The sequence below is a fragment of the Thunnus maccoyii genome, chromosome 4, assembly GCF_910596095.1.
Source record: "Thunnus maccoyii chromosome 4, fThuMac1.1, whole genome shotgun sequence".
In the NCBI taxonomy this organism is placed as follows: Eukaryota; Metazoa; Chordata; class Actinopteri; order Scombriformes; family Scombridae; genus Thunnus; species Thunnus maccoyii.
This window is the reverse complement of record NC_056536.1, coordinates 29,620,147-29,691,750: the sequence shown is the minus strand read 5'-3', so window position 1 is coordinate 29,691,750 and position 71,604 is coordinate 29,620,147. Positions and strand designations below refer to the sequence as shown.

General features: G+C 37.5%; 4 protein-coding genes across 8 annotated transcripts in view; 1 reads left to right on the top strand and 3 right to left on the bottom strand.

Annotated features, from left to right (window-relative positions):
• Positions 1-9,598, top strand: part of cables2b (Cdk5 and Abl enzyme substrate 2b) — a 35,328-nt gene extending 25,730 nt beyond the window's left edge. Inside the window, exons 4-10 of the mRNA XM_042408157.1 lie at positions 4-112; positions 228-396; positions 1,857-1,954; positions 4,112-4,218; positions 4,326-4,445; positions 5,417-5,501; positions 6,749-9,598. Coding sequence (XP_042264091.1) covers positions 4-112; positions 228-396; positions 1,857-1,954; positions 4,112-4,218; positions 4,326-4,445; positions 5,417-5,501; positions 6,749-6,895 — 835 coding nt within the window. The 3' untranslated portion in view covers positions 6,896-9,598. The remainder of the gene's footprint in view (positions 1-3; positions 113-227; positions 397-1,856; positions 1,955-4,111; positions 4,219-4,325; positions 4,446-5,416; positions 5,502-6,748) is intronic.
• A 3,590-nt stretch (positions 9,599-13,188) lies between these two features.
• On the bottom strand, positions 13,189-58,518 carry LOC121895205. The gene is made up of 9 exons (XM_042408162.1): positions 58,349-58,518; positions 37,821-38,072; positions 35,817-36,152; positions 33,688-33,846; positions 32,700-32,798; positions 31,495-31,523; positions 31,229-31,393; positions 28,695-28,937; positions 13,189-14,052 (listed from the first exon to the last, which is right to left on the bottom strand). The coding sequence occupies exons 2-8, from the start codon at positions 37,858-37,860 to the stop codon at positions 28,740-28,742; spliced, it is 1,026 nt and encodes a 341-aa protein (XP_042264096.1). The 5' UTR covers positions 37,861-38,072; positions 58,349-58,518; the 3' UTR covers positions 13,189-14,052; positions 28,695-28,739.
• Positions 14,045-27,715, bottom strand: LOC121895204. Of its 3 annotated transcripts, XM_042408159.1 has the most exons (8): positions 27,257-27,715; positions 22,989-23,266; positions 20,996-21,331; positions 18,885-19,034; positions 17,903-18,001; positions 16,668-16,705; positions 16,396-16,560; positions 14,045-14,283 (listed from the first exon to the last, which is right to left on the bottom strand). In XM_042408159.1, the coding sequence occupies exons 2-8, from the start codon at positions 23,026-23,028 to the stop codon at positions 14,086-14,088; spliced, it is 1,026 nt and encodes a 341-aa protein (XP_042264093.1). In that variant the 5' UTR covers positions 23,029-23,266; positions 27,257-27,715; the 3' UTR covers positions 14,045-14,085. The 3 variants fall into 3 exon arrangements, with proteins under 3 accessions (XP_042264093.1, XP_042264094.1, XP_042264095.1); XM_042408160.1 differs by lacking the exon at positions 27,257-27,715 and having other exon boundaries at positions 22,989-23,325; XM_042408161.1 differs by lacking the exons at positions 20,996-21,331; positions 22,989-23,266; positions 27,257-27,715 and adding an exon at positions 19,683-19,995.
• Positions 44,177-70,581, bottom strand: LOC121895206. 3 transcript variants are annotated; one of them, XM_042408165.1, is made up of 7 exons: positions 70,438-70,581; positions 65,985-66,320; positions 65,502-65,678; positions 63,774-63,833; positions 63,197-63,234; positions 62,931-63,095; positions 44,177-45,233 (listed from the first exon to the last, which is right to left on the bottom strand). In XM_042408165.1, the coding sequence occupies exons 1-7, from the start codon at positions 70,475-70,477 to the stop codon at positions 45,153-45,155; spliced, it is 897 nt and encodes a 298-aa protein (XP_042264099.1). In that variant the 5' UTR covers positions 70,478-70,581; the 3' UTR covers positions 44,177-45,152. The 3 variants fall into 3 exon arrangements, with proteins under 3 accessions (XP_042264099.1, XP_042264098.1, XP_042264097.1); XM_042408164.1 differs by lacking the exons at positions 62,931-63,095; positions 63,197-63,234; positions 63,774-63,833; positions 65,502-65,678; positions 65,985-66,320 and adding exons at positions 46,499-46,663; positions 46,754-46,791; positions 47,959-48,045; positions 48,743-48,904; positions 49,207-49,542; XM_042408163.1 differs by lacking the exons at positions 62,931-63,095; positions 63,197-63,234; positions 63,774-63,833; ... (1 more) ...; positions 65,985-66,320; positions 70,438-70,581 and adding exons at positions 46,499-46,663; positions 46,754-46,791; positions 47,959-48,045; ... (1 more) ...; positions 49,207-49,542; positions 51,699-51,755.
• Between the last annotated feature and the right edge of the window lie 1,023 nt (positions 70,582-71,604).

The window sequence follows — 71,604 nt, the reverse complement described above, 5'->3', positions numbered from 1 at the left end:
TAGTGACCCAACATTAAACCACCCCAGGAGGAGACACTCGTCCGGGAACATCTCCACCACCCTGGAGATGCTACCGGGGCTGGAGGGCTTCCAACTGGACACCTACGGCAGGGTAGATAAACTCACACGAGGGTAGATGTTGTTATGATCGCCAAGCGTTTCATGTGTTCAGATCCTCCTCATTCCCTCTCTTTCTCTCTCTCTCTCTCTCTCTCTTCCTGTCTCAGTCGGTGTCGTACGCTCAGTTCCTGTACCCCACTAACGCTCTGGTGAGACAGAAGCCGTCGTCCACCAGCGACCTGACGCTGCAGATTCCCGTCTCCAGGAGCACACACAGCATGCCGGGCAGGAGCTTCCCTCCCAGTCGACTGAACAGCACTGTGGGACTGGACCTGGGTAATACCTACACACACACTCACACACACACACACACACACACACATACACACACATAGGATGGTGAGGGAAGCAGGCTGCTTGTTTTCGCACCTCAGGGTGTCTGTGATGTCACCTTTATGAAAGTAAACTTTAAAGATGACATCTGGAGCCTGATCAATACTGGATTTGTGTCACTGAATTTTGAATAAATGATCCAGCAAGTAAAGTAACGACTGCAGGGAGACGAAGAACGAAAATGCAAAAGAGGAAGAAGAAGAAGGAAGAGGGAGGAAGAGAAAACAAACGCAGGATGGAGGGATGGAGAGATGAAACGTGTTGTTGCAGCTGTGCGGGGGTGTTGTCCTCTTTATATGTTAAACACATATGTACACACTGTGTCACATGTCACATGCTCTACACACACACACACACACACACACACACCCCTGTATTAGCCTCTAAACCTCTATCTCTAATTCAGAACCGCTCATTAACACAACAGAGCTGTGTATGTGTGTGTGTGTGTGTGTGTGTGTGTGTGTGTGTATGTGTGTGTGTGTGTGTGTGTGTGTGTGTGTGTGTGTTCACTGATTGCAGATTTATATTTTTAGTCTTCTTGTGACGCATATCTTCAGTCTCTCAATCATCAATCATGTTTACACTTCACGTCGTTAACTAGTCACTAAAACGTCCAACAATCATTAAGTTTCGTTTAGAGGTCGGAAACCGTGACGCGGTCGGCTTCACCCGCGTCACCGCTCCCAGCTGTTTGTCAGTAAACAGCTGCGGTGTGTAAGCTAGCCACCGCTAAATAACAATGACTAAAACATCATGGAGGCAACTTTGGTATCTGTCGTCTTATGTTGCTTTCAGGAGAGAAAGCGAACAAGGATAAGGCTTATCGATTAATCAACTAGTCGTTTGGTTTATAAAATGTCAGAAAAAGGTGAAAAATGTTTCCTGAAGCCCAAGATGCAACCAAGAATGTTTTGTTTTGTCCCGATCAACAGTCCACAATCCAAAGATATTCAGTTTACTGTTATAGAGAACTAAAGAAACCAGAAATATTCATATTTAAGTATCTGTAACTAGAGAATGTTACAGAAAAATGACTCACAATGATTATTTGATAATCAAATAGTTGGCGATTAATATTCTTTTGATTGACTAATCAACTTAATGTTCTTCTACTCATCATTAGAGGACAGGTCTGCTACTTGTGTCCATCAGGTTCAGGCAGCGTTACAATCTGGGTTTTTAAATAAAAGCAAACTTTATGGCGATATAAATGAGAAAGAAAAGATGAGAAAGAAAAAACGATATACTAGTCAATACATCATATATCCAACTTATATAAACAAACTCGCACACAAACAAACACAACATACAGTCCACTTCTTCACGTCAGGTTTTACTCTTTTACAAAACAGAATGATTTCTGATTTCATTTCTTAAACTTGTGTGTGTTTGTTGTCCAGGTGTAGAAGATGTGACGGACTACGACCCTAACCTCCTCAGTGACCCCCAGTGGCCTTGTGGGAAACACAAGCGAGTGCTGATCTTTGCCTCCTACATGGTAAAACCCTTTTTTTTTTTTTTTTTTTACTACTAACGTAAATGAGAAATCAAAGCTGGAAGAGATTATTTGGGAATGTTATGGTTTCCCAGTGAGTTATAGGATGCTGTTATGTCTCTCTGGAAACAGGAACAACAACCCGCTATGACAGCATGACCTAAATTCATCTATTATAGGGCGTCTGCTCCGCTATAATATTCCTTTGTGCGTCCGTCTGAGTCAGTCTGTTGTAATTAACCTCTAAACAAACATACAGTCACTCTCGCCGCCGATCGATAGACCTCTGACGCATCACAGAGCTTTGTTTTGTGTAAACCTTTTTCCGACTGAGTGTGACGGTATGCAGAACTGTTACACTCTACTGCTATCGCTAGTTAGCCCGATGTAATATTATCCTCTGCCACACAAGTTTCTAAGAAACGAGAGTGAACGAGCGGAGAGAAAAGCTGAAGGAGAGGCAGGCAGAGAGCAAATAAAGAAGAGATGACACAGAAGCACAGAGGAAGAAGGATCGAGGATTATAAAACTCTGAGAACTGGGAATAATCGCTGCACACACACACACACACACACACACACGGCTCTTTTACATCAACATAATTATCCTATAGGCATCAGCTTCGTTTTATCCCTCCGCTGAGATGAATTAAAAACGATGAACACACACACTCTTATCATAACTGTTTAATCCATCAGAGAGGATTATTACTGAGGTGGGCTGCTTTGTCACTGATCCTCTGTGTGTGTGTGTGTGTGTGTGTGTGTGTGTGTGCGTGTGTGTGTGTGTGTGTGTGTTAGCCTTACACAGTGTCATCTCACCACCCACCGAGTGTCAACTCTCTGACCTAAGCTAGAAACACACTCTAATAAAAGAATAAAAACACACACACTGCCTCACTGTACGCTTTAACTATGACCCAACACTCACACACCCTGTAAACACACATACTGACATGAAGTGATACTTACCATGAAGTAGAAATATAAACTTCACATTTACCATGTGTGCAAACATACTGAGGCCTTAGAAGCTCATGTACTGTCACAGAATATCATGGATTATACTAAACTGACTTCAATTTAAGCCAGAATCAGATTACAGTACAAAACATCAGGAAATCTGCTTGTATCATTCACATAAATAGAAAATAAAGATTTTATTCTCTCCATTTTAAACAGCAGTTTATTGTCTCTTTATGGTTGTTAAAGAATAAAACTGGTGATTTTCTATATTTTTCTTCCAGCCAAACTAACAATGAACTCATCCTACTCACAAGTATTGTGTTTGTATTTAAAACCTGATATATCTCTATATTCCACTACGCTGTAGAACTCTGTTGTTTACCAAAAACTATTAAAAACATGTCAGTGAGCCACACTGTTGCACTGCGTGACATTTTCCTTCATTACAAAGATCGGATTGATTGTAGATACACACACAATACTTGTAAGTAGATCAGGTTATTGTCAGTTTGGTTTTTAATTAATTGGATTATACAAAAACAGACATCCCCATCTGGTTATTTTAACACGTCACATTTTGACACTTTTTCAGTAGATTTTACAAAAACTACTATATCACAATATATATTATCACTGTTCTTATTTTCACCTCTTCTGATGGCAGGATGAATCTGGGTTAATTTCGCCCAAAATTTCTGTACCCCTCCTACATTTAATGTGTAATAATTTCAGTTTTTACATCTTTTAAGAAGTTGAAAACAAAGAGTTTTTTCCTTTTTTTCAGACATGTTATCAGTTATTTTCTTATTCTCAATGTGGCCAATTGTGTGTGTGTTTTTTTTTATTGCCAGCATAAGAATAAATAATTACCACTTCAAATTAGGAGAGCATCTCTGCAAATTAGCTCAGCACCCCTTTTCTCCCCCCAAATTTCTAAATAATACTGTACATGCTCTCCCACCGTTCTCCACACTCTCAATGTCAAGCAATGTCTTGAATACTTTCAATAGTAATTAATTCACATCTGTGACGCAGGCTTCATCCAGCGCATACACAGCTATTAAAGTGTTAATCAATGTCAGATATGTAATAAAATACAAATAAAGGCGCATAGATACAAGGACCTGACTGTACTGTTGCCAGTGTGCTCAGAGTGAAGCAGCAGATGACTGAACTTTCCTCTTTTATCCTCCAGACAACAGTCATAGAATACGTCAAACCGTCCGACCTGAAGAAAGACATGAACGAGACGTTTAAGGAGAAATATCCTCACATTAAACTCACCCTCAGCAAGATCCGCAGGTAACGTCTTCGCACAGAAATACCTTTTAAAGGACTCACAGTAACACACACTTTATCATCTACAAAGCTTTGTATCATATTATAAACTGTTTGACTTTGTGTCTCAGTCTGAAGAGAGAGATGAAAGTATTCGGGGAAGACTGCGGCCTGCAGCCCGTCACCATAGCGATGGCGTTCGTCTACTTTGAGAAGTTGGTGCTGCAGGGTCGACTCAACAAACAGAACAGGTACGTAAACACCTGATCCTCGTTTAACACAACGGCTGTGTTTAGTCTCTGTAATGCTATTTGATACCACAGAAGGCACGGAACTTGACATCGTTGCCCGGTTACGCTGAACAGGGACGTCATTTGGCAGGTTATATAAAAACTCTTCCCACATTTAGTCACAAGGGCGATATCAGATTGGTCCAATACTCTGAAGTCTCTGAGTATTTACCAGTACTCATACTCAGCGGTGCTGATTGGTTGATTTATCTGCAGTAACTCCGTTATTGAAGGGAACCACATGAACATCTGTTCAGATTAAATCTTGTTTGTTTTTTTATGCAGATTTTCTATGATTGAACTGTCCAAAAAAAAACCAACAAAAATGAGCACAATGTCCAACAAAAACAAAACAACATGTTGTCCTGTGAGGTTTGACAAAAATCCGTCTGTTGAGAAATGAACATCAACAATGTGGATTTCCCAGCATGCTGCTGTGTGGAGCCCACAGTGCAGGATGTAGGTGTGGCTCCCTCTTGTGTTTGTTTTTAGTAATTGTGATAACGGCAGCAAAAAAACCCATTCAAACTGTCCTAATACTGTTTATATGATCTATCAATCATTGTTCCGTCTCTGTTTGTAACTCACTGGAGGACACAGACTAGTGAAAACTCTTCAGTGCAACATAAACCACATAAAGCAACATCAGTCTCATGTCCATCCACTACTGTTTATCTTGTCTCTTCAAGATAAACAGTTGATGGTGTTTATTCTCCAGTCTGGTGCCATTGAAGCATTATAGCATAAGAAGGCAAACTTCAAACAATGGAAAACTGTTTTGTGGAGATTTGGGGATACACTTTAGATTTTACTTGTTAATTATTTGACACGTTGTGGTTTTATGAGTCCGACCTGTTCCTGGTCCGTCAGTAATTCTCACTGCAGCAGGACGTGCTGCCAGTTTAAACTGTTGTTGTTGTTGTTTGTTACAGGAAGTTGGTGTCAGCTGCCTGCCTCCTACTGGCTGCTAAGATCAGCAGTGACCTCAAGAAACAAGAGGTCAAACACCTCATCGATGTAAGACACACACACACACACACACACACACACACACACACACACACACACTCACACTCAGATCACAGCGGTGACCTCTGCCTGTCATTCATATCATGTTGCTCTCACTCAGGTGTTTGTGAAGCTGATCTACCTGAGCAGGTGGAAAACAACCTGCAGGGTCTCTGTGCTGCATTCATGACTCCCCTCTCACACACACACACACACACACACACACACACACACACACACACACGCAGAGAGAGAGAGAGTGAAAATCAAACCTCAGCAGTGTTGTTGTCACGGATACATCAGCACAATCAATGGTATCAGGCCAGTTTTAGCTTATCACAGTCATATCTGTATCAGCGTACATGTCAGTAAATATCAAAGATATGTTTGAAGTAGTTTAGAAACTGGTTCTCTATTACATAGTTTGTCCACCAGAGAGCACTGACAAGTCACATATCTTTGTTAAGTTTCCTTAATAACAACATTTAAAGGATCCTTATCAAAAAAAGATGAGTTGATTAGTCAGGAAGTTAATCTCCAACATGTTTGATAATCAGTTCAAAGCCAAATATCAAACATATGTTGATTCCAGCTTCTCCATTGTGAAGATTTGCATCTTTCCTCTGTTTCATATCATTATAAACTGAATATTTTGTAGTTTTAGACTGTTGCTCAGACAAAACAAGTTATCTGAAGATGTCACGTTAAACTCATAACAAAAAAAATGCATCTCTCACTATTTTCTGACATTTTACAGACTAAACAGTGAATCAATCTGATAAATAATTGACCGATTATTCTATAATGTAAATAATCATTCGTTGCATCCTGGAATTGATCAATCGTTTACTGTAAAATATAAAAATCACAGACAATTCCCATCTCAGATTACCAGATTTGAGACGAGTGTCTTCAAACAACTTATTTTGAAACAAAAAATGAGGTTTAATTTGAAATAAAATGCAAGCAAATCTGCACATTTGACTCAAACGTTCATAACAAATAACTTAAACCTCATGACTCAATACTTTTGAGTCAGTCGGCTCAGTATTTTGTTGATTTTAGCAAAACTTCACAAGCGATGAAATCTGACAAAACACAGAAATCAAATAAACATTTCACAAAACCACCACATTTTAACATCAAACGTACAAAATCCTGATTTTTATCAGCCAATAAGAAAGAAAAGATGAAATAAAAATAGAAAACACATAAAAGATTTAACGTGTGTGTGTCTGTCGCTCTGTGTCCTGTAGAAGCTGGAGGAGCGCTTCAGGATCAGCAGGAGGGAGCTGATTTCATTTGAGTTCACCATCCTGGTCGCCCTGGAGATGGCGCTCTACCTCCCCGAGAGTAAAGTCATGCCTCATTACAGACGGTTAGTGCAGCAGCAGCAGTTATAGCAGCACATCGATCCCTTCCCTCCAGGGACTATCAGCACCTTCCAGCTCCACACTATGACGGACGGATCCTCATCACGCGCCGAGGAATCATCCTCCTCTCCGCTTACGACGCGGACACCAAAGTTCAGCCGCACCGTGACGAGACGGCAGACCCGACAGAGAGCGTCATCACCTTCTTCTCTCCTCCACCGAAACACCAAAGTGACGACACACTGTGATCGACGGCTCATCTCAAACCCTCAAAATCACGTCTCTCTTAAAAGGAATATTTAATTTTTTTCACTTCCTGTGAAAAATAATCATATCTTTGTCCGTCATTCCTGTAAAAAAAAAACAATCTATTTACTCACCGGCTCCTTGGCAGAGACTTTACTTTCTAGGGAATATTTTTTTTAAACTTGCATGGCAGGTTTAATTTTGGTTAAATTTAAGGTTTTGAAGGAAAAAGTCCTCTTTTGTAAAATCTCTGCAGTGGAGCAGGTGAGTAACAAGTTGGCCAAAACTTTGTAAAGAACAACCAGACATTCACAAACCAGCCTCACCTCAAGGTTTCATTTAACTTTTAAGTGAACAAGAACAAGAAATCCTGTCATGCAACGCTCAGAAAATATTTGATCATGTGATATGATGGAAGGCTCCAAAACTAAACGACTAAATAGACCTTGAGGTGAGGCCGGTTTGTCGCCTTTTGTTTCCAACTGTGAAGCTGAAGCCTGTTTTCTGTCAGGTTTTTCCATTGCACCTGTATCCTGTTCACACAGCTCTGGATCTGACATGACTCTTTGGTTTTCCACTGGAATCATTAACATTCATACAGTATGTGTCACTGCTACCTGAATGTACCAGCTCTGCTCTGCTGTCTCAACCTTTTGAAAAACAAATCCACCCTCACATGCTGGATTTGACAAAACGTGAGAGCTCGTATAAGACAAAATACTGCTGCAATGGAAAAACCTTTTAACTGACGGGTAAAACGTCTAACAGTGATTCCTGTCAGGCTACAAACAAAGTGAAATCTGGTGTGTTCACTCGCAAAGTGGTCAGCTTGTCACAGAAATCTAGAAATTTAAGGGTGAAGTTGGGTTTCTAAAGAGGAGAAAGAGTCCAGAAACATTACAAGCTCACAGCTGTAATTAAACAGCTGTCTTTAATGCTTCCCAATTTTTTTTTTTGGTGAGTTTACTGTACTGTAGGACAAAACGTACTTAAAGTCGTTGCTCTAAAACAGTTTGGAGATTGTTGCCTTTGTAGCACACTGGTCTCCAAGAGCTAAAATGCTAAGAAATATTGAAGATGGTTTCTAAGATGACACTTTGGTTATTTTTGCTTTAAAGCTGTTGACAGTCACTAACCGTAATCATGGGTCTTGTGCATCCGACAATCATTTTACTGCACTTCAGTTTTAACTGAAGCAGTCATTGTTGAATTATGTCTTCCTTTTAACAGGTTTTTAAGCCATAAGAGAAATTATGTCAGTACCGTGGTAGCATTAGTTCCCTTATCAAACGGAGAAATTTGTTTCTCTGATGTCATACCTTCCGTTCATTTTTTATGAAGTGTGGTTTCATCGTAGTGTCACATTGTTCCGACTCTAATGTCAGCACTTTTCTTTCTTCTTTTTTTTGAAGATATTTACACTCACTAGCTTCGCTGCTCCTTCTGCATTCTTTCATTTATTGAACGAATCAGCGGGTCTCTTACATTTCTAAGCATCAGCAAGCTTTACAATCACTCTCACTGAGCTGCTGTCAGAAGCTCCGCTGCAGGAGTTTAAGGGTTTAAGTGCCTTGCCTAAGGGCACCTGAAGTGTCGTTCAAGAAGAGGAAAGTTGTTTCAAAATTCTCCCCTTGGAACCCAGGGATTCAAGCCGGCAACTTTTTAGTCACAGGCCTCCTGGTTTCTCTCGATGTATTATTATCTGTATTGTGGTCTCTGTCCTGTTCTCGTGTTGTCACCCTTCCTCTTTTCTGACAGCTTGTTGTCACCGTCAAAAGGTCTTCAAGGGGAAATAACACAGTGACTTCCTGGAAGATAAGTATACTTCCCCATCTCGTGTGCTTCTTTGAGGTCACACTGAAATACGTGATAACGGGTCACAACAAGGCCTGTCTCGTTCCAAATGCTTCTTTTAGACGCAACTTCTCCAAATTCGGGGGACACAAACGCACTTTCCTTTTGGCGTCTTTAATGCTCCCGAGAGGTGGAAAACAGAAGTCACATCACAGCCGAGGCAGGCTGATTTGGTTGATATATGGGATTAGTCGTTTTCATTTGACGTTTTGTGCAGCAGAGCTGACTAGTGTTAGTGCTCGAGGTGAAGAGACGCAAAACACGGCGGCTTTAAAACCCCTGAAACCGACACATCAGCACACTTTCGGTACAATAATCCTGTAAAGACACTGAAACACAAAGTGACAGCCTTTTAAAGGTTGGACTGTAAAGACTCGTGTTAAGTGGAACTCACTGTGGTCGCAGACGGCCTCGTACTTTCTGCACTGTAACAGGAACAGATTACAACACATGTTGTAACAGGAAGATCACAACTACCAAAAAGACCTTTCTGTTCATGAACTACCTTAGAAAAACATTTCATTTCATGTGTCAAAAGTCAGTCGATGTTATTTATTCAGTTCTCACTGTATCATAAAAAGGGACAAACATTTAACCAAGCAGAGGCCTCTAACAGGATGTTTAAGCAGTAAACTGGTGTCAGGACTTAATGGAACATTTTACTTGAGCATTTAAAATGTTGTTTTGTGTTTTTTTTAGTGGTTACTAGCAGCCATGTTGGAAAACGACTGCACAAACACTCCCTATAAGGCCTCTGTTGTTTTTGCACTTTGCCTTTTTGCTTCACAATCCTGATTTTTTTTTTTAAATCACTAAGTAACAAGTGTAATAATATTTTTCTACATGTGAAGTATCTTATTGTATTGTTGTATATTGAAAACTGACCGAGTCACTGAACTTTATTTATTGCTAATAATACTCCAGATGAAGAATCGTGTTTTAAACTATCAAAGAGATGATGCAAAGTATCGTCACACCCGTTCATTTTAATTTCAACTTTTGGATTTAAAACACTTTTCTTCATCTCGAGGTTTCACGTCAATGTTCTTCCACTGGTGTTATTTCTCTAGTGTGTTAAAAAGGGAACTTTGTATTTCGGAGTCTGGGTTCATCTCCACGTAAATGTTGGAGCAGGAGATCTGATCATGTTCGCTCTAGATTTAAAAAGCTCCGTTACACGATCGAAACAACGCAACAGGTCACGACTAAGCATCTGTTTTTTTTGGTCAGATGTGTAAAGCTTCTGGTTTGAGTTTGGTTAATATCAAATCTACTTGATGTTTATTATGTAGGTCGTAGTGGGTGGCGGTGGTGGTGTACTGGAGTACATTATATTGAAAGTGTTCCTAATATTTTGCCCCCTTCATGATGGAGTGGACAAAATATTAGGAACACTTTTCAATATAATGCACTCCACTACACCATCACCACCCACTATGACCTCAATAATAAACATAAAGTAAAATTTCTGACAATGTCAAGAAAAACTGAAAACGTATAAGCTTCGTAAAAAAAGTAGAATTTATGGCAGAGCTGTTGTATTGGATTGTGCTCGGTGAGTGTGTATCAGGCTTTGGATACACACACACACACAGTACTTGTAATTAGGATCACTTCTTTGCTGGTTTTGATTTTCTTCGGGAATTTCCTGATGATAAGAAAACTTTTCCTTTAAAAGGGCCGTACCAGTTACTTGTCATGTTTCGCCTTCCATACGAATGTTTTCCATTTGAAAATCTCATAGTAGACTCTTTAAGTTGTATGAAGCATCACAGTGCACGTCAAGTCTACGTATTTTCTTTATGTTATGTAATTGTTGTGACGTAACACACTGCAGACTTTTCATATCAATCTGGAGTTAAAGCGCACTGACACGTAACTGAAAAAGACACTGTAGACTTGATGTTCACTGTGACAAATTACACACACGTGTTTCAAGACAAGGCTAGTTGATTTTGCAGAAGTGAAAGCAGTGGCTGCCTGAAAGTTGAGAAATCATGTTTGAAAATATGAAATTTAGAAAATGGAAGCTAAAGCTAAGTCTGGAAGCTAAGGCTTGTTAAAACACTGGTGTGGTCCTTTAAAGGCAGGAGGCCAGTTTTTTTTTTTTTAATGTTCTCTCCTGTTCTGACAAAGGTGGTGAAGAATCCTCACGCCACGGTTTGCACTGAGACACTTCAGAGCAGAGTCGTATATTTAAACTGTTGTCATAGTTAAAAAAAAAAAACAATGAAAGAGGGGAAAAAGTAATTTTGGCAATAAATACAAAAGATGCTAAAATCAGCATTTCAATAGACAACTTGTTAACTACAGGACTCTGCTTGAGAGTAGAAACGGCACACGGTCTTCCAAAGTCGTCTTCTCTACATTAGAGATTCGTGATATTGATTCTATGCAGCTTTTATTCTCTCAGTTGACCTTCATCCTCCTCCTCCTCCTCCTCCTCCTCCTCCTCAGTGTGTTTACCTGTAATGTGCCACAGCGTTTTCACCTAATACTCCTTTATTTAAACCTCACACCCACATGTTGTATTTAGTTTGTTTCTTTTGTGTCAAATAGATATTTTATTCTTCTTTGAGCACTGTAAGGCTGAAAAGGGAAATATTTACCAAGTGTTTGTCTTCCATTTATAATTTGATTTTACATTTTAAGTTAATTCTAAGTTAAATTTATTTGACTTTTGCATTATGTTTTGGGTTTTTTTGACTATACGGACGAGCCATTCAGCAGTTTGGCGAAATTTCAGTTAAGGCATTACAATCCGTGTTAATATTATTTATGTTAGTTTGGGTTCAGCTGTTGTTGCCTCTTTTCTACACAACACATGTAGTGAGCCGGATGGAAACAGATTAAGGACACCACAAATTAAGATTTAACAAGAGTAGTTTGTATTTTTATGTAATGTGAGATTAACCTTCAACAATATCAACCTGCTTTCAGTGTCTTGTACTAACTACACTGTTAACAGCAGCTGTTTACTGTGTAGTTACATTACAGGACAGTTAGTCTTGAATGCAAAATTGGAGATTAATAGATGACGATATTTATAAAAAAAAAAAATATTTTGTAAAAGATAAAGACCATATGCTGTTACAACTGCCAATGTACAATACATGTTAAGTTTATTTTCATTAAAAATATGTGATTTAAAGCTTTTCTTCGAGTGATTCTTTTACTAAATTCATTTTCTTTCACTTCAATTAGATGCTGTTTGTGTCCTAACGAGGTTGGAGAGTAAAGGGGAGGAAGCTGTGATAATAATAATATTTTTGTACGGAGGCCAGGAGGGGCCAAGGAAGAAAAAAAAAAAACAAATGTGTGCCCTCGATTTAATAATTGATATGCATGGAGTATCTAATTAGTGCTGTTGATTTATCTGTTTTGCCTGATCCCCAGAGGACACCAAATGCATTCAGTCAGCCGGAGGTTTGAAGGAAGACGATTGGTTGATTGATTTACTTCAGGTACGTTTAAGGGGACTTAACACAGTGTTGTAAGTATACATGGGCACCTGAGCAATGGAGCAAGTGGAGCATCCTCATTGTTCAATTAGGGGGAGCAAAGTTATGGTTTTGCTACCCCACTTTTTGTCTTTTTAAAATAAACTTATCATCATACAGTCCTCGCAATCAGGTGATTCTATTTAAGCAGCCTATATCAATGATCATTTTTCTATTTTCAGCAACTGACAAAAACAAGTAGTGAAAAAATCTGACGTTTTCAGATCACCATTTGAGTTCAGTCCAACCCGTTGTGAGAGTGAGACAGACAGCGGAGCTTTTCCTCACAGCGACAAAGTGTCTGAATTAGTAACTTGTTTAGACTTCTGCAAAATACTCTACTTTAGTTTCAGTTTTAGTCAGAGTTTGGACAGAATTATTTTTAAATATGATGACGCATCACTCCGTCTTCTGCGCTGTGCTTTCATTATCATGATCATTCTCTCGTTTTCTCATACAAGTTTAAGGAGAAGTAAGGTCTCGTCTTCAACTAAAATGGCCCTTTTAAGTCTTGAGGAGCAAAAAATCACCTGCTGAGTTGTGCATTAAAATAGTCCTTTATTTGAGATAACGTAGGTTAAAATAATCTTCTTTTGAAGTTAGGATTATTCATTCCTGTATAACATTACAACTGCATCAGCTAGTGGTGCTAATAGCTACCACTAGAACCTGTTTGTGGGATTGGAAAGGATCAGGAACTGAAGTTTTATCCTCATGGTGCATCAATTATTGATATTTATTTCACAATATTCTTCCATCATCTACAAATGAAGCTTGTTTCGCACAGCAGTGAAGCATCCATACATACACATCAAACTGCAATAACAAAAAATATATCACATATATATTTGTACAGTTACATGACAGAAGAGCTTATAGAAATAACTGTTCTTACTGTTAATATATTTTTACTTATTTGCCAGCAGTGACCAAAATAATTTCAGTTCACCTAAACGACTAAAGCAGCATCTATCCCTCCTGGAATCTCAGGAGAAAAGATCAGTTTTCAATCTAAACTTTTTTTAATAACCAAAGTATAACTGCTAGCTGATTTAAGGTGCAGAAGGAGGTGAATAAGAGGAATTACAGTGAACTGGAAGCGAACAAATTGCACAACATCACCGCGAGCTTGCATCATTAGCAAACATTATGTAAGCAAGTAAGCGACCTACGACGACGTTCTGCCAAGCAAAACTCTTTCAGTTTGGATCTGTAATTCTGGAGGCATGAAACATAGAAAAGAGAGATCCCAGGAGCTAAAGTAATGATCTTCTCCTTCACAGAGACATGTATCCACATCTAAAGGCTGAACTTCCTGTTCCACCACAACTTTACTTTTTCCTTGTCTCTTTTCAATATACCTTACAATAACTGACAAAAATAACTTATCTTGAAGAAAATAACTTACTTTAATAATACTTTAAAAACTTAAAATGATTTAAGATAGGCTTAGCTAAAAACAGAAGTAGCAAAAGTGACTCTTAACCTGAAGCAAACTGTTATTATGAATGACTTCTTATAAGATGTCACTGAGAGAAAAAACTTTTTCTGTGTGAGTGATACTCATCCAAACCACCGTCTGTTCACCTGTTGGTCACTGAGGGAGTAAACAGGGTGTCACTACTGCTGAGAGAAATTAACATTGGAGTACAAAGACTCTGAAACATCTTTGGCATCAGTTTGTGCTTCAGTGTGTATGCGAGGTGCAGAGTAGATAACATTATCAGCATGATCACGGGGGGCGCTTCTGTGTGAGGAGGCAGCACCGCTGGAAAGATCTACCTGAGTGTAGACGAGTTCACTCGAGTTGTCTTCAGTCTGGAAGAAAACAAAGAGCTCAAGGTTTATAACTTATTGACTGTTTTAGTCTTAATAGCAACTTAAGCTTTTATTTTAGTTTGTAACTGAATGACATTTTCTTTTCTTTAAATATACATAACCAACAGAACTCTAAAGTTCCAAAAGATTACTTTTGAAATTTTTTTTTATCTTGAGTGCGCAAATTACTATCTTGTGCTAATGTCACTTAAGTCAGTTATTTAGAACAAGAAAATCAAAATTTTTGGGACTGAAGGTGATGCAGCTGAGGTGGGACGAGCAGAGCAACCACCAAAGGCAGTTATTGGCTGAGATACCTGTCAATCATTCAAACATGGCCCAAAACAGGCTCCTCTTTATCTTAAAAGTGAGAAGCTGCTGCCTACAGTATATGTTTTCTATTGGACTTTGCTAATTAAAAGAGAGAGAGAAAAGATAAAAGGTTTGATAAGAGATTTGTTCTGGTTCGATCGATCTGTTATTTTTGCCGAACATGAACAGGATCCAAAATGGAATCAGCTATCAGAACCCATCTCTAAGTACGAAGTAGGAAGCCATCCCTGGCACAGGAGTAGGGTGTAGTTATCGGATTGGCTGCTAGGTACTGTATGCCTTCAGTTTGGTAAAACTGAAACTGGGGCTGAAAGGGAGAAGATTCACTTTAGAGTTTCTTCTCGTTCCTACAGTTGGATGTTTGAGCTTCACTGTGCAGAATGATTTATGTTTAGAGTTTGACACTAGAGGGATGTTTCGACATTCATCTGCTGAAAGTGGAAAGTTTCTCTGTGCTCATTGAAAATCTGATTTTAAGGGGCGGGCCTGATTTGTGACATTACAACTAGTTTGGATGCCATTTTAGGATTTTAACATGGCAATCGTAAGACTCACTTTTATTCTCCGGCTTTTAATTGTGTTTAATCTGATTTTATTTCTATCTGATTTATTTGGGTTTAAATTTGCATTTAAACTTGTTTCTATTTTAACCTCGCTCTATTTTTCACAATCATCTGTTATGCACATATATGTCCTTATATTTGTATGTGTAGATATTTGTCTTTGTGAAGCACTTTGGTGCAAAACCTGTTTGCTTTTTAAAGTGCTATAAACTTGAAACTTTACTTGATTAAAAGTACCACAATATAAAAATACTCCATTACAAGTAAAGGTCCTGCATGAAAAATCCTACTTCAGTAAAAGTTCAAAAGAAGTTAAAGTATTGCAGTAAAAGTAGTGGTTTGGTCCCTCTGACTGATATATTATTATATATGACATCATTAGATTATTAATAGTGAAGCATCAGTGTTAAAGCAGCATGTTACTGTTGTAGCTGCTGGAGGTGGAGCTAGTTTCAACTACCTTATATACAGTTAGCTAGTTCAGTCCAGTGGTTCCCAACCTAGGGGTTGTGCCCTCCAAAGGGTCACCAGATAAATCTGAGGGGTCGTGAGATGATTAATGGGAGAGGAAAGAAGAAAAAACAAAGTTCTGATACACAAATCTGTTTGGACTTTTTCTCTAATCTTTGATTTTTGCTGAAATATTGGATCATTTGAACATTTATGTAAATGAAAGCATGTGAGAAGTTTAGAGGGAAAAATCACTATTTGGTGGAGCTGTTAACAACTCATAGACATGTGAAATGTGACCCCGACTACACACTGCTTTTTGTAAGACGTCAGAAATTAAAAAGGTTGGAAACCACTGGTTTCATCTTTAACAATGTGTTGTATTTTAAAAGCTTGTTATATTATCCATTGTGTCAAATCTTCATCTGAAAAGTAACTAAAGCTGTCAAATAAATGTAGTGGAGTAGCCGCTGACTGAAGCAGAGCAGAGTTAGCAGGTAGTGAATGTACTCTTAAAGCTACAGCTTGTCAGTAAAAAAATGCTACAGCATCTCAAAACCCAAGCCAAGTCCCTGTGTCTTGCTTGTCAACTGCTGAGTAAAGTGAAGATTAACATTGATGTTACTGTGGCTACAACTTCGACCCTGAAGAAGAAAACAAAGTCTCCCCTGTGCTTCCCGACCATGATGTGGATGCTGATGCAGGAATGGTTAACGCTACTGTTTTCTAACCACAAAGCTAAAATGCTGTGATAGTTTTTTCTTACTTTGTTCAGAGGACGGGATGCTGTGGCAGTGACAAAGCTGTAGTCATCTGAAGTTTGGACTCCATTTGGTTTGGTGAATTTGGCAGAGTAAGTTGAAGAGATTTCCACAGGAGGAGATCTGCTCTGTCTGCCCTCCTCTCTGGTCTCCTCGTACACTCGGTTGGCCTGCAGCAGCAGAAGAAGAAGAAGAGGAGGGGTTTGGTTTGTATTAATATCAGCTGGTTTCACAAATACTAACAATGCTCAGATATCACAAATTCACTCAAACTCACCCGTGTGACATCAGCATATTCTGTTTCCACAGGATGTTCTGAAAAACAAGATTAAGATTCAAGATTAAGTAAACTGTTAAAACATCTGTCAAAGAGACACTTTAGTCCTTTCTGACCAAAATGTTCCAGGAACTACTGTTGCCCATTCCTGTTTGAGCATCTGAAGAACTCTGATGACAAGTTTAAAAACAACAGTAGTAATATTCACACATAAAGACACAGTCATCGCTTTGTTCTGTGTCTTTCCTGTTGTATGATTCTGATGTTTGAGTTGAATGTCATGAATGTATGAAAAGGAGATTGAAAACTGAAAACTGTATATTGTTTTTCAGTTATTTGCTCCTTTTAGCCACTAGTCCATAACCAACAGTAGCTAGAAAGATAGCTTTTATAGTTAGCTAAAGCTTGCTAACCCAAACTTTAAAGATGTGTTTTAGCACAAATGTGAAGCAAATTTAGTCCTGACTTTATTTATGTGAATTTGGCAGTTGGACAGTTTGTGGTAAATGAACACACAAACTGTCCAACTTAGACAATAACCAACATGGACTGCTCCAAACTTACCAGGAACTCAAAATCTATTTTCCTTTTGTCTCTGTTCACTCACAAAGTCCAACAGTTTCAGGAAATGTGAATCTTCACTCAAAGTTTTTACTCAAGTTGAAAAAAATGTAAGTCCAACAGATTTGTCTGTTTACCTGCATCTTATAAACTTAGTATTTAACTTTGTGATTAATCTGTGTGATAGTTTTAAACACTTGAACTGTGACAATATTTAATGTAAAATGAAACCAGCAGTGATGACATGTAATATAACTTTCCCCTGTAGATTAATTTCATGTTGTCATATCTCTGTGTCATCACAGAAGTCTGGAGAATATCTTGGTGAAAACAGACAAAACAAGATTCAGAAATGTTGAAGCTGCCATAAGATTAAATGTTTTTTAACACCTTCTGACAGAAGAGGTACAAGGGTTGGTTTATGGTGTCGTTAAAGTCCACCTGAGTATAATTTGGTCAGTTTTAAACTCTTGTGAAGGCACACTGTGTTTCTGCCTGGATCATTATGCATTCATTTACCTAGTTGTTACCTAGTAAATAAACTGTACCTTTGAAAAGTTTGTCTTGAAACAATACACTAAGCTGACCAGCTGAGTACAAATTGCACATAGTTTATGAGAATATTTGTTTCACATGTGAAAGCTTGTTTGTTAGAAATAGTTTCAGATGTTCACCTTTGGGTTTAGAGGCTCTTTTCTTGCAGTACATCAGCACAGCCACGGAGAACAGGAGCAGCATGACGACCAGAGTCAGACCCACGTACAGCAGCACATCTGTTGTGGTTTGAACAGTAGAACAGGTTTATGGTCTACACTGACACTTGTTCAGTTTTACATTGTATATGCAGTAACAGTAAAAAGTTTAGACATGCCTCCTCATTCAAGGGTTTTTATTTATTTCTATTATTTTCTACATTGTAGAACAATACTGGAACCATCAAAACTATGAAATAACACATATGGAATTATGTAGTAAACAAAGAAAGTGTAAAAAAGTTTAGATTCCTCAAAAAAAGCCACCTTTTTTGTTTACTACATAATTCAATATGTGTTATTTCATAGTTATTTCATAGATTATTTCAGTATTCTACAATGTAGAAAATAGTAAAAAAAAACAAAAAAAAAACAAGAAAAAAACCTTGAATGAGTAGGTACTTTTGACTTGTACTGTTGTATCTGGCAACATGCATAAATGGACTCTGAACTAATAGCAACACCTGCAGTATTACCAACTGAGCTTTACTACTGACATTATAACAACACTGAAATAAAAAAAAAAGAAACATGCAAATAAACAAATTCATGTACTTGCACATGTAACATTAAACTTAGTCACAGAAAATCTTTCTGATTGTCTGGCAGGTGTTGGTTAAAGAGTATGTACACCCTCAACTTCTGTCTGGCTGCTTCAAGACAGAATTAAAAATGTGATGTAGAGAGTGAAGTGGAGGCTTGGCAATGTGGTACGTGCAGGGGGACAAGAGACAGATTTACACACTGACCATCACACTGGCCTAGACATGCTAGGCTGGTTTAGCAGCTTTGGAGGGTTTTGTTTTTGCACACAGTGTGTACTGCTGGAAAAAATCATCTGTAACTCATCTAGGAGAGTCTTCTGTCTCTGTGAGTAAAAGTAAAGTTCCAAAGGTAAATGTACCTGAACGTCCAGCTGGTGTCTCAGTTTGCTCCTCTTCGGTGGTTTCAGTGGAGCTCCTTCTGAAACTCTGTGTTGTTGTTGGTGTGGAGGCTGATTGAATTGATGTTAAAGAAGGTCTGAGAGTTAAGTTTGGTTTTGAAGTGGATGGTGCTGTGAACAACAAAAAAGAAACAAGAACACTGATACAAAAGAAATCCTGATGAGAGAAATAAAATGCTCCTTTAGCTGATCAGCTGCTTAAAAACTGATGGTGACATTTAAATGAAATAGTCAGTTTATTATTTTTATTCCTGAAAACAATGATGCAGTAAATGGACACTTACTGTATCAATCATCCCATTGATTTGCTAGACCAAATATCAGGTTATTAAATATCAGCTGCAGTCAGAAAAATGTGAAAACTTTCCTCTGACCAAAGCCCGGATTATGCTGGGGGCCTCCAACCTCTAAAACCCACCCTCCAAACCCCCACCAACTGTGGCCTCTTCCTGGCTTTCCTTTTTCTTTTTTTGAAAATCAAATAAATTAGTGTGTGTGTGCTGAAATACAAATCATTCAATCAATGCAGTTACTTTATTTGCAAATAAGAAAAAAATATGATTGGTTTGCTGGCTGTGTCTGTATCATGATGATGACGATGAGTCAGGTCAGGTTAGATGGTGACTGTGGGAATTGAGCTGACAGCGTGTGAAACATCTTCAAATACTTCAAACATCATGGACAACAAACGTTGGAGCAGCAACGAGAAGGACAAAAAAGAAAAGGATATCAAAGACATTGAACTTTAGAAAAACATACCATCCATCTCCACTGTTTTCAAAAGTCGGCTTGCTAGAAAAGAGCCTGGAGAGGACAATGCTAACAGTGAAGAGGAGGAGCAGCAGCTAGTTCAGCTGAGCATAAGCATGAAATTGAGACAGAAGGCAGAGAACCACAGCCCTGCGATAGCAGGGCCACCTGTCCAACTGCTCCACCCTCATCTCCACCTGAGCCCGACACTGATGCGGATGGCAGAGACCTGGTGGCGGGTAGGTTACCAATTTAGAAGCCCCACAATTTATCTTTTACTTTTTACCTATTTCAACCATACTTTTAGCTAACTATGTCAACCATTCAGGTGCCATAATGAAGTGAGGGGACTGTTAAAAATTGTGCTGGGGTATTTTTTCATAAGATAAAATTCATTGATTTAACCACATGGCTAAATGACAACAACACAGGGGCATGTGACATATAGTGTCTTGCTTTGTCAGAACAGTGATAGCAGGGTGCTGGGGAGCGTGGTGAGAGAAAAACCTCTCGCCTCTCACCGCACACGCACGTCAAGTTCATCCCAGCGCCCAGCGTTCATCCCTAAGGCTACTGTTTCAAAATCAAAGAATACATTTATTATTCTGACAACTCACAAAATAAGGTCTGTCTGTCTGTTTATATCCTGTTTAAGCCTTAAAAACTGAGAAAATCCGTAGACATAGGTTGGCCATTTTATGGTATAGTATTTTATTTACTTGATATGTTTTTCTATATTCGTGTCCTTAAATCTGTGTTGCATGGCTTGTGTGTTAAGTGTAAATTACCATTTTACTAACCCATACTTGCATCTTTAACATTTTTATCAAGATCAACATAATGATTATTGTATTTGACCTATATGTACTGTTTATTGCTGCTCCACATGTCTGCATGTATCAAAAGATGGTTGTGGTCAGTATTGCTGGCTGTGTTTTGTTGCTTCATGTTGCTTGTGTATGCCATTGAGCTACACACCGTATGCTAACGTGTTGATATTGTTGCTGTTGGCCCGGGAACGTATTGCTGCAGTCATGTGTTGTAAATCCTGTATGATAGAAGATATCTACAGGTGTTCATAGGCTGTGATCATAGGCTGTAGCCTGTTAGTGTAAATCCTGTATAAGATACAGGTGTTTCCAACAGATAGTAGCCTACGCTGAAAACCTATAATTCAAAACCTGGATTGCACATGTGTGGAGCTGTGGGGGGGGGGGGCCTCCAGGATTTTGTGCCCAGGGGCCTCTGCATTCTTAATCTGTGCCTGCTCTGACCTCCAGAAACATGAAGAAACATTTTCATGACTTTCAGTAGAAACTCACCATCTTTGACGTTGATCTTAAACTCCCTGTATTGATCAGGCCAGAGACGTATGTCCAAACCACACCCGTAACGTCCAGAGTCAGATTTGGTCAGCTGTGTGATGGTCACATCCAGACGACTTCCCCCAGGTGTTTTTTTATATTTCATGCTGTATCTATCTCTTTGAGCGCTGACACCATTCATGTCAAGAATGTGTTCTTCACATTCGTCCTTACAGAAGTACTTCCTTTCTCCAGTCCTGGTAAAGGGACATTGAAATGTGATACTTTGTCCTTCAGTTCTTGTTAAAATGGGGATTTTTGCATTGATGAGACCAATGTTTCCATCCTGCAGTGCTGTTTAAAAAAAAATCAATAGTCAATAATTCACATTTACACTGATCCACAGAGTCATACTGGGAGCTGCCCAGTTCAACCAGTCTGTGATTTGACTTGATTTAGTCTGTCAGGAAGGACTCGATGGATGCAGTATAAATTGTCACATATTTCCAATGACTTGATTTGATTTGATTCCATTTGAATGTTTTAAATTACATCTTTGTCCTCATTAATTTGTTTTCTTTTAGCTACTGTCTTTTATTACTCCGGTTTCTTTTTATGAAGTTTTGTGTTTCTTTTACATTTTGTCTTGATGCTCTTTTTGTTTTATGTGAAACACTTTGAATTGTCTTGTTGTTGAAATGTACTATACAAATAAACTTGCCTTGCCTGTATAATCACTTTCCTTCTATTTCAGTAAAAAATGACTGATCTACATAAGAACATAATAAGTTTCACCTACAGAACAGAGACAAAGTAAACAAACTGCTGTAGCTACAAGTCATGGACAGACAGTGTGTCGCTAACAAGGATTTTGAAGAACAATAATGAAACCAGCATCTAACAGTCTGAAGTGATATTTTCAGCTGTGTTAACATGTTGTTTAATGTGCCGCAGCTAATTACCTATCTATCCTGCTAACTCACTTTTCTCCAGTGAATGTTTGTTTGGTGGCTCGTTCAACAAGCTAAGGTGCAAAACAAGACGTGTCTTCATGCTTGTAAGTTAGATAAGAAGGAGACTTTATGTGGGTTGTTGCTTGAGTCTGTGGCTCAGCAGTTGACTGCTGTTAATTGCATGTCAAATGTTCACGTTAATGGAAACTTTAAAGAATCACAAACTATCATATGATGTCAAAATTAAAGAAGTACAAAGAACCACATAGAATATAAATTGGTAAATTATTTTTTGTATAACAACCAGGGTTTTTCCACATGACAAAACAGTTGTATTCACACACTGTGTTATTGAAATGACATCGATTTACTTCGGCTGCTACTCATATGTTTCTCTGGTTCTGTAAGAAGTAATATTTTTTTGCAGAATGTAACAGGAAGGTAGTTTGTAATGCAGTTAAGCTAAAACAGTCAGGCTGAAGCAACAGAACACACATTTTATTATGAGTATGTTAAAAAAATACAACAAAAAGAAACTGAATTTTGTTTTGTATAAAACACAGTTAGAACAAAAGTTGATTTTAGATAAATGTGAATATTTTTTAAAAAGGATGATTTCTGGGTGTGTCCTGGTAGCTCACTGACCAAGACACATGCTACATAACCACAACGTCCACGGTTTGATTCTGGCGGCGCCTTGTCACCTCCTAGTCTCTCTCTCTCCCCCTTGTTTCCTGTCTACTCTCTACTGTTGCTGTAATAAACTCTTACAATGACAGACTGTCAACTGAACTGAACAAAACTCATTTGCATGCAAAAATAGAAAAAAGTCAGTTACTGAAAATTCTCAGTGAGTAAACCCTTCAATGTTACTGATTAAAAGGATAATTTTGAGGAAGTAACAAATACTGGTAACGACTTACATTTTAAAGTGACTCTTATCACCATGTTTAACCACAGAAACATGAGAAACTGCTAATTCATCACTCACCAACTCTAAATAATTAAAGAATACAACGTAATAAAGAGAAACAGAAATAGAAAGTGAATGTACTCACTGAGGAAGAAGAAGCAGATCAAAGTGTGACGAACTTTCATGTTGAGGCTCTGATGGTTTAATTCAGCCTCTCTTCCTTCTTCACTGGCAAACCAGGAACTTCTCACTTCTTTACATGATGGAGTCCCTCCCCCAAACACACACACACACACACACACACACACACACACACACACACACACACACACACACACACACACACACACACACACACACACACACACACAGCTCTGCTCTCCTCACCATCAGTTTCTCTTTCTACTGCAGGTCTGAGTTGACCTGCAAATACATGCAAGATTTTAGAGCTGCAATGATTAGTGCAACTATTTTCATCATAAAATAATCATTTTAGTCATTTTGTTCAGCAGAAATGACAAATGTGCTGGTTGCAGCTTCTCAAATGTGAGGATTTGATCCTTTTCTGTGTCATATGTCATGTGGATTTTGGACAGTTGATCGGACAAAACATGACATTTTAATATATCACCATGGGATATTTTCTGACATTTTATAGACGAAATGAGAGAATAATCAGCGGATTAACTGTTAATGAAATTAATCTTTAGTTGCAGCCCTACAAGGTATAATATTTCAAAAACAGGAAAACAGCACACTCATAACTCTGATGCAGTTTGCAGAAACATTGATCCTTCATTTGTTATGACTGTGCTGCTTTCTCATATCTTTTTATGTCTACATGTGAGTCAACACCTCACAAGAATAAGTTCACAGGAGTTGTTCAATTTCATATAAAGTCATTTGGCTTCCAGAGATTCAAACACTTCTCTACTGAAGAAGAGTGTTTGGAGCTTATTAACATAACAATCATCATTATTGATGATCAACTACACTGATTTGTGTCATTATGTTAGAAGTTTGGTGAAGCAAGTCAAATCAAATTTATTTACAGAGAACATTCAAAAATGTTGATGACCAAAGTGCTTTACAGAGAAATTTAAGATACAGTTAATTAAATGCAAAATAAATAGATAAATAACTAACGGACCAAATTAAAACATTTTTATCACTATATTAAAAATGAAGGGGAAACAAAGGCGTTTGTATAAAGGTGGGTCTTTAGCAAGGATTTAAAAGTGGTGATTGTTGGGGGAAGATCTGACAGTGAAGATCAAACTATTCAGGGAAAAAGCTGCATCACCTTTGGATCTTGACTGAGAACGTGGAGTAACTGATCAGAGGGTCTGAGGGCTCTATCAGAAATGTAGGCTGGTGCCAAACCATTCATAGCTTTAAAGGGGACATATTATGCACATTTCCAGGTCTATATTTATATTCTGGCTCAACTGTAATATCTTTGCATGATTTACAATTCAAGAAACTCCTTATTTATCTTATACCGGCTCTTTATGCAGCCTCTCAGTTCAACCTCTGTCTGAAACAGGCCATTTTAGCTCCTGTCTCTTTAAGATCCCCTTCCTGATGAGCCCAGTAGAAAATGTTGCAAACAAAAAGTTCAGCGCAGGTTGTAGCATTTCTACATACATTAACTTCAAGTTTTGAAACATTAACCATATTTAAGACAGATATCCGACATCATAACAGTATATAAATAACAGAAAACCACAAAAAGCACAATATGTTCCCTTTAAAAATAAATAAAGAATCTTAAAATCTATTCTATATTTCACTGGTAACCAGTGGAGGGAGGCCAGTATCAGGGAGATGTGGTCTCTTTCGGTACCAGTGAGGAGTCTCACTGCTGCATTTTGAACCAACTGCAGGCGAGACTGAGAAGACTGACCGACTTCCACATAACAGGAGTTGCATAAGTTGAGACCCGAGATAAACAAAGCATGTAAAACGTTCTCCAGATGTCCAAGAGAAAGAAAATGTTTGAGGAGCATTTAAATAACATCTCTAACTGCAGAATACACCCCAAGACTGTTTCCAGTAACATCTTAAAACAATGTTACTCTAAAGCTGAATTGGTAGAGTGGGTTGTCCACTAATCAGAAGATTGGTGGTTCGATTCCCGGCTCCTCCAGTCCGCATATCGATGTGTCCTTGGGCGAGATACTTAACCCTAAATTGCCCCTGATAGCTGTGCCATCAGTGTGTGAATGGATAGACTTCCTCCGATGGTCAGGTTGGGACCTTGCATGGTAGCACCTGTACCTATCCAGTGTATGAATGTGTGTGAATGAGTGAATGTGATTCGTAGTGTAAAAGCGCTTTGAGTGATCAGAAGGCTAGAAAGGTGCTATAAAGGTACAGTCCATTTACCATTTAAAGGTTCTATATGTAAGAGTTATTAGGCAAATTACATTTTACTAATCATGCCAATGAGTGAACATGTTGTAACTGAACTTAACTTCCCTGACTTTGGTATATCAGCCTGTGGATTTTTGCCATTTTTTATTCAAAAATTACTGAACCGATTATTTGACTACTACTATTTTATATTCTTATACCTAAATGAATAAATAGGTCATTTTTCTTGTCCTCCACAAGACTCATGAGTGTCTTCTGATTTGCCACCTCTTTAATTAAATGTCTGATTAAGTTTAGGAAATGAAAACAACTATTTTCATGTTAGAAAGAGATAAAAGAAAATAATTCTGAATAAAATGTGTCGGAGCGATGAATATACAAAAATAGTAACTTTTGCTTTTACTTCTGAACATGAACTTACAATGAAAAAACAATGCTGCTGCTGTTTCTCTGCGGACTTTGCACCTTAGTGTGAAGTGTTCACATTACTGGACAGTTGAGTCACAAACTGACTGATAAAACAGGAAAGGTTCATGTGAGGGAGGTGACTGAGATGGGTGGAAAACTAAAACCAAAATCACCTTTTCTTTTAGTGACAGCAACTAATTTGACAATCAATTAGTTTAAGTAATTTTTTCAACCAAAAATGCAGAACATTCATCATTTCCAGCTTCTTAATTATGAATATTTGCTGCTTTTCTTTGTCGTATGTGACAGTAAACTGAATATTTTGGGGTTTTGAACTGACAAAATGAGACATTTGAGTCTTACGTCATAACATAAAGAGTATGTAGAGTATGTAAAGTATATCATACCAAAAGTATATTGAGCATATAATAAATGGTGACATTCTCATACAAGTGACATGATCACACAAAAATTACAATATTTACATCACATTACAATAATTTAGTGTTTATTGTGTGCACATTTGTATGTTCTCTAATCCATGGCAATACATGTATATGTGCATAATGTTTATAGGTGTGTGTGTCTGTGTGCATGCATGCATGTAGTCTTTGAGTATGTACGGTGTATATGTTTGTCTATGTGTGTCTGTTGCTCTATCTGTGTGCACAAGTGCATGATCAGTGAGCAATGATCACAGGTTTGGTTTAGATTCAGCAAGTGTTTCAGACATCGCCCTCATGTGGCCAAATTAGATCATTACATCATGAAAACCAAACAAAACCTTTACTTTTATGAAATTTAAAGAAACAAAACTGCAATCATGTAAAACTGATAAAAGTTTAGCTCTTGTGTTATGTAGCAGGATGCTATCAGGCTCAGTGTGACTGTCAGCTCTGCCTATGATAGAACACCATATTATTGCTTAATTCAAGATTTGATTTGCTTCATCAAAATAAAGACTCCAGCAATGCACAATCAGTTTCACCAAACACATCCTGTTTCAACACACAAAGGAATAATCCCTAGTCTTCACTAATCTCAATTTTTATTCTATGATTGTATTTTGTTTCTTATAAAACAAACACAGTAGAACAAGAGTTGATTGTAGATACATTTGAATTTTTTTCACATTTCCAAATATAAAAAACCAAACAGAAACAAACTGGATGGAACAAAACATACTTGCTGCTAATGCCGTACTCCACTATCTCCACGCGCACGTACACGCACGCACATGCACACACCTCCACAACATCTAACTACAACAAGGATCACAATGGAAACAAGTCCTGTGACTTTTTTGTGTTATCCTTGATGCTCTTTTATTTGTTCATGTACATGGTGTTGCAACCATGTAATCTGTCCTTTAAAGTGAATTGTCAAATAAATAAACTAAACTAAAAACTGCATGAAAATATGAAATTTTGTTGGTTGCACCTCAGTTTTATCTAAGTCAGCTGAAAGAAATGGTGAGTAAACCCTTAAATGCTGATTAAGAGGTTATATTGAGGGAGTAACAAATACTGGTAATGACCTACTCTGATAATCGTATTTAACCACAGAAACTTTTGGAAAAACTCACCAACTCTAAATAAATAAAGAGAAATAGGCAGTGAACATACTCACTGAGGAAGAAGAAGCAGATCAAAGCGTGGCAGACTTTCATGTTGAGGCTCCGATGGTTTAATTCGGCCTCTCTTCTTCACTGGCAAACCAGAAACTTCTCAGTCCTGTAAATGATGGACTCCCTCCTCCAAACAAACAAACACACAGCTCTGCTCTCCTTCCTTCACCATCAGTCTCTCTTTCCACTGCATGGTCCGAGTCCATCTGCCATGCAAGGTTTTAGAGCTGCAATGATTCAAACTACAATAAAGTTGTAGTAGAGAAGGGGGACTGCACTAGAAGCTTTAAAAACAAATAATTTTAAAATCTATTTATGTTTCACTTGTCACCAGTAGAGGGAGGCCAGTATCAGGGAGATGCTGTCTCTCTTCTTGGTAGTCAGTGAGGAGTCTCACTGCTGCATTTTGAACCAGCTGCAGGTGAGACCAAGAAGACTTACTGACTCCTACATAACGGGAGTTGCAGTCTGACCAGCACTTAAATAGCATCTCTAATTGCAGAATATATCCCAAGACTGTTTTTAAAAAAAAAAATATTGTTACACATTGGGAGTTAAACCTTACAAACACTGTGTTCACGTTACTTGCTTTGCACCCCCAGTACTAATGTAGCCTAACTAGATGCAATAAACAGAAGAGCTTATAGAAACATCTGTTCTTACAGTTAGCATTGTTAAACCATGTTAATATATTTTTACTTATTTACCAGCAGTTTCTGCTGTTTGGTGTTGCCTTACAACATTTGAAAACATTTTAAAACTGTTTTAACTGAAATATCTTGCTGTTCATTTAACCAAAATAATTTCAGTTCACCCAAACAAATAAAACACCACCTTTGACTCCTGGAATCTACTCATGCAGACAGTTTTATTATTATTTATTGGACAAAGTCTTCAGACCTGACATATCAGTTTTCTTTCTTAACTTTATTAATAACCAAGTATAACTGCTTGCTGATTATAGGTGCAGAAGGGGGTCAATGAGAAGAATTACGATGATGAGCAAAGAAATCACACAAAATCACTGCAAACTTGCATTGTTAGCAAACATTATGGAAGTAAGCAATCTACAACATTTTTTTTTTGTTTGTATCTGTTTTTCAATACATACAAAAGAGGGATCCCAGGAGCTACAGTAATGATCTTCTTCATAGACGTGTATCCACATCTAAAGACTGAACTTCCTGTTTCACCACATTGACAAAAATAATTTATCTTAAAACAAATAACTTACTTCAATATAATTTAATAATAGTATTTTATAATACTTTAATACTTAAACAAAATGATTTAAGATAGGCTTAGCTAAAAACAGAAGTAGCAAAAGTAACTCTCAACCTGAAGCAAACTGTCTTGTATGAATGACTTCTTATAAGATGTCACTGAGAGAAAAAACTTTTTCTGTGTGAGTGATACTCATCCAAACCACCGTCTGTTCACCTGTTGGCCACTGAGGGAGTAAACAGGGTGTCAGCAGCATTGATGCTACTGCTGAGAGAAATTAACAGCTGAGTACAAAGGCTGTGAAACATCTTTGGCATCAGTTTGTGCTTCAGTGCGTTTCAAAGGCACAGAGTAGATAACATTATCAGTATGACCACGGGGGGCGCTGATGTGTGAGGAGGCAGCACTGCTGGAAAGATCTACCTGAGTGTAGACCAGTTCACTTGAGTCGTCTTCAGTCTGGAAGAAAACAAACAGCTCAAGGTTTATAACTTACTGACTGTTTTAGTCTTAAGAGCAACTTAAGCTTTTATTTAGTTTGTAATCGAATGACATTTTCTTTTCTTTAAATATACATAACCAACAGTGCTCCAAAGTTCCGAAAGATTACTTTTGAAAAAACTTTTTATCTTGAGTGCGCAAATTACTATCTTGTGCTAATCCCACTTTTGTCAGTTGTTTAGAACAAGAAAATCAAATTTTTGGGACTGAAGGTGATGCAGCTGAGGTGGGACGAGCAGAGAGCAACCACCAAAGACAGTTATTGGCTGAGATACCTGTCAATCATTCAAACATGGCCCAACACAGGCTCCTCTTTATCTTAAAAGTGAGAAGCTGCTGCCTACAGTATATGCTTTCTATTGGACTTTGATAATAAAAAGAGAGAGAGAAAAGATAAAAGGTTTGATAAGAGATTTGTTCTGGTTCGATCGATCTGGTTATTTTTGCCGAACATGAACAGGATCCAAAATGGAATCTGGATGGAATCTATCAGAACCCATCTCTAAGTACATCCCTGGCACAGGAGTAGGGTGTAGTTATCGGATTTGCTGCTAGGTACTGTATGCCTTCAGTTTGGTAAAACTGAAACTGGGGCTGAAAGGGAGAAGATTCACTTTAGAGTTTCTTCTCGTTCCTACAGTTTGATGTTTGAGCTTCACTGTGCAGAATCATGTATATGCAGAGTTTGACACTAGAGGGATGTTTCGACATTCATCTGCTGAACGTGGAAAGTTTCTCTGTGCTCATTGAAAATCTGATTTTAAGGGGCGGGCCTACAAGCAGGATTTGTGACATCACAACTAGTTTGGATGCCATTTTAAGGATTTTAACATGGTAATTACACTTTTTTGTGGAAAGTCCATATCGGACACAATACTCTGCTCTGTTCCAAGCAGAGTATTTTTTTATGTCTTAATACCTGTCTGGAGAGGATCTTTAAGGAATATCTCAGTGTGTAGCAGTGATAGAAGAATTATTCAGATCCTTTATAAAATCTATAAATCTCTCCATGGTCTCGCTCCTACATATACCTCAGAACTTGTCAGCCCTTACAGCACCACTAGACCCCTTAGATCCTCCCATCGTATCTTGGCTGTGACGTGTTCATGGGAAGAAAAGGCTGGGAACAGGTCTTTTTCTGTAGCGGCTCCTCAGCTCTGGAAAAGCCTGCCGGAGGACGTTAGACAGGCTGAGTCTGTTGATGCTTTTAAAATGAACCTTAAGACTCACTTTTATTCTCCGGCTTTTAATTGTGTTTAATCTTATTTTATTTCTATCTGATTTATTTGGGTTTAAATGTGTTTAAACTTATTATTTTAACTTAAACTTTGACTTATTTTGACTACTTTACTTTCATTTTAATCTGGCTCTATTTTTCACAATCATCTGTTATGCACATATATGTCCTCATGCTTGTATGTGTACACATTTGTCTTTGTGAAGCACTTTGGTGTAAAACCTGTTTGCTTTTTAAAGTGCTATAAACTTGAAACTTTACTTGAGTAAAAGTACCACAATATAAAAATACTCCATTACAAGTAAAGGTCCTGCATGAAAAATCCTACTTTAGTAAAAGTACATAAGAAGTTAAAGTACTGCAGTAAAGGTAGTGGTTTGGTCCCTCTGACTGATATATTATTATATATGACATCATTAGATTATTAATAGTGAAGCATCAGTGTTAGAGCAGCATGTTACTGTTGTAGCTGCTGGAGGTGGAGCTAGTTTCAACTACTTTATATACAGTTAGCTAGTTCGGTCCAGTGGTTCCCAACCTAGGGGTCGGGCCCTCCAAAGGGTCACCAGATAAATCTGAGGGGTCGTGAGATGATTAATGGGAGAGGAAAGATGAAAAAACAAAGTTCTGATACACAAATCTGTTTGGAATTTTTTTGTTATCTTTGATTTTTGGTGAAATATTAAAGCTGTCAAATAAATGTAGTGGAGTAGCCGCCGACTGAAGCAGAGCAGAGTTAGCAGGTTGTGAATGTACTCTTAAAGCTACAGTTTGTCAGTAAAAAAATGCTACAGCATCTCAAGACCCAAGCCAAGTCCCTGTGTCTTGCTTGTCAACTGCTGAGTAAAGTGAGGATTAGCACTGATGTTACTGTAGCTACAACTTCGACCCTGAAGAAGAAAACAAAGTCTCCCCTGTGCTTCCCGACCATGATGTGGATGCTGATGCAGGAATGGTTAACACTACTGTTTTCTAACCACAAAGCTAAAATGCTGTCATAGTTTTTTCTTACTTTGTTCAGAGGACGGGATGCTGTGGCAGTGATGAAGCTGTAGTCATCTGAGGTTTGGACTCCATTTGGTTTGGTGAATTTGGCAGAGTAAGTTGAAGAGATTTCCACAGGAGGAGATCTGATCTGTCTGCCGTCCTCTCTGATCTCCTCGTACACTCGGTTGGCCTGCAGCAGAAGAAGAAGAGGAGGGGTTTGGTTTGTATTAATATCAGCTGGTTTCATAAACACTAACAATGGTCAGATGTCACAAATTCACTCAAACTCACATCAACATGTTCTGTTTCCACAGGAGGTTCTGAAAAACAAGATTAAGATTCAAGATTAAGTAAATTGTTAAAACATCTGTCAAAGAGAAACTTTAGTCCTTCATTTCTGTTTGAGCATCTGAAGAACTCTGATGACAGGTTTAAAAACAGTAGTAGTTTTCAGTAGTAATATTCACACATAAAGACACAGTCATCACTTTGTTCTGTGTCTTTCCTGTTGTATGATTCTGATGTTTGAGTTGAATGTAATGAATGTATGAAAAGGAGATTGAAAACTGAAAACTGTATATTGTTTTTCAGTTATTTGCTCATTTTAGCCACTAGTCCATAACCAACAGTAGCTAGAAAGATAGCTTTTATAGTTAGCTAAAGCTTGCTAACCCAAACTTTAAAGATGTGTTTTAGCAGAAATGTGAAGCAAATTTAGTCCTGACTTTATTTATGTGAATTTGGCAGTTGGACAGTTTGTGGTAAATGAACACACAAACTGTCCAACTGAGACAATAACCAACATGGACTGCTCCAAACTTACCAGGAACTCAAAATCTATTTTCCTTTTGTCTCTGTTCACTCACAAAGTCCAACAGTTTCAGGAAATGTGCATTTTCACTCAAAGTTTTTACTCAAGTTTAAAAATGTAATTCCCACAGATTTGTCTGTTTACATCCACCTGCATCTTATAAAGTTAGTATTTAACTTTGTGATTAATCTGTGTGATAGTTTTAAACACTTGAATTGTGACAACATTTAATCTAAAATGAAACCAGCAGTGATGACATGTAATATAACTTTCTCCTTGTAGATTAATATCATGTTGTCATATCTCTGTGTCATCACAGAAGTCTGGAGAATATCTTGGTGAAAACAGACAAAACAAGATTCAGAAATGTTGAAGCTGCCATAAGATTAAATGTTTTTTAACACCTTCTGACAGAAGAGGTACAAGAGTTGGTTTATGGTGTTGTTAAAGTCCACCTGAGCATAATTTGGTCAGTTTTAAACTATTGTGAAGGCACACTGTGTTTCTGCCTGGATCATTATACATTCACTTACCTAGTTGTTACCTAGTAAATAAACTGTACCTTTGAAAAGTTTGTCTTGAAACAATACACTGAAAATGGACCAGTACAAACTGCACATAGTTTATGAGAATATTTGTTTCACATGTGAAAGCTTGTTTGTTAGAAATAGTTTCAGATGTTCACCTTTGGGTTTAGAGGCTCTTTTCTTGCAGTACATCAGCACAGCCACGGAGAACAAGAGCAGCATGACGACCAGAGTCAGACCCACGTACGGCAGCACACCTGTTGTAGTTTGAACAGTAGAACAGGTTTATGGTCTACACCGATGCTTGTTGTTCAGTTTTACATTGCATATAAAATACCAGTCAAAAGTTTGGGCACGCCTTCTCATTCAAGAGTTTTTATTTATTTCTATTATTTTCTACATTGTAGAACAATACTGGAAACATCAAAACTATGAAATAACACATATGGAATTATGTAGTAAACAAAGAAAGTGTAATCAAAGAAAATTAAATTTTAAAGTTTAGATTCCTCAAAAAAGCCACCTTTTTGTTTGCTACATAATTCAGTGTGTGTTATTTCATAGTTATTTCAGTATTGTACAATGTAGAAAATAGTAACAAAAAAAAAAACAACAAAAAAAAAAACCTTGAATGAGTAGATACTTTTGACTTGTACTGTTGTATCTGGCAACATGCATAAATGGACTCTGAACTAATAGCAACACCTGCAGTATTACCAACTGAGCTTTACTACTGACATTATAACAACACTGAAATAAAAAAAGTAACATGCAAATAAACAAATTCATGTACTTGCACATGTAACATTAAACTTAGTAACAGAAATCTTTCTGATTGGTTGGCAGGTGTTGGTTAAAGAGTATGTACACCCTCAACTTCTGCCTGGCTGCTTCATGCCAGAATATTTAAAAATGTGATGTAGAGAGTGAAGTGGAGGCTTGGCAATGTGGTACGTGCAGGGAGACAAGAGACTGATTTACACACTGACCATCACACTGGCCTAGACATACTAGGCTGGTTTAGCAGCTTTGGAGGGTTTTATTTTTGCCAACAACATGTGTACTGATGGAAAAAATCATCTGTAACTTATCTAGGAGAGTCTTCTGTCTCTGTGAGTAAAAGTAAAGTTCCAAAGGTAAATGTACCTGAACCTCCAGCTGGTGTCTCAGTTTGCTGCCCTTCAGACTGGTTGGTGGTTTCCGTGGAGCTCCTTCTGAAACTCTGTGTTGTTGCTGGTGTGGAGGCTGATTGGACTGATGTTAAAGAAGGTCTGAGAGTTGAGTTTGGTTTTGAAGTGGATGGTGCTGTGAACAACAAAAAAGAAACAAGAACACTGATACAAAAGAAATCCTGATGAGAGAAATAAAATGCTCCTTTAGCTGATCAGCTGCTTAAAAACTGATGGTGACATTTAAATGAAATAGTCAGTTTATTATTTTTATTCCTGAAAACAATGATGCAGTAAATGGACACTTACTGTATCAATCTTCCCAGTGATTTGCTAGACCAAATAGCAGGTTATTAAAATATCAGCTACATTCAGAAAAATGTGAAAACTTTCCTCTGACCAAAGCCCGGATTATGCTGGGGGCCTCCAACCTCTAAAACCCACCCTCCAAACCCCCACCAACTGTGGCCTCTTCCTGGCTTTCCTTTTTCTTTTTTTGAAAATCAAATAAATTAGTGTGTGTGTGCGGAAATACAAATCAATCAATGCAGGTACTTTATTTGCAAATAAGAAAAAAATATGAATGGTTTGCTGGCTGTGTCTGTATCATGATGATGATGATGTCAGGTCAGGTTAGATGGTGACTGTGGGAATTGAGCTGACAGCGTGTGAAACATCTTCAAATACTTCAAACATCATGGACAACAAACGTTGGAGCAGCAACGAGAAGGACAAAAAAGAAAAGGATATCAAAGACATTGAACTTTGGAAAAACATACCATCCATCTCCACTGTTTTCAAAAGTCGGCTTGCTAGAAAAGAGCCTGGAGAGGACAATGCTAACAGCGAAGAGGATGAGGACAGCAATGCGGCAGCAGCAGCTAGTTCAGCTGAGCATAAGCATGAAATTGAGACAGAAGGCAGAGAACCACAGCCCTGCGATAGCAGGACCACCTGTCCAACTGCTCCACCCTCATCTCCACCTGAGCCCGACACTGATGCGGATGGCAGAGACCTGGTGGCGGGTAGGTTACCAATTTAGAAGCCCCACAATTTATCTTTTACTTTTTACCTATTTCAACCATACTTTTAGCTAACTATGTCAACCATTCAGGTGCCTTAATGAAGTGACTGAGGGGACTGTTAAAAATTGTGCGGGGGTATTTTTTCATAAGATAAAATCAATTGATTTAACCACATGGCTAAATGACAACAACACAGGGGCATGTGACATATAGCGTCTTGCTCTGTCAGAACAGTGATAGCAGGGTGCTGGGGAGCGTGGTGAGAGAAAAACCTCTCGCCTCTCACCACACACGCATGTCAAGTTCAGCGCCCAGCGTTCATCCCTAAGGCTACTGTTTCAAAATCAAAGAATACATTTATTAATCTGACAACTCACAAAATAAGGTCTGTCTGTCTGTTTATATCCTGTTTAAGCCTTAAAAACTGAGAAAATCCATAGACATAGGTCGGCCATTTTATGGTATAGTATTTTATTTACTTGATATGTTTTTCTATATTCGTGTCCTTAAATCTGTGTTGCATGACTTGTGTGTTAAGTGTAAATTACCATTTTACTAACCCATAACTGCATCTTTAACATTTTTATCAAGATCAACATAATGATTATTGTGTTTGACCTATATGTACTGTTTATTGCTGCTCCACATATCTGCATGTATCAAAAGATGGTTGTGGTCAGTATTGCTGGCTGTGTTTTGTTGCTTCATGTTGCTTGTGTATGCCATTGAGCTACACACCGTATGCTAACGTGTTGATATTGTTGCTGTTGGCCCGGGAACGTATTGCTGCAGTCATGTGTTGTAAATCCTGTATGATAGAAGATATCTACAGGTGTTCATAGGCTGTGATCATAGGCTGTAGCCTGTTAGTGTAAATCCTGTATAAGATACAGGTGTTTCCAACAGATAGTAGCCTACGCTGAAAACCTATAATTCAAAACCTGGATTGCACATGTGTGGAGCTGTGGGGGGGGGGGCCTCCAGGATTTTGTGCCCAGGGGCCTCTGCATTCTTAATCTGTGCCTGCTCTGACCTCCAGAAACATGAAGAAACATTTTCATGACTTTCAGTAGAAACTCACCATCTTTGACGTTGATCTTAAACTCCCTGTATTGATCAGGCCAGAGACGTATGTCCAAACCACACCCGTAACGTCCAGAGTCAGATTTGGTCAGCTGTGTGATGGTCACATCCAGACGACTTCCCCCAGGTGTTTTTTTATATTTCATGCTGTATCTATCTCTTTGAGCGCTGACACCATTCATGTCAAGAATGTATTCTTCACATTCGTCCTTACAGAAGTACTTCCTTTCTCCAGTCCTGGTAAAGGGACATTGAAATGTGATACTTTGTCCTTCAGTTCTTGTTAAAATGGGGATTTTTGCATTGATGAGACCAATGTTTCCATCCTGCAGTGCTGTTGAAAAAAAAAATCAATAGTCAATAATTCACATTTACACTGATCCACAGAGTCACACTGGGAGCTGCCCAGTTCAACCAGTCTGTAATTTAACTTGATTTAGTCTCTGTCAGGAAGGACTTGATGGATGCAGCATAAATTCTCACATTTTTCCAATGATTTGATTTGATTTGATTCCATTTGAATGTTTTAAATTACATCTTTGTCCTCATTAATTTGTTTTCTTTTAGTTACTGTCTTTTATTACTCCGGTTTCTTTTTATGAAGTTTTGTGTTTCTTTTACATTTTGTCTTGATGCTCTTTTTGTTTTATGTGAAACACTTTGAATTGTCTTGTTGTTGAAATGTACTATACAAATAAATTTGCCTTGCCTGTATAATCACTTTCCTTCTATTTCAGTAAAAAAGGACTGATCTACATAAGAACATAATAAGTTTCACCTACAGAAGAGAGACAAAGTAAACAAACTGCTGTAGCTACAAGTCATAAACAGACAGTGTGTCGCTAACATGGATTTTGAAGAACAATAATGAAACCAGCATCTAACAGTCTGAAGTGATATTTTCAGCTGTGTTAACATGTTGTTTAATGTGCTGTAGTTGAGCAGCTAATTACCTATCTATCCTGCTAACTCACTTTTCTCCAGTGAATGTTTGTTTGGTGACTCGTTCAACAAGCTAAGGTGCAAAACAAGACGTGTCTTCATGCTTGTAAATTAGATAAGAAGGAGACTTTATGTGGGTTGTTGCTTGAGTCTGTGGCTCAGCAGTTGACTGCTGTTAATTGCATGTCAAATGTTCACGTTAATGGAAACTTTAAAGAATCACAAACTATCATATGATGTCAAAATTAAAGAAGTACAAAGAACCACATAGAATATAAATTGGTAAATTATTTTTTGTATAACAACCAGGGTTTTTCCACATGACAAAACAGTTGTATTCACACACTGTGTTATTGAAATGAAATCGATTTACTTCGGCTGCTACTCATATGTTTCTCTGGTTCTGTAAGAAGTAATATTTTTTTCCAAAATGTACCAGGAAGGTAGTTTGTAATGCAGTTAAGCTAAAACAGTCAGGCTGAAGCAACAGAGCACACATTTTATTATGAGTATGTTAAAAAAAATACAACAAAAAGAAACTGAATTGTGTTTTGTATAAAACACAGTTAGAACAAAAGTTGATTTTAGATAAATGTGAATATTTTTTAAAAAGGATGATTTCTGGGTGTGTCCTGGTAGCTCACTGACCAAGAGACATGCTACATAACCACAGCGTCCGCGGTTTGATTCTGGCAGCACTTTGTCACCTCCTAGTCTCTCTCTCTCCCCCTTGTTTCCTGTCTACTCTCTACTGTTGCTGTAATAAACTCTTACAATGACAGACTGTCAACTGAACTGAACAAAACTCATTTGCATGCAAAAATAAAAAAAAGTCAGTTACTGAAAATTCTCAGTGAGTAAACCCTTCAATGTTACTGATTAAAGGATAATTTTGAGGAAGTAACAAGTACTGTTAACGACTTACATTTTAAAGTGACTCTGATCATCATGTTTAATCACAGAAACATGAGAAACTGCTAATTTATCACTCACCAACTCTAAATAAATAAAGAATACAACGTAATAAAGAGAAACAGAAATAGTAAGTGAATGTACTCACTGAGGAAGAAGAAGCAGATCAAAGTGTGATGAACTTTCATGTTGAGGCTCTGATGGTTTAATTCGGCCTCTCTTCCTTCTTCACTGGCCAACCAGGAACTTCTCACTTCTTTAAATGATGGAGTCCCTCCCCCAAACACACACACACACACACACACACACACACACACACACACACACACACACACACACACACACACAGCTCTGCTCTCCTCACCATCAGTTTCTCTTTCTACTGCAGGTCTGAGTTAATCTGCAAATACATGCAAGGTTTTAGAGCTGCAACGATTAGTGCAACTATTTTCATCATAAAATAATCATTTTAGTCATTTTGTTCAGCAGAAATGACAAGTGTGCTGGTTGCAGCTTCTCAAATGTGAGAATTTGATGCTTTTCTGTGTCATACATGATGTTAAATTTTTAAGTTTCTTTGGATTTTGGACTGTTGATCGGACAAAACAAGACATTTTAATATATCACCATGGGATATTTTCTGACATTTTATAGACGAAATGAGAGAATAATCAGCGGATTAACTGTTAATGAAATTAATCTTTAGTTGCAGCCCTACAAGGTTTAATATTTCAAAAATAGGAAAACAGCACACTCATAACTCTGATGCACTTTGCAGAAACATTGATCCTTCATTTGTTATGACTGTGCTGCTTTCTCATATCTTTTTATGTCTACATGTGAGTCAACACCTCACAAGAACAAGTACACAGGAGTTGTTCAATTTCACATAAAGTCATTTGGCTTCCAGAGATTCAAACACTTCTCTACTGAAGAAGAGTGTTTGGAGCTTATTAACATAACAATCATCATCACTGATGATCCACCGCACTGATTTGTGTCATTATGTTAGAAGTTTGGTGAAGCAAGTCAAATCAAATTTATTTACAGAGAACATTCAAAAATGTTGATGACCAAAGTGCTTTACAGAGAAATTTAAGATACAGTTAATCAAAAGCAAAATAAATAGATAAATAACTAACAGACCAAATTAAAACAATTTTATCACTATATTAAAGATGAAGGGGGAACAAAGGTGTTTGTATAAAGGTGGGTCTTTAGCAAGGATTTAAAAGTGGTGATTGTTGGGGGAAGATCTGACAGTGAAGATCAAACTGTTCAGGGAAAAAGCTGCGTCAACTTCGGATTTTGACTGAGAACATGGAGTAACTGATCAGAGGGTCTGAGGGCTCTATCAGAAATGTAGGCTGGTGCCAAACCATTCATAGCTTTAAAGGGGACATATTATGCACATTTCCAGGTCTATATTATATCCTGGCTCAACTGTAATATCTTTGCATGATTTACAATTCAAGAAACTCCTTATTTATCTTATGCTGGCTCTTTATGCAGCCTCTCAGTTCAGCCTCTGTCTGAAACAGGCCATTTTGTCTCCTGTCTCTTTAAGATCCCCCTCCTGATGAGCCCAGTAGAAAATGTCGCAAACAAAGAGTTCAGAGCAGGTTGGAGCATTTCTACATATATTAACTTCAAGTTTTGAAACTTTAACCATGTTTAAGATAGATATCCAACATCATAACAGTATATAAACAACAGAAAACCACAAAAAGCATAATATGTTCCCTTTAAAATTAATAAAAAATCTTAAAATCTATTCTATATTTCACTGGTAACCAGTGGAGGGAGGCCAGTATCAGGGAGATGTGGTCTCTCTTGGTACCAGTGAGGAGTCTCACTGCTGCATTTTGAACCAGCTGCAGGTGAGACTGAGAAGACTGACCGACTTCCACATAACAGGAGTTGCAGAAGTTGAGACCCGAGATAAACAAAGCATGTAAAACGTTCTCCAGATGTCCAGAAGAAAGAAAATGTTTGAGGAGCATTTAAATTACATCTCTAACTTCAGAATACACCCCAAGACTGTTTCCAGTAACATCCTCTTAAAACAATGTTACTCTAAAGCTGAATTGGAAATTATTGTTATACATTGTGAGTTAAATAGTGGAAATACTGTGTTCACATTACAAAGTTCTGCCTGAGCCCGCTGCATGGGTACTCCCATTACTGATGTCAGTCTGAGTGACATTGTCAAAGGGTGTCGCACCAACTAAGTATAAAACCGCGCATGTACATCTAAACTTGATCATCATTATTATTATGTAATGGATGTAGCTAACACCTCAGAGAAAGCTTTAGACTAGCTGGTGAACATAGTGGAGCATTTAGCAGCTAAAGAGACAGATATTTCCCTCAGGAGTTGGTAGAGAGCAAAAAAAGAGCTAAAGGAGAGTGAATATTGGACTTACATTCGCCAGGTGGACAGAAACACAACTCCAGATGAATAATAATGTTACTCTGTAACTGCTGGATATGGAAATGAGCAACTGTTTGCTAACAAGTTCAACATATCAACTTAAAAGGTGATGATATGTCAGAGTTGTGTTCACTACTTGTTTCTGCTGCCCCCAAGTGGTTAGTTAACGCAGGTTTAAAGGTTCTATATATAAGAGTTATGAAGCAATTTACAATTTATTAATCATGCCAATGAGTGAACAGGTTGTAACTGTACTTAAAAAATGAGAGCTTCTCCGACTTTGGTATATCAGCCTGTGGACTGATTTCTATGTGAGGGACCTGGGCCGGATTTTCCGACTAACTAGAAGAGAAGCATCTATGGTGTATAAGACCGGCGTGACCTGAGTTCAGCTCCCTCTTTTCCTTCAGAGTGTGATGCAGTAACCTGATGCCAGGTGGACTTCTCAGATGGTTTATTAGACAGAACCATCTGAGAAGTCGTCCAAGGAGACTATTTGGAAGAGGGCAGGCACTTTCAAAAACATACTTGGCAGGAGATTGGATGAACCATCTGTGTATCACCATCTATCACCATCTTACCTTGTGAGGCAGCTGGATTCACGACGCCGATTGGTCTGAACCATCGGTACTGTGGACACAAGCTCATAACTTGAAGCCTGACATGATAGATTCTAGCATGATATTGCGAATCCAGCTGCCTCGCAAGGTAAGTGATGGAGTCAACCGTGAAGAAAAAAAGACTAAATTCTACTCATTGTCCTGCCGGTGGGGTCCGTCTCTGTCCTTCCTGCCAAGCCGGTCACATCATGGATTACAACCTCCAGCAACCACCTGTCAATAAAGACAAGTTTTCCTAATGATCAGTTTGCTTTTCTCTCCACTGAGCATTCAGCAGCTGTTTCTGTAGAGTCACTCCTGTTCCCCTCATACGTTATCAAAAGCGGGGATAAATTCACGTCTCAAGTTGGCACAACAGTCCATCCATGCTCTCTCTCCACCTCTTTGTGGCCTCCAGACTTCCCAATCATCAGTGTGAGTTAGTGGAGGTTTTCTCTCTGCATGTGGCATGAGTCAGATTCACAATCAGAATGTTTTGATGTTTTCCACTGACACAAGCCACAAGTCCGAGAGCATGAGTTGGTTTGAATCCCTTTAAATCTCATAACTTGACAGACTGCAGAGTTATAAGCTCTGAGATGAAGCACAGAGTTTTCATGCAAGACTGCAGGAAGTTACTGCTACAGGTCAAGAAAGACACTAACTGCCATGAAACCACAACATGTCGTTTTCACTGTTTGCCATTTTTGATTTAAAAATTGCTGAAATGATTATTCCACTACTACAATTTTAAATTCTTATACCTAAATGACCAAATGTTATTTTTCATGTCCTCCAGAGGACGCATGAGTGTCTTCTGATCTACTACCTCTTTAATTAAATGTCTGACGCAGTATAGAAAACAAAAACTACTCTGTTGTTAGAAAGATATAAAAGAAGTAACACTGGCTGAAATGTGTGAGAGCGATGAATGTGTGAAAATAGTAACTTCTGCTTTCTCATTTGAACATGAACTTACTGTCATTTGAACAAACAATGCTGCTGCTGTTTCTCTGCAGACTTCAGAGGTGTGATGTCTGACCTGTTCAGACCTCAGTGTGAAGTGTTCACATTACTGGACAGTTGAGTCACAAACTGACTGATAAAACAGCATGATGTTTATAGGTGTGTGTGTCTGTGTGCATGCATGTAGTCTTTATGAGTATGTACAGTATGTATGTTTGTCTATGTGTGTCTGTTCCTCTATCTGTGTGTACATGTCCGTGTGCATGTGAGTGTGCACAAGTACATGATCAGTGATCGCGGTTTGGTTTTGTTTCAGCTAATGTTTCAGACGTCGCTCTCATGTGGCAAAATTAGATCATTACATCATGAAAACCAAACCAAACTTTTACTTTTATGAACTTTCAGGGAACAAAACTACAATAATTCAAAACTGACCAAAGTTTGTTTTTATTTCACATGTCTGCAGGAGTGTGGAGGTCCAATCAGAGTGCAGAGACTGAGAGGAAACTGAACCAATCAGAGGAGGGGGACAGCTCTGTGTAGGAACAATAAACATCAGCTTGTTATTGCTGTTAAATAATGTTTGGTGAAGGTTTGATGCCCTGAAAGAACAACTGAAAGAGTTCATTCTACAATCTAAATGCTAAAGCTCAAATTTATATTTCTCAAACTCAACATGGAGATAAAATTCGCAAACAGCTTTTACAATACATTTGTTAGTGTTGGGTTTCAATAAAAAGAAACATCATAAATACCAACTGAAATCACATTTAATTATCCCTGTTTGCGGTCAAAAATAATGGAAACATGTTTATTAAAATATATTGTTAGTAGTTTTGTATTATTAGAATGAGGAAAAAAGGAGGAAATATCAGAAATGCTCCTTTTTGCCCAGTCAGCTTGGGGTCGTGTCAGTGTTTGATTGACATTAGCTGGCAGTCTACTGGTGGTCATAAAGAACATAAAGTATTTTGGACTGTTGATTGGACAAAACAAGACATTTGAACACGTCACCAGTGAATCTTAGAGATTATAACGAGACTGACAAGATTTTGTTCTAATATTTCCTTTTGTATAGAAAACATCTTCCACCATCCAACTGTTCACTCATTCAATCCACCCTTGACTACAAAACGGCTAAATTATGCAACAGCAACGGTTGAATGCAACGCACAAGTCCAGTTTGATGAAATATATTAAAGTGATAAAGTGAAAAGTGAAAGTGGATTAAAAGGAGGGATATGAAATGTAAAGTCAAGTTTGATAACAGTACAGTTCAGCTATTTAGTTGAGCAGCAGCTTCTGGAAAGAAGGCACACAAGTGTTTTGGAGTGCATTTCCCCGAGTCCTCATGTGTCTCGTGACCAGGACTGTGACTCCACCGGCGACAAGAATATTCAAATAGTCCAGTGATTAAATATGTATCACATCAGATGTTCTGTGAGCCAATGCCACCATGATCACTATAGTTTTTTTTAAGCAGTTTGCTGAAACGTTGATCTTCATTTGCTGAAATAAATTATTTATGAGTTTGTTGCTTTCCCACATCTTTTTATGTCTACCTGTGAGCCAGCACTGCACAAGAAAAGGTGCGCAGGAGTTGTTCAATTTCACCTAAAGTCATTTAGTTTCCAGACCTTGGTTTAGAATTTATTTATTAGCATCCGTGACACCACATTGTTTTATAAATTAAGCATGCGCATTTAGTTTACATAGTTTTTAACTATTACTAGTTTGTTTGTTGTGGCTGCAGGTGGAGCCTGGTTATATGGAGAGGCCCAAGCCAAGGACCATACCAAGAGCTCTGAAAGCTTGGGGGGGATCAGGGTTTCTTTGTGTTGAGTTTTGATTATTGTCTATGTTGTCTTGCCCTGTGTGAATATTAGTTTGATCAGCCAGTATATATGTTTCCCTCATGTCTCCTTCTGTTAGGTCTGTTATACCCTTTTACACCAAAATTAGCACATCTATGTAGGTTTTTTAAATGTGGGTAAACCTACTAAGAATAGGCTGTTGACTCCTTTCCCATTGCTGGTAGACAAGTGAAAGAAAGGGGGCAAAAATTAGTGTGTCCACCCAGGTATCATGCTTCCATCACTGCTGATCAGAGCTGGAGCCAATAAATACCCGTGACTACTGTAGAGTCATTTGACTCGGGAATGGATGCTGATTGTACCTTTTCCCTCTGAAGACAAAAGCCAGATATTAGTGGGTGTTAGTGGGTTTTTTGTCCAGTGTGAAAGGGGCTTTAGCTGTGTTAATATCTTGTTTTGTTAGCCTTTTTGTTCAATAGTGTTATGTTTTGTTGACCTCTTTTTAAGTGACCTCCAACTTACTTAATTCAGTTACCTCCATTTATTTGTATTCGTTCAATCTTTTTGGGAAAATAAACCACAATTTTGAAACCTGTGTTTCTTTGTGCTTGAGCGCTTGGTCCACTTCACTGATTTGCAAAGGTTGGTGAAACAAGTCAAGTGAAGTCAAATTTATTTACAGAGCACATTTAAAAACATGTTGACCAAAGTGCTTTACAGACAAATGTAAAATACAGTTGAATAATCAAGACAAATAAATAGATGAGTAACTGTAAAAGACAAAATTAATACAATTTTATCATTATATTAAAAAAATAAGGGAAGAAAGGAGTAACTGATTAGAGGATCTGAGGGGTCTGGATATAGATATGAACTGAGGACATCGGAGATGTAGGCTGGTGTCAAACCATGCATAGCTTTAAAAAACAAATAAAAGATTCTTAAAATCTATTTATATTTCACTGATCACCAGTAGAGTGAGGCCAGTATCAGGGAGATGTGGTGTCTCATCTTGGTAGACAGTGAAGAGTCTCACTGCTGCATTTTGGCCCAGCTGCAGGTGAAACCAAGAAGACTTACTCACTTAAATACCATCTCTAACTGCAGAATACATCCCAAGACTGTTTTCATTAACACACCCTCTTAAAACAATGTTACTCTAAAGCTGAATTGCTAAAACCTTACAAACACTGTGTTCACGATACTTGCTTTGCACCCCCGGTACTAATGTCAGTCTGAACGAAGCCTAACTAGATGCAATAAACAGAAGAGCTTATAGAAACATTTGTTCTTACAGTTAGCATTGTTAAACCATGTTGATATATTTTTACTTATTTACCAGCAGTTTTAGCTGTTTGGTGTTGCCTTACAACATTTGAAAACCTTTTTCAAACCATTTTAACCATAACTGAAATATCCTGCTGTTCATTTAACCAAAATAATTTCAGTTCACCCAAACAACTAAAACACCACCTTTGACTCCTGGAATCTACTCATGCGGATAATTTTGGTTTTATTTGACTTGACAGAGTTTTCTTTCTGAACTTTATTAATAAACAAAGTATGACTGCTAGCTGATTATAGGTGCAGTTGAGTACAGAGGCTGTGAAACATCTTTGGCATCAGTGCCCATCTCAGTGTGTATCTGAGGCGCAGAGTAGACAACTTTATCGGCATGACCACGGGGCGCGCTGCTGGGTGAGGCGGCGGCACCGAGTGTAGACGAGTTCACTCCAGTCGTCTTCAGTCTGGAAGAAAACAAACAGCTCAAGGTTTATAACTTATTGACTGTTTTAGTCTTATAGCAAGTTAAAGATTTTATTTTAGTTCGCAATTAAATTACATGATCTTTTCTTTCGATGGTGCTTGAAAGTCTTTGAACTCTTCAGAATTTTCTCTATTTCTGCATAAATATGAAACATGATCAGATTTTCAAGTCCTAAAACTAGATAAAGGGAATCCAATTGACCAAATGAGACAAAAACATTAAACTTATGAATTTATTTATTGAAAATTATCCAATCTTACATATTTGTGTTGCAGCAATAAATTCAACTAAACATTTCCGTTAGCTGTTGTTTTAGACAATCTGCCTGACAGTCGGCTGGTGGTCCAAACTCTTCAGAAATGGTTCTGTAACCCTTTCCAGCAACTCTTGTTTTAAGATGCTCAGAAATCTTTTTTGCTCGAGCCATGACACACTTCCACAAACCTGTGTTGTGAAGCTCAGACTTTCATAGAGAAAACCCAGATTTCTCTTCTTAAAATAAGGCAAGGCCTCCCAGACTCACCATGTAGTACTAAATATCATAAATATCCTGGTTCTGGATCTGAATGTTGTGTTTTCCAGGCCTGGAGAAGTTATAGAAAATGATAAAAGCCAAAAAGCTCTTGAAATACTGATACATTTCCTGATTATCTCAGTCCCAGGTAATTACTGTAGAAAGCCACAACACCGGGGCTATAGATGTGTTGTATTTTATAAGCTTATTATATTTCCCTTCATGTAAAATTTTAATCTAAAAGGTAATAACTAAAGTTGTCAAATGAATGTAGTATAATATTTCTCCTCCAAAAATGTAGTAGAGTAGTATTAAGTACAAGTAATTCAAAATTGTACATGAGTTCAGAGCTTGAGTAAATGTATTTAGTTACCACTGGTGTTTAGTGTGTGTGTGTGACAGTATGGCTGCACTCAGAGCAGGAGGGTGCTGCCGATTGAAGCAGAGCAGAGTTAGCAGGTAGTGAATGTACTCTTGAAGCAACAGCTTGTCAGTAAAAAAAATGCTACAGCATCTCAAGACCCAAGCCAAGTCCCTGTGTCTTGCTTGTCAACTGCTGAGTAAAGTGAAGATTAACACTGAAGTTACTGCAACTCCAAATTCAACCCTGGAGGAGAAAACAAAGTCTCCCCTGTGCCTCCTGACCATGATGTGGATGCTGATGCAGGAATGGTTAACACTACTGTTTTCTGACCACAAAGCTAAAATGCTGTCACAGTTTTTTTTTTTTCTTTGTTCAGAGGACGGGATGCTGTGGCAGCGGCGAAGCTGTAGTCATTTGAGGTTTTGACTCCATTTGGCTTGTAAATTGCGACAGTGTAAATTGAAGAGATTTCCACAGGAGGAGATCTGTTCTGTCTGCCGTCCTCTCTGGTCTCCTCGTATACTCGTTTGGCCTGCAGTAGAAGAAGTTTGGTTTGTATTAATAACAGCTAATTTCACAAAAACTAACAATGCTCAGATGTCACAAATTCACTCAAACTCACCTGTGTGACATTAGCATGCTCTATTTCCACAGGATGTTCTGAAAAGCATGCAGTTCAGAAGATTAAGTAAACTGTTAAAACATCTGTCAAAGAGACACTTAAGTCCTTCATTCCTGTTTGAGCACCTAAAGAAAGATGAACTTACTACAAATTAGACTGATGATGAGTTAAAAAAAAAAATAGTAGTAATATTCACAGATAAAGACACAGTCATCACTTTGTTCTGTGTCTTTCCTGTTGTGTGATTCTGATGTTTGAGTTGAATGTAATGAATGAATGAAAAGGAGATTGAAAACTGAAAACTGTATATTGTGTTTGTTTTTCAGTTATTTGCTCCTTTAAGCCACTACTCCATAACTAAGAGTAGCTAGAAAGATAGCTTTTATAGTTAGCTAAAGCTTGCTAACCCAAACTTTAAAGGTGTGTTCAGCAGAAATATGAATCAAATTTGCTTCTGGCTTTATTTATATGAATTTGGCAGTTGGACAGTTTGTGGTAAATGAACACACAAACTGTCCAACTTAGACAATAACCAACATGGACTGCTCCAAACTTATCAGCAACTCAAAATCTATTTTCCTTTTGTCTCTGTTAACTCACAAAGTCGAACAGTTTCAGGAAATGTGAATCTTCACTCAAAGTTTTTACTCAAGTTTAAAAATGTAATTCCCACAAATTTGTCTGTTTACCTGCATCTTATAAACTTAGTATTTAACTTTGTGATTAATCTGTGTGATAGTTTTAAACACTTGAACTGTGACAATATTTAATCTAAAATGAAACCAGCAGTGATGACATGTAATATAACTTTCTCCTGTAGATTAATATCATGTGGTCATATCTCTGTGTCATCACAGAAGTCTGGAGAATATCTTGGTGAAAACAGACAAAACAAGATTCAGAAATGTTGAAGCTGCCATAAGATTAAATGTTTTTTAACACCTGCTGACAGAAGAGGTATAAGGGTTGGTTTATGGTGTCATAAAAGTCCTGCTGAACATAATTTGGTCAGTTTTGTCTCTGCCTGGATCATTATGCATTCATTTACCTAGTTGTCACCTTGAAAATAAACTGTACCTTTGAAAAGTTTGTCTTGAAACAATACACTAAAAATGGACCAGCTGAGTACAAACTGCACATAGTTTATGAGAATATTTGTTTCACATGTGAAAGCTTATTTGTTAGAAATAGTTTCAGATGTTCACCTTTGGGTTTAGAGGCTCTTTTCTTGCAGAATATCAGCACAGCCACGGAGAACAGGAGCAGAGTCAGACCCACGTACAGCAGCACACCTGTTGTAGTTTCAACAGTAAAACAGGTTTATGGTCTACACTGACACTTGTTGTTCAGTTTTACATTGCATATAAAATACCAGTCAAAAGTCTCCTCTTCTTTGAGGAACCTAGCCCTAAAACCCTTGAATGAGTGGGTGTGTCCAAACTTTTGACTTGTACTGTAGTACCCAGCAGCATGTATAAATGGACTCCAAACTAATAGCAACACCTGGATAATTGCAGTATTACCAACTGAGCTTTACTACTGACATTATAACAACATTGTAATGAAAAATAAATAAACCTTCATACTTGCAAACAAACAAATTCATGTACTTGCACATATTACATTATAACTAGTCACAGAAAATGCTCCTCTCTGATACGCTGGCAGGTGTTGGTTATTGGTTAAAGAGTATGTGCACCCTCAACTTCTGTCTGGCTGCTTCAAGACAGAATATTTAAAAATGTGATATAGAGAGTGAAGCGGAGGCTTGGCAATGTGGTATGTGCAGGGGGACAAGAGACAGATTTACACACTGACCATCACACCGGCCTAGACATGCTGGAAACTCATGAGGTTTAGCAGCTTTGGAGGGTTTTGTTTTTGCCAACAATGTGTGTACTGATGGAAAAAAACCCTGTAACTCATCTAGGAGAGTCCTCTGTCTCTGTGAGGTTATCCTTAAAAGTAAAGTTCCAAAGGTAAATGTACCTGAACCTCCAGTTGTTGTTGTCTCATTTTGCTGCTGTTCAGACTGGTTGGTGGTTTCAGTGGAGCTTCTTCTGAAACTCTGTGTTGTTGTTGGTGTGGAGGCTGATTGGACTGATGTTAAAGAAGGTCTGAGAGTCACTTTTGGTTTTGAAATGGATGGAGCTGTGAACAACAAAAGGAAACAATAATACAGTGATACAAAAGAAATCCTGATGAGAGAAATAAAATGGTCCTTTAGCTGATCAGCTGCTTAAAAAATTTAAATGAAATAGTCAGTTTATTATTTTTATTCCTAAAAATACTGATGCAGTAAATGGACACTTACTGTATCAATCTATCCAGTGATTTGTTAGACCAAATATCAGGTTATTAAAATATCAGCTGCTGTCAGAAAAATGTGAAAACTTTCCTCTGACCTCCAGAAACATGAAGAAACATTTTCATGACTTTCAGTAGAAACTCACCATCTGTGACGATGATCTTAAACTCCCCGTATGGATCTATTGCCAAAGATACATCCAAACCACATCTGTAATGGCCTGAGTCAGATTTGGTCAGCTGTGTGATGGTCACATGCAGATGACTTCCTGCATGTGTGTTTTTATATTCCATGATGTATCTGCCTCTTTGAGCTCTGACATCATACATTTCAAGAATGTCTTCTTCACATTCGTCCTTACAGAAGTATGTCCTTTCTCCAGTGTTGGTAAAGGGACATATAACTCTGATACTTTGTCCTTCAGTTCTTGTAAAAATGGGGATTTCTGCATTGATGAGACCAATGTTTCCATCCTGCAGTGCTGTTTAAAAAAAAATCAATAGTCAATAATTTACATTTACACTGATCCACAGAGTCATGCTGGGAGCTGCCCAGTTCAACCAGTCTGTGATTTTACTTGATTTGATGTCTGTCAGGAAGGACTCAATGGATGCAACAAAAATTGTCACATATTTCCAATGATTTGATTTGATTCCATTTGAATGTTTTAAATTACATCTTTGTCATTAATTTGTCTTCTTTTAGCTACTGTCTTTTATTACTCCGGCGTCTTTTTATGAAGATTTGTGTTCCTTTTACATTTTGTCTTTTGCCTTTTATATTTCATGTAAAGCACTTTGAATTGTCTTATTGTTAAAATGTGCTGTACAAATAAACTTGCCTTGCCTGTATAATCACTGTTTCCTTCTATTTCAGCAAAAGAGGGACTGATCTACATAAAACATTCCCACAAACAGCTTTTACAATACAGTTTGTTAGTTTATCATCATGAAATCAAAAAATAATTTTTATTATTATAAATTTCTCGCTTTTTGGTTCCTGATTTTTTCTCAAAAGAGAAATTTACAGAGCAGATGTTTATGTTGTAGCATGATGCAATTTAATTTCAGTTGTACTTTAATCTGATATCGATCTACTTTAATTACTCCCAAATTCTCAAATTGATGCGGTTGTTTTCCCAACATCAATGACTCCACAAGGGCAGATGGATGTAAAAACTGTTCAAAGCAAATTCACTTTTTGATTTGTTTCCATGAATTTTTGTTTGAGAATATCTGAAATTGTGGACATTTACCTGTTAAACCAAAAGGTTTCCTGTGGAGTTTTCTTGTAAACAAAAGTTATGTTTACATTGAGTGTTACTTAATAAAAACACATTGTATGTATCCTTGAAGTCTAACACACATGTAAAATACATTTCCTTCCTCATGAAACATTTGCAAAGCAGATTTTTAAAAAGCTACGTTTGTTTACATCCATGTTTAGCTTGCAGTCTTCTTCTTGCCTGCTTCATTGGTGCACTTAAACTCAGTCCTATACTTGACTGGTAACCAATGTAGGGAGGCCGGTACAGGTGTGATGCTGTCTCTCTTCCTTGTGCCAGTTATTAGCCGAGCAGCAGCATTCTGCACAAGTTGCAAGCGAGACAGGGATGACTGGCTAACACCCAAATAAAGGGCATTGCAGTAGTCCAGACGGGAGGAAATCAGAGCGGTTGTGACAATCTTCAAGTTGTTGAATGAGAGGAGTGGTTTCAATTTGGCAATGTTTCGTAGGTGGAAATAACAACCTTTGACAACAGAATTAATTTGTTTATCAAATTTTAGAGCCGAATCAGAAATAACACAGAAATGTCTGGCATGAGAATAAAGGTAAGGGGCCTTCATTGGTAAATTGTTTTTCTGTTTAACAACCACGTTTTTTTCCACATGACAAGACCGGTTGAAATTTTTTTCACAGCTCCAAGGAGGAGAACAAAAAGGTTCAACTGCCATCAAATGGACAAAAAACGTATCCACACACTTTGTGGTCTTGATATGCTGATTTACTTTGGCTGCTACTGATGTTTCTCTGGTCCTCTGTAAGAAGTAATATTTATTTTGCAAAATGTAAAAGGAAGGTAGTTGGAAATGCAGATAAGCTAAAACAATCAGGCTGAAGCAACAGAACACACATTTTGTTAAAAGTATGTTCAAAAAAATACAACAAAAAGAAACTGAATTTTGTTTTGTATAAAACAAGAGTTGATTTTAGGTTATTGTGAACATTTTTAAAAAAGGATCATTTCTGGGTGTACCCTGGTAGCTCACTGGCTAAGACGCATACTACATGACCACAAAGTCCGCGGTTCAATTCAGCAGCATGTCACCTCCTCATCTCTCTCTCCCCCTTGTTTCCTGTCTACTCTCTACTGTTGCTGTAATGAAGGACAGTTACAGACTGTCAACTGAACTGAACAAAACCTGATTACGTGCAAAAATAAAAAAAAGTCAGTTACTGAAAATTCTCAGTGAGTAAACCCTTCAATTCTACTGATTAAGAGATTATTTTGAGGAAGTAACAAGTACTGGTAACGACTTACATTTTAAAGTGACTCTGGTCATCATGAAACTCCAAATAAATGATGAATATAACGTAATAAAGAGAAACACAGAAATAGAAAGTGAATGTACTCACTGAGGAAGAAGAAGCAGATCAAAGTGTGACAAACTCTCATGTTCAGGCTTTGATGGTTTAATTCGACCTCTCTTCCTTCTTCATTGACAAACCAGGAACTCCTCACTCTAAGTGATGGAGTCCCTCCTCCAAACAAACAAACAAACACACACACACACACACACACACACACACAACTCTGCTCTCCTCCCCTCACCATCAGTCTCTTTTTCTACTGCAGGTCTGAGTTTACCAGCAAATACATGCAAGGTTTTAGAGCTGCCACGATTAGTGCAACTAGTGCAGTTTTCATACTCAAATGATAATTTTAGTCATTTTTTTAAGCAGAAAGACAAATGTGCTCGTTGCAGCTTCTCAAATGTGAGGATTTGATGCTTTTTAGTGTCACACATGGTAGTAAACTCAATTTCTTTGGATTTTGGACTGTTGATTGGATAAAGCAAGACATTTTAATATATCACCATGGGATATTTTCTACATTTTATAGACAAAACGAGAAAATAATCAGAATCAGCTATTAATGAAATTGTTAGTCGCAGCCCTACAAGGTTTAATATTTTAAAAATGGGAAAACAACAAACTCATAACTCTGATGCAGTTTGCAGAAACATTGATCCTTCATTTGTTATGAGTGTGCTGCTTTCTCATATCTTTTTATGTCTACTTGCGAGTCAGCACCTCACAAGAACAGGTACGCAAGAGTTGTTCAGTTTCACATAAAGCGCATCATAGCACAGAGACAGCACTGGTGAAAGTCACAAACGACCTCCTAACTGCATCGGACAAGAGATTTCTCTCCATACTTGTCCTGTTAGATCTTAGTACTGCATTCGACACAATTGACCATCAAATCCTATTGCAGAGACTAGAACATTTAATTGGCATTAAAGGATATGCATTAAACTGGTTTAAGTCCTATTTATCAGACCAATTTCAGTTTGTACACGTTAATGATGAATCCTCCATGAAGGCAAAAGTTAGACACGGAGTTCCACAAGGTTCTGTGCTTGGACCAATACTATTGACCTTGTGTATGCTTCCTTTAGGTAATATTATTAGGAAACACTTCATAAAGTTTCATTGTTATGCAGATGATACCCAATTATATTTATCAATGAAGCCCGATGAAACCAATCAGTTAAACAAACTCCAACCATGCCTTAAGGACATAGAGACCGGGATGACCTCCCATTTTCTACTACTAAACTCAGATAAAACTGAAGTTATTGTCCTTGGCCCTAAACACCTTAGAAACACATTATCTAATGATATAGCCACTCTGGATGGCATTACCCTGGCCTCCAGCACCACCGTAAGGAATCTGGGCGTTATCTTTGATCAGGATATGTCCTTTAACTCCCACATAAATCAAATTTCAAGGACTGCCTTTTTTCACTTATGTAATATTGCAAAAAATCAGGCACATCCTGTCCCAAAAAGATGCAGAAAAACTAGTCCACGCATTTGTTACTTCTAGGCTGGGTTATTGCAATTCCATATTATCAGGCTGCCCTAACAAGTCTCTAAAGACTCTCCAGCTGGTCCACAATGCAGCTGCTTGTGTACTAACAAAAACTAGAAAAAGAGATCATATTTCTCCCATTTTAGCTTTGCTACATTGGCTTCCTATAAAATCTAGAATAGAATTTAAAATCTTTCTCCTAACTTACAAAGCTTTTAATGGTCAGGTACCATCATATCTTGAAGAGCTCATAGTACCGTATTATCCCACTAGAACACTGTGCTCCCAGAATGCAGGCTTACTGGTGGTTCCTACAGTCTTTAAAAGTAGAATGGGAGGCAAAGCCTTCAGCTATCAGGCTCCTCTCCTGTGGAACCATCTTCCAGATTTGGTCTGGGGGGCAGACACCCTCTCTATGTTCAAGAGTAGGCTTAAAACTTTCCTTTTTGATAAAGCTTATACTTAGGGCTGACCCGGCTCACCTTGGATCAGCCCTTAGTTATGCTGCTATAGGCCTAGACTGCAGGGGACTTCCAATGATGCACTGAGCTCCTCTCTCCATCTGTATGCATTCATGTACCATCAATGCATGTAAGTAACTTGGCTTCTTCCCCCGAGTGTTTTTTGTGCTTTCTCATCTCCCTGGGTTGCAGGTCGAGCCTTTGCGGTCCTTCGCAGTCCTGTTGGTATCCTTCCCCGGCTATTGCTGCTGTTATTGTTATGATTGTTGTTATTCTGCACTGATTTGTGTCATTATGTTAAAAGTTTGGTGAAGCAAATGAAGTCAAATTTATTTACAAAGAACACTGAAAAACAAAAAGTTGTTGATGACCAAAGTGCTTTACAGAGAAATTTAAGTTGCAGTTAATTAAAAGCAAAATAAATAGATAAATAACTACCAGGCAAAATTAAAACAATCTCATCACTATATTAAAAATTAAGGGTAAACAAAGGCATTTAAATTGGTGGATTTAAAAGTGGTGATTGATGGGGGAAGATCTGGCAGTGAAGATCAAACTGTTCAGGGAAAAAGCTGCGTCACCTTTGGATTTTGACTGAGAATGTGGAGTAATTGATCAGAGGGTCTGAGGGCTCTATCAGAAATGTAGGCTGGTGCCAAACCATTCATAGCTTTAAAGGGGACATATTATGTACATTTCCAGGTCTATATTTATATTCTGGCTCTATTGTAATATCTTTGCAAGATTTACAATTCAAGAAACTCCTTATGTATCTTATACCGGCTCTTTATGCAGCCTCCCAGTTCAACCTTTGTCTGAAACAGGCCATTTTAGCTCCTGTCTCTTTAGGATCCCCCTCCTGATGAGCCCAGTAGAAAATGTTGCAAATAAAGAGTTCAGAGCAGGTTGGAGCATTTCTACATATATTAACTTCACGTTTTGGAACTTTAACCACGTTTAAGATAGATATCTGACATCATAACAGTATATAAATAACAGAAAACCAAAAAAAGCATAAAATGTTTCCTTTTAATCTTAAAGAATCTTAAAATCTATTCTGTTATTCACTGGTAACCAGTGGAGGGAGGCCAGTATCAGGGAGATGTGGTCTCTGTCAGTACCAGTGAGGAATCTCACTGCTGCATTTTGAACCAACTGCAGGCGAGACTGTGAAGACTGACCGACTTCCACATAACAGGAGTTGCAGAAGTTGAGACCCGAGATAAACAAAGCATGTAAAACATTCTCCAAATGTCCAAAAGAAAGAAAATGTTTGAGAAGCATTTAAATAACATCTCTAACTGCAGAATACACCAAGACTGTTTCCAATAACTTCCTCTTAAAATGTTACTTTAAAGCTGAATTAGAAATTATTGTTATACATTGTGAGTTAAATAGTAGAAATACTGTGTTCACATTACAAAGTTTTGCCTGAGCCCTCTGCATGGGCACTCCCATTACTAATGTCAGTCTGAAGCGACATTGTCAAAGGGTGTCACACCAACAAAGCCATAAAACTGCAAATGTACATCTAAACTTGATCATCATTATTATGTAATGGATGTAGCTAAAACCCCAGAGAGAGCTGTAGACTAGCTGGTGAACATAGGGGACCATTTAGCAGCTAAAGAGACAGATATTTCCCTCAGGAGTTGGTAGAGAATCAAAACAGAGCTAAAAGAGCGTGAATATTGGACTTACATTCACCAGGTGGACAGAAACACATCTCCAGATGAATAATAATGTTACTCTGTAACTGCTGGATATGGAAATGAGCAACTGTTTGCTAACAAGTTCAACATATCAACTTAAAAGGTGATGATATGTCAGAGTTGTGTTCACTACTTGTTTCTGCTGCCCCCAAGTGGCCAAAAAAATTAGTTAATGCAGGTTTAAAGGTTCTTTATGTAAGAGTTATTAAGCAATTTTACATTTACAACATTTTACTAATCATGCCAATGAGTGAACATGTTGTAACTGAACTTAACTTCCCTGACTTTGGTATATCAGCTTGTGGATTTTTGCCATTTTTAATTTAAAAATTGCTGAACCGATTATTCGACTACTACTATTTTATATTCTTATACCTAAATGAATAAATAGGTCATTGTTCTTGTCCTCCACAAGACTACAAGACTCATTAGTGTCTTCTGATTTGCCACCTCTTTAATTAAATGTCTGATTAAGTTTAGGAAATGAAAACAACTCTTTTCATGTTAGAAAGAGATAAAAGAAAGTAATTCTGACTAAAATGAGTCAGAGCGATGAATATACAATAATAGTAACTTTTGCTTTTACTTCTGAACATGAACTTACTGTCATTTGAACAAACAATGCTGCTGCTGTTTCTCTGCGGACCGCACGTTCAGTACTTAAGAGGTGTAATGTCTGACTTCCTCTCAGGATGTTCAGACCTCAGTGTGAAGTGTTCACATTACTGGACAGTTGAGTCACAAACTGACTGATAAAACAGGAAAGGTTCATGTGAGGGAGGTTACTGAGATGGGTGGCAAACTAAAATCAAAATCACCTTTTCTTTTAGTGACAGCAACTAATTTGACAATCAATTCATCATTTAGGTAATTTTTTCTAGCAAAAACGCAGAACATTCATAATGTCCAGTTTCTTAATTGTGAAGATTTGCTGCTTTTCTTTGTCATATGTGACAGTAAACTGAATATTTTGGGGTTTTGAACTGTTGGTCGGACAAAATGAGACATTTGAGTAGTATGTCATAACATAAAGTATGGAGAGTATGTAAAGTATATCATACCAAAAGTATGTTAGTTAAATTGAGCATATAATAAACGGTGAGATTCTCATACAAGTGACATGATGATACAAACATTGCAATATTTACATCACATTACAATAATTTTACATGTGTTGCCTAAGTGTATTGTGTGCACATTTGTATGTTCTCTAATTCATGGCAATACATTTATATGTGCATAAAGTTTATAGGTGTGTGTGTCTGTGTGCATGCATGCATGTAGTCTTTGAGTATGTACGGTATGTATATTTGTCTATGTGTGTCTGTTGCTCTATCTGTGTGCACAAGTGCATGATCAGTGAGCAATGATCACAGGTTTGGTTTAGATTCAGCCAGTGTTTCAGACGTCGCTGCAAACTGCATGAAAATATGAAATTTTGTTGGTTGCACCTCAGTTTTACCTAAGTCAGCTGAAAGTAACTGAAAATTCTCACAGTGAGTAAACCCTTAAATGTTGTTACTGATTAGGAGGTTATTTTGAGGAGGTAACAAATACTGGTAATGAACTACATATTAAGGTGACTCTGATCACCATGTTTAAACACAGAAACTTTTTGGAAAAACTTGTGCATATTTAGCACTCACCAACTCTAAATAAATAAAGAGAAATAGACAGTGAACATACTCACTGAGGAAGAAGAAGCAGATCAAAGCGTGGCAGACTTTCATGTTGAGGCTCCGATGGTTTAATTCAGGCTGTCTTCTTCACTGGCAAACCAGGAACTTCTCACTTCTGTAAATGACGGACTCCCTCCTCCAAACAAACAAACACACAGCTCTGCTCTCCTTCCCTCACTATCAGTCTCTCTTTCCACTGCATGGTCCGAGTCCATCTGCCATGCAAGGTTTTAGAGCTGCAATGATTCAATAAACAATAAAATTGTTTTGGTCATTTTGTTGAGCAAAAATGCCAAACATTTGCTAGTTGCAGCTTCTCAAATGTGAGGATTTGATGCTTTTGTGTGTCATACATAATAGTAAACTGAATTTCTTTGTATTTTGGACTGTTGATTGGACAAAACAAGACATTTGAAGACGTCACCAGTGAATCTTAGAGATTATAATGAGACCTACAAGATTTTGTTCTAATATTTCCTTTGTATAGAAAACATCTTCCACCATCCAACTGTTCACTCATTCAATCCACCCTTGACTACAATACGGCTAAATTATGTAACAGTGGAGGTTGAACGCAATGCACAAGTCCAGTTTGATGAAATATATGAAAGTGATGAAGTGATAAGTGCAGAGGTTAAAAAAGGGATATGAAATGTAAAGTCCAGTTTGATAACAGTACAGTTCAGCTATTTAGTTGGGCAACGGCTTCTGGAAAGAAGGCATACAAGCATTTCGGAGCACTTTTCCACAGTTCTCATGTGTCTCGTGGCCAGGACTATGACTCCGCCGCTATGTTCAAATAGTCCAGTGAATAAGAAATTAAATATGTACCACATCAGATGTTCTGTGAGCCAATGCCACCACAATCACTTTAGTTTTTTTAAAACAGTTTGCTGAAGCATTGATCTTCATTTGCTGAAATAAATTATTTATGAGTGTGTTGCTTTCCCACATCTTTTTATGTCTAACTGCGAGAAAGCACCTCACAAGAAAAGGTACGTGGGAGTTGTTCAATTTCATTTTTTAGTTTCTAGACCTCCAAATAAGTCTCTACTGAAAAAGAATGTTTGGAGTTCATTAAAATAACAATGATCATTATTGATGATCCATGTGATGGCCTTATCCACAGCACTATAATAGAAGGTTTAAGGTTTCACACTCACCCACATTGTTACCAGATGTTCAGTCACTTAAATTACATAAAACACAATCACAGTTTGGTTTAGAATTTGTTTATTAGCATCTGTGACACCACACTGTTTTCTAAATTAAGCATGCACATTCTGTTTACATAGTCATACTAGTTTGTTTAAGTTATATTAATTCATTGACTTACCTGACTGTCAAGTTCTCTTCCTGGTCTGGCAAAAGTTGTGGCTGCAGGTGAAGCCTGGTTATATGGAGAGGCCCAAGCCAAGGACCATACCAAGAGCTCTGACAGCTTGGGGGGGATCAGCGTTTCTTTGTTGAGTTTTAGTTATTGTCTACATTGTCTTCCCCTGTGTGAATATTAGTTTGATCAGCCAGTATATATGTTTCCCTCATGTCTCCCTCTGTTAGGTCTGTTATACCCTTTTACACCAGAATTAGTGCATATATGTGGACTTTTTAAATGTGGGTAAACCCACCAAAAATAGGCTTTTAACTCCTTTTGTCATTGTCAGGCGACAAGTTTACCTTTCTGTTTTTTTTTCTGGTATGTCACATTTGACGTCACGGCTAGCAGCTAGTTAGCATGGCTAGCATTGTTTATATAATTGTGCCATACTGTGTGTAGTGCTAATATTAATACATGCCAATACTAAACATATGGATGAGACCATATGTTTATAGACATCTGCAGATAGAAACAGATGACAGAGCAGACATTAGTGGGTGTTAGTGGGTTTTTTTGTGCGAAAGGGGCTTTAGCTGTGTTAATATCTTGTTTTGTTAGCCTTTTTGTTCAGTAAAATTATGTTTTGTTGACCCCTTTTTAAGTGACCTCCAATTTACTTAATTCAGTTACTTCCATTCATTTGTATTCGTTCAATCTCTTTGGGAAAAGAAAACCCAAATTTGAAACCTGTGTTTCTTTGTGCTTGACTGTCATTTTGTTAAAAGATTGGTGAAACAAGTCAAGTGAAGTCAAATTTAAATTTACAGAGCACATTTAAAAAACATGTTGACCAAAGTGCTTTACAGAGAAATGTAAAATACAGTTAATTAATTAAAATAAATAGATGAGTAACTGTAACAGACAAAATTAACACAATTTTATCATTATATTAAAAAAAAATAAGGGAAGAAAGGAGTAACTAATCAGAGGATCTGAGGGGTCTGGATATAGATATGAACTGAGGACATTGGAGATGTAGGCTGGTGCAAAACCATGCATAGCTTTAAAAAACAAATAAAAGAATCTTAAAATCTATTCTATATTTCACTGATCACCAGTGAAGCGAGGCCAATATTGGGGGGATGTGGTCTCTCTTCTTGTCAGTCAGTAAGGAGTCTCACTGCTGTATTTTGAACCAGCTGCAGGTGAGACCAAGAAGACTTACTGACTCCTACATAACAGCAGTTGCAGAAGTAGAGATGTGAGGTAATAAAAGCATGTAAAACATTCTCCAGATCTCCAGTTTGACCAGCACTTAAATAGCATCTCTAATTGCAGAATACATCCCAAGACTGTTTTCAATAACACACCCTCTCAAACCAATGTTACTCTAAAGCTAAATTGAAAATTATTGTTACACATTGCAAATTAAACCTTACAAATATTGTGTTCATGTAACAATGTTTTGCACCCCCGGTACTACTGTCAGTCTGAACGCAGCCTAACTAGATGCACTAAACAGAAGAGCTTATAGAAACATCTGTTCTTATGGTTAGCATTGTTAAACCATGTTAACATATTTTTATTTTCTGTAAAGCAAAACTTTTTTATTTGTATCTGTTATTCAATATATACAAAAGAGGGATCCCAGGAGCTATAGTAATTATGTTCTCCTTCATAGACATGTATCCACATCTAAAGACTGAACTTCCTGTTCCACCTCTACATTACTTTTTCTTTGTCTGTTTTAAATATACCTTACAATAACTAACAAAAATAAATTATCTTAATGAAAATAACTTACTTTAGCATACTTAATAATAGTACATTAATAATACTTTAATTAATAATACTTAAAAAAAAACTTAAACCAAAATGATTTAAACCCACAATATGTAATTTCTGCCACTAGGGGTCTCTCAATCAAAACAATAACAGAAGACAGAGTGTGATGACTTTGTGAAGTAGTGTGGGATCATGGGAGTTGTTGTCTTCGTTGTTAAACAACCAGCTTCTGTGGGTAGGATTACTTCTGTGTTCATCATTCAGGATATTTTTACTGGGAGCCGAATTATCTACAGAGGTCTCCTCTCCAAAACTGATAGATCTGGTGATTAAAACAGGTAAAAACACTGAATAAAGCAGTTTCACATAAAAATTCAGTGTTTTTCCAGCGCTGTCCAGTGGACACAGGATGTCCGGTAGGGGCTGCAAACTGAGCTGCTGTTAATGTTTGCTCAGCTTTTTTCTCTGACAACTGAAGACATAGATGTTCAGCAGGTCTTTACTGGGAACCAAATTATCCACAGAGGTCTCCTCCTCTCCAAAACAAATGTACAAAGGGATTAAAACCAGTAAAGACACTAAATAAAGCAGTTTCACTTAAAAAAAAAAAAAAAAAAAATCGGTGTTTCTCTGATGCTGTTCAGCAAAAAGACAATATCCAGGACGGGCTGTTAGCTGAGCTGCTGCTAACATTTGCTCAGCTTGTTTCTCTGATAACTTAAGATCCAGATGTCTGATGATTAAAATCCTTCATCCAGTTAAAAGATATAGTTGAAAACGACCAAAATTTAAAAAGTTTATCATAAAAATGTGGCTCAAAACTGAATAAAATTCAATTTATGACAGTTTCTGGCAGGCAACCACAAACGGCAAACTATTATCTTGTATGTGTATACCCTTTGATAGACGCCATTGTCATGGACAACCACAGTGTCGCCAAGGTATTATCTTGTGCGCCTATACTCTTTGGTAGAGGGGTATGACACCATTGATCCAAATGAAATGGACCGTTACCTTGATTAAAATGACAGATTTCTCTGGGTTTGAAAATTGTTGGAAAAATTTGGGATAATGTAAGTACACAACTCAACAAAGTACATAACATAGGTCTAGTTGTTTTTAGACATTTTAATGCAGAATAGTTATATTTTATAGCTTTAAGATAGACTTAGCTAAAAACAGAAGATATGCATGTGGATAGTTTTGGTTGTATTTGACCTGACAAAGTTTTCTTTCCTAACTTTATTAATAACCAAAGTATAACTGCTAGCTAATTATAGGTGCAGTAGGAGGTGAATAAGAAGAATTACAGTGAACTGGAAGTGAACAAATTGCACAATATCATCACAAGCTTGCATCATTAGCAAACATTATGGAAGTCAGCAACATATAACATTTTATGTGACATTCTGTAAAGCAAAACTTTTTTTTGTTTATATCTGTTATTCAATACATACAAAAGAGGGATCCCAGGAGCTACAGTAATGATCTTCTCCTTCATAGACATCTAAAGACAGAACTTCCTGTTCCCCCTCTACATTACTTTTTCTTTGTCTGTTTTCAATAAACCTTACAATAATTAACAAAAATAATTTATCTTAACTAAAATAACTTACTTTAATATACTTTAATAATAGTACTTTAATAATACTTTAATACTGTACTGTAAAACTGTACTTTAGTACTTTAAAAAAACAAAATTATTTAAGATAGGCTTAGCTAAAAACAGAAGTAGTAGAAGTAACTCTTAACCTGAAACAAACTGTCGGTATGAATGACTTCTTATAAGCTGTCACAGAGGAAAAAACTTTTTCTGTGTGAGTGATACACGTCCAGCGTGTTCACCTGTTGGCCACTGAGGAGTAAACAGTGTGTCAGCAGCATTGAAGCTACTGCTGAGATAAAGTAACATTGGAGTACAGAGGCTGTGAAACTTCTTTGGCATCAGTGTCCATCTCACTGTGTATGTGAGGCACAGAGTAGATAACATCATCAGCATGACCACGGTGGGCGCTGCTGGGTGAGGCGGCAGCACAGCTGGAAAAATCTACCTGAGTGTAGACGAGTTCATTCGAGTTGTCTTCAGACTGGAAGAAAACAGAGAGCTAGAGGTTTATAACTAATTGACGGTTTTACTCTTGATAGCAACTCAATAACTTCACTCTTACACTGTGTAGTGTCCCCAAAATCACTTGTTGGTTATACTACAACACTTTGTTTGGAAAAAAAGAATTAGGGGTTATTGAATATTGTTTGACGTATCGCTTTTTGTTGTTGCACTTTTTAGACGGTCCCTGTGAATTTGCCTCACAGCCGGCTGTACATAGAGAACGATGTTATTGGTCCAGCTCAGAGGATGCTCGTTTTGGTGAAAATAAGGTTGTAGCTCATTGTCTACCTTACTACGGCATTTGTGTTTTAACAATGTTTCGCTTGTTGTCATAGTGTCCTCTGGAAACACTCCCGTTGTTGTTTTCTGTTTTGTGTTGTGTTATTTGCAGCGTGTTTTCTAAATGCTGTGCATGTGTTGTCAAATTGATGAAGATTCTTATTAATTTGCTAGTGTTTTGTCTATTTGCATGTGTTTTCTCAAGTTGCAGCATCTCAAGACCCAAGCCAAGTCCCTGTGTTTTGCTTGTCAACTGCTGGGTAAAGCGAAGATTAACACTGATGTTACTGTAGCTACAACTTCGACCCTGAAGAAGAAAAAGTCTCCACTGTGCCTCCCAACCATGATGTGGACGCTGATGCAGGAATGGTTAACACTACTGTTTTCTGACAACAAAGCTAAAATCCCGCCATAGTTTTTTCTTACTTTGTTCAGAGGACGGGATGCTGTGGCAGCGGTGAAGCTGTAGTCATCTGAGGTCTCGACTCCACTTGGTTTGGTGAATTTGGCAGAGTAAGTTGAAGAGATTTCCACAGGAGGAGATCTGCTTTGTCTGCCGTCCTCTCCGATCTCCTCGTACACTCGGTTGGCCTGCAGCAGTAGAAGAAAAGGAGGGGTTTGGTTTGTATTAATATCAGCTGGTTTCACAAATACTAACAGTGCTCAAATGTCACATATTCACTCAAACTCACCCGTGTGACATTAGCATATTCTGTTTCCACAGGATGTTCTGAAAAACATGCAGTTTAGAAGATTAAGTAAACTGTTAAAACATCTGTCAAAGAGACTCTTTAGTCCTTTCTGACCAAAAGGTTCCAGGAACTACTGTTGCCCATTCCTGTTTGAGCATCTGAAGAATTGTGAGGATTAGGCAAATTAGACTGATGAAGGGTTAATAAAACAACAGTGGCATGTTTCACACATAAAGACACAGTCACTGCTTTGTTCTGTGAGTTGGATGGAATGAATGAATGAAAAGGAGACTGAACACTGAATACTGTATATTTTGTTTGTTTTTCAGCTATTTGCTCCTTTAAGCCACTTGTCCATAACTAGGAGTAGCTAGAAAGATAGCTTTTATAGTTAGCTAGAGCTTGCCAATCCAAACTTTAAAGGTCGGTTCAGCACAAATGTGAGGCAAATTTACACCTGAGTTCAAATTGGACATAGTTTGTGAGAATATTTGTTTCAAATGTGAAAGCTTGTTCGAGGCAAATCAACAGGTGAGACTGTTTTTTATATTTGTTAGAAATGGTTTTAGATGTTCACCTTTGGGTTTAGAGGCTCTTTTCTTGCAGAATATCAGCACAGCCACGGAGAACAGGAGCACTACGATGACCAGAATCAGACAAATGTACAGCAGCACACCTGTTTTAGTTTGAACAGTAGAACAGGTTTATGGTCTACACTGACACTTGTTGTTCAGTTTTACATTGTATTTGCAGTAACAGTAAAAAGTTTGGATTTTCTACATTGTAGAACAATACTGGAAACATCAAAACTATGAAATAACACATATGGAATTATGTAGCAAACAAAGAAAGTGTAATCAAAGAAAAATATGTGTTAAATTTTAGATTCCTTAAAAAAAGCCATCTTTTGCTTTGATGACAACTTTACACACTCTTTATTCTCTCAGCCAGCTTCATAAGGGAGACACCTGAGATGCTTTTTTTCCCCTTCACTCCGCGGTCCAACTCATCCCAAACCATCTCAACTGTGTTCAGGTCGGGTGATTGCGGAGACCAGATTATCTGATGCAGCACTCAGGAGCTTCAAGGTGGGAACCACACATGCAGATATCATCCATTCACCTTCTATGTGTCTCACAAAGACAAAGCAGTTGGAACCAAACTTCTTATATTTGGACTCATCAGACCAAAGTACAGATTTCCACTGGTCTAATGTCCATTCCTTGTGTTTCTGGCTCTAATCAGAGGTGCTGTTAATTGGCGATTTTTGAGGCTAGTAATTAAAAAAATGATCCTCTGCAGCAGATGTTTTCCTTTCCTGGGGTCCTCATGAGAGCAATTTTCTGGATTGACTGACCTTCATGTCTTAAAGTAATGATGGACTGTTGTTTCTGTTTACTTAGTTTAATGATTCTTGTCATAATACAGATTAATACAGTAGTTGAATAGGGCCATTTGCTGTATACCAAAACTACCTCGGCACAACACAACTGATGGTCTCAAATGTATTAAAAAGGCAAGAAATTCCACCAATTAACTTTTGACGAGGCACACCTGTTAACTGAAAACAATTCCAGCCTCATGAAGCTGGTTAAGATATCACCAAGAGTGAGCAAAGCTGTCATCAAGGCAAACAATGGCAACTGTGAGGAACCTAAAATATGAAATACATTTTTTTTAACACTTTTTGTTTACTACATAATTTCATATGTGTTATTTCATAGTTTTGATGTTTCCAGTATTGTTCTACAATGTAGAAAATAGTGAAAAAAAGAAAAAGCCCTTGAATGAGCAGGTGTGTCCAAACCTTTGACTTGTACTGTGGTACTCAGCAGCATGCTAACTAATAGCATCACCTGGATAATTGCAGTATTACCATCAAGATTTACTACTACCATTATAACAACATTATGTTCATACATGCAAACAAACAAATTCATGTACTTGCACATATGACATTATACTCAGTCACAGAAAATCTTTCTGATTGTCTTGCAGGTGTTGGTTAAAGAGTATGTACACCCTCGACTTCTGCCTGGCTGCTTCATGCCAGAATATTTAAAAATGTGATGTAGAGAGTGAAGCGGAGGCTTGGCAATGTGGTACGTGCAGGGGGACAAGAGACAGATTTACACACTGACCATCACACTGGCCTAGACATGCTGAAAACTCACGAGGTTTAGCAGCTTTGGAGGGTTTTATTTTTGCCAACAATGTGTGTACTGATGGAAAAAATTACCTGTAACTTATCTAGGAGAGTCCTCTGTCTCTGTGAGTAAAAGTAAAGTTCCAAAGGTAAATGTACCTGAACCTCCAGCTGTTGTTTTATTTTGCTGCTGTTCAGACTGGTTGGTGGTTTTAGCAGAAGATGATGAAGTTGTGGAGCTTCTTCTGAAACTCTGTGTTGTTGTTGGTGTGGAGGCTGATTGGACTGATGTTAAAGAAGCTCTGAGAGTCACTTTTGGTTTTGAAATGGATGGAGCTGTTAACAACAAAAAAAGAAACAAGAACACAGTGATACAAAAGAAATCCTGATGAGAGAAATAAAATGGTCCTTTAGCTGATCAGCTGCTTAAAAAAAATTAAATGAAACAGTCAGTTTATTATTTTTATTACTAAAAACACGGATGCAGTAAATGGACACTTACTGTATCAATCTATCCAGTGATTTGTTAGACCAAATATCAGGTTATTAAAATATCAGCTACATTCAGAAAAATGTGAAAACTTTTCCTCTGACCTCCAGAAACATGAAAAAACATTTTCATGACTTTCAGTAGAAACTCACCATTTGTGACGATGATCTTAAACTCCCAGTATGGATCTATTGCCAAAGATACATGCAAACCACACCTGTAACGGCCTGAGTCAGATTTGGTCAGCTGTGTGATGGTCACATGCAGACGACTTCCTGCACGTGTGTTTTTATATTCCATGATGTATCTGCCTCTTCGAGCTCTAATATAATACATTTCCAGAATGTATTTTTCACATTCGTCCTTACAGAAGTACGTCCTTTCTCCAGTCTTGGTAAAGGGACATATAACTGTGATACTTTGTCCTTCAGTTCTTGTAAAAATGGGGATTTCTGCATTGATGAGACCAATGTTTCCATCCTGAAGTGCTGTTGAAAAAAAAAAAATCAATAGTCAATAGTTCACATTTACAATGATCCACAGAGTCATGCTGGGAGCTGCCCAGTTCAACCAGTTTGTGATTTAACTTGATTTAGTCTCTGTCAGGAAGGACTCGATGGATGCAGCATAAATTCTCTCATTTTTCCAATAATTTGGTTTGATTCCATTTGAATGTTTTAAATTACATCTTTGTCATTAATTTGTTTTCTTTTAGCTTCTGTCTTTTATTTCCCTGATGTCATTTTATGAAGTTTTGTGTTTCTTTTACATTTTGTCTTGATACCTTTTATGTTTTATGTAAAGCACTTTGAATTGTCTTGTTGTTGAAATGTGCTACACAGATAAACTTGCCTTGCCTGTATAATCACTTTCCTTTTGTTTCAGTAAAAGAGGGACTGATCTACATAAAACATTCCCACAAACAGCTTTTACAACTAATGTGAACATGTTATATTGTTAGTCGTTTTGCATTATTAGAATGAAGAAAAAAGAGGAAAATATTAGAAATGCTCCTTTTTATCCCTTTTTAGCTTGGGGGTTGATCTGTGTTTGATTGACATTAGCTGGGAGTCCACTGGTGTTACACCTACAGAACAGAAACAAAGTACACAAAGTCATGGATAGACAGACAGCAATCTTGCCTGCTAACTGATGTTAGGGGTGCACTTTTCCTCAGTTTGTTTGGTGGCTCATTCAACAAGCTGAGGTGCAAAACAAGACGTGTGTCCATGTTTGTAAGTTAGATAAGAAGGAAACTTAATGTTAGTTGTTGCTCAGAGTCTGTGGCTCCTTGTGGCACCTCATAGTTTCATTCAAGATTTATTTGCTGAATTGAAAGAAGGACTCCAGCTGGGCAATATATCAATATTATATCAATATCACGAAATAAAACTAAATATCGTCTTAGATTCTGGATATTGTAATATTGTGATATGGCGTAAGTGTTGTCTTTTCCTGGTTTTAAAGGCTGCATTGCAGTGAAGTGATGTCATTTTCTAAACTTAACAAGTTTATTCTAGCTGTTCCATTATTTGCTTTCACCCACTTAGTTATTATATCCACATTACTGATGATTATTTATCAAAAATCTCATTGTGTAAATATGTTGTGAAAGCACCATTAGTCATCCCTACAATATTGCCACAATATCAATATCAAGGCATTTGGTCAAAAGTATCACGATATTTGATTTTATTGATGTTGTTCAGCCCTACTCCAGCTGAAGAAGTGGATGATGGAACAATATTTAATTGAAATCATGTAAAACTTGTAGGCGTCATCATGAAATCAAATACATTAAAATTTAAATTTCTCCCTTTTTCCCTGATTTTTTTCTCAAAAGAGAAATTTACAGAGCAGATGTTTATGTTGTAGCATAATGCAATTTAATTTCAGTTGTACTTTAATCTGATATTGATCTACTTTAATTACTCCCAACTTCTCAAATTGATGCGGTTGTTTTCCCAAAAACATTGACTCCACAAGGGCAGATGGATGTAAAAACTGTTCAAAGCAAATTCACTTTTTGATTTGTTTCCTTGAATTTTCATTTGAAAATAACTGAAATTGTGGACATTTACCTGTTAAACTAAAACGTTTCCTGTGGAGTTTTCTTGTAAACAAAAGTTATGTTTACATTGAGTGTTACTTAATAAAAACACATTGAATGTATCATTGAAGTCTAACACTCATGTAAAATACATTTCCTTCCTCATGAAACATTTGCTAAGCAGATTTTTACAATACTACATTGTTAACATCCACGTTTAGCTTGCAGTCTTCTTCTTGCCTGCTTTATTGGTACATTTAAGAATTTTTTTTTTTTTTTTTTTTTTTGTCTTTTCATAAGGTTGACCCCTTCTGTCAGGGTGAACATAACTGTTTATCTCCATATTGTAACAACTTCCAAGTGCTGCACCAGAAATTAAAAAAACAAAATAAATAAATACCCACGTAGGATCAACAATATTAAATATTAGCCATTAACTAAAGGTTTTCTTCCTACATTAGTCCCTAACTAAGCAAATAATATCTGCCAATGTAAAAGTTCTATATTCAAATCAACATTTTAGTTTGTCTAGATCACTGATCCAAATCATTTTCATTTCTTCATTTCTCTTGAACACTTTGACACAGCTGGAGGTAAAAGGAAGAAAATACAACTAAATGAAACGCATCAGTTTCACCAAACACATCCTGTTTCAACACACAAAGTAAGAACCTCTGATCTAAATTTAACATATTTTTTTTTACGTCATTTCTTATGAATCTGTGGTTTGTAACATTTATCTTCTCAACATTTTCTCTGACATTCAATTAACATTAGATCTCATATTGTAGTAACATTTTCTCTCTTCTTTTGAAACAGACGATCTTTTTAATTGCTGTTGACTGCTGTTAATTGCATCGTCAAAAGTTCAACTCTGGTTAATGGAAACTTTTTCTTATGAATCACAAAATATCATATGATGTCAAAATGAAAAAGTACAATAGAACTGCATATCATTTACAGAAATTAGAATACAAATTGGTAAATTGTTTTTCTGTTTAACAACCAGAGTTTTTTCCATATTCCATTATTTACTGGTTGAATTTTTTTCTCAGCTCCAAGAAGGCTAACAGAATGGTTCAACTACCATCAAATGGACAAAAAAAAGCTGTACCCACACACTTTGTGGTCTTGAAATGCTGATTCACTTTGGCTGCTACTCGTGTTTCGCTGGTACTCTGTATGAAGTAATATTGATTTTGCAAAATGTACCAGGAAGGTCATTTCAAATGCAGTTACGCTAAAAGAGTCAGGCTGAAGCAACAGAACACACATTTTGTTATAAGTATGGTCAAAAAAATACTAGGGCTGTAGTCTCCTGGTCAACTGGTCGATTAGTTGGTCGATATGCTCTTGTCCGCCCAAATTCTCATTGGTCAAATAATCGCCGTGTTACTTTCATTGGGAGAAAAGTGCTACATCAATAGCTCTCAAGGATTAATCCATTACTTCCTGTGGCAGGAGGGACAGACTTACAAATTACCTGTGAAAACTACCCGGGGGTGTATCCAAAACACTCCTGTTGTCTTCACAACTTTGAACTTACCCAACATAACTGCTAAGAGACTGCTGGGTCTAACTGTACTCAACGTTTACTGACCATTTACTGAATCAGTGTTTCTCCTATAATTATAACAACAAGAACCAACGCCAGGCCAAACAAATATTTTTTATTGCCAAAAATAACGCCAAATATCCATTCATTCGGAAATCAACAGAGTTTGGGAGCCTCCGTGCAGCGCTGTTCTGAAACGTGAGTTGTGTTACCTAGGAAACTATTAGTAGCATAACTCCATTAAGGAATAGCACATTGCATAATATGTTTGCGTAGCAAGTGGGAAAGAACAATCGGCAGGAAAGTGACGGTGGATGTGAGCGGAGCAGAGGAAAGGATTAGCAGTAAGTTGTCAGTCTGGAGTAAATGTACAGTACAGACTACAGTGTAACAGTTAATAAATGCTAAAAAGTCACGTCTGTTGTTTCCCCACATGCTGGAAAAGTGAAGGGGGTTAGCTCCATAGTTATCAAAACAGAGAAATAGAGAACAGAAAAAATGTGTGGCTGCTGAGTTCACTGTGCACTGTGTCCTGTTACATCGACCCCCCCCCCCCCCAATTTTCAGGCACACACACGTTAGCCCACTGGCCAAGACGCATGCTACATAACCACAACATCCACGGTTTGATTCTGGCTGTGAACCTTTATTGCATGTCACCACCTAGTCTCTCTCTCTCCCCCTTATTTCCTGTCTACTCTCTACTGTTGCTGTAATAAAGGCTTACAGTTACAGACTGTCAACTGAACTGAACATGCAATAATAAATAAATCAGTTACTGAGAATTCTCAGTGAGTAAACCCTTCAATGTTACTGATTAAAAGATTATTTTGAGGAAGTAACAAGTACTGGTAAGGATTTACATTTTAAGGTGACTCTGGTCATCATGTTTAATCACAGAAACATGAGAAACTGCTAATTTGTCACCCACCAACTCTAAATAAATAAAGAATATTACGTAATAAAGAGAAACACAGAAATAGTAAGTGAATGTACTCACTGAGGAAGAAGAAGCAGATCAAAGTGTGATGAACTTTCATGTTGAGGCTCTGATGGTTTAATTCGGCCTCTCTTCCTTCTTCACTGGCAAACCAGGAACTTCTCACTTCTCTAAATGATGGAGTCCCTCCCCCAAACAAACACACACACACACACACACACACACACACACACACACACACACACACACACACACAGCTCTGCTCTCCTGCCCTCACCATCAGTCTCTCTTTCTACTGCAGGTCCATTCTTACTCTTCAAGCTACTTTTAGGTTAATTGATATTTGTGTGAATTGTTGATTGTGAGTGTATAAAACCCCCTTTTTTCGTGTTATCTTGTTCTGATGTTTCAACGAGTACAAAAATTAGAAAGAAAAGAAAAAGACAGACACTGCTGCTACTTTACCACAACTTCTGAGGCTACCTCTTCCACAACCACTCAGTGGTGGAAAGTAACTAAGTACATTGTACTTCAGTACAATTTTGAGGTACTTCTAATTTACTTCATTTTATCCATTTTTGCTACTTTTTAATTTTACTTTATTACATTTTAGAGGGAAATATTATTGGAAGTATATTATACCCTTTACTCCACTACATTTATTTGATAGCTGTATTTATAAATTACTTTGCAGATTAAGATTTGACATTCATATGATACAATCATCTGTTAAAATGTGATGAATTGTTATAGAATAAAATACACAACAACAGTAATTAAATAGTATAATATATAGTAATACAACATTGACACCATTCTGCTATGTAAGGAGTAGTTTTACTTGTGATACTTAGGCTGTATTTTGCTGATAATCTCTACTTTTACTTAAAGCTCTATAATCAATATTTTTCATAATAATGTATCAAATGACAGTGTGTAATGTGTTGGTCGTGGCTCGTAGTGATGAACTTACAGAGAATTATCAGCCACTCTACAGCTCCCCTCAGCTTTACGGGGCTTTATAGTGAGATTCAGCTCATTGTTTAGCTGTCTGGATGCAACTTTACTGTTTTAGTTCACTCTCAGTGCTCTCATAGCATTGTCTTCAGCCACAGTTGGCAGCTGTTTTCAGGGAAAAAGCTCTAAAAAGCCACTGTGTACTACTTGCTCAGCACCAAATAGCAACAGACACAGTTAGCTGTAGACTAGCTGGTGAACATAGTGGAG

What these genes read in the sequence shown, in the direction of transcription:
- LOC121895204 (XM_042408159.1), bottom strand. Translation starts at nt 23,028, where the DNA reads ATGAAAGTTCGTCACACTTTGATCTGCTTCTTCTTCCTCA. An exon ending in GATCTGCTTCTTCTTCCTCA is followed by an intron (nt 21,332 to 22,988) that starts GTGAGTACATTC and finishes TTTTTTAAACAG; the next exon opens with CACTGCAGGATGGAAACATT. An exon ending in TAAGATCAACGTCAAAGATG is followed by an intron (nt 19,035 to 20,995) that starts GTGAGTTTCTAC and finishes TGTTGTTCACAG; the next exon opens with CACCATCCACTTCAAAACCA.
- LOC121895205 (XM_042408162.1), bottom strand. Translation starts at nt 37,860, where the DNA reads ATGAAAGTTCATCACACTTTGATCTGCTTCTTCTTCCTCA. An exon ending in GACACCAGCTGGAGGTTCAG is followed by an intron (nt 32,799 to 33,687) that starts GTACATTTACCT and finishes AAACTACAACAG; the next exon opens with GTGTGCTGCCGTACGTGGGT. An exon ending in TGGAAACAGAACATGTTGAT is followed by an intron (nt 31,394 to 31,494) that starts GTGAGTTTGAGT and finishes CTTCTGCTGCAG; the next exon opens with GCCAACCGAGTGTACGAGGA.
- LOC121895206 (XM_042408164.1), bottom strand. Translation starts at nt 70,477, where the DNA reads ATGAAAGTTCATCACACTTTGATCTGCTTCTTCTTCCTCA. An exon ending in TAAGATCATCGTCACAGATG is followed by an intron (nt 48,905 to 49,206) that starts GTGAGTTTCTAC and finishes TGTTGTTCACAG; the next exon opens with CTCCATCCATTTCAAAACCA. An exon ending in CATCCCGTCCTCTGAACAAA is followed by an intron (nt 45,234 to 46,498) that starts GAAAAAAAAAAA and finishes GTTTTCTTCCAG; the next exon opens with ACTGAAGACGACTGGAGTGA.